Below are 72,089 nucleotides of genomic sequence, written 5' to 3' on the forward strand. Positions count from 1 at the left end.
CACCAGAGGTCGCACGACACAACATCGTCTCGCCCTGGGAGAAATTGCATCCTTATACATTTGTGAATGGGATCCTGAACTATGATGTACCTGATATTTGGAAACATACAAAGGAAAATTCAGTCCCCCCAACACATACGCAAGAAAAGCGCCTACTTGCACTGTACACTTACATATGCACAAACTAAGCCTCTGCGGGTACACTGCGGACCTCTAAAGCAGTCCCACACCAGAAGACACGCGGACTACCGCAGTCTGTGACGCAGTCCAGGTGGGCCGAGGTTTACGCGCCTTCCATGGACGGTTTGACCCAGACCGTGAAGAAAAACTTTGGGGATTGCGGCTGTCGGAAGTAGACATTGAATTCCTATTCCCGTGTCTTCTCTCCGTGTTGGGAGTTTGCACATTTATCAAAGGGGTGGAAGAATGTGCAGGACCTTCCTTCCGAGGTCACAAGTGACAATCTTGGGCTGCAGGCCATTGAAGCTGTGCTTCAGCAGGGGCAGGGTCGCACTGGACAGCAAAGTCATCGGTGTTGTCGACAATGACGCCGTCGTTTTCGAGCCGGCCCAGCTCCCTGGCCACCTGTTGTAGTAGCGCCAGAGACATTCGATGCAGCTTGGCGGACACTGGCACGATATCCTGCCGCCCTCTTGACCCGGTGGACGTAGTCTTTGACACGTCCCAGGGCCCCGCCAGCCAGGTGCTCGAACCACGGAGGTACACCTGCGGGAAGCAACGAAGAAAGTGGTGTAGCAAGACGACACGTCAGAAATGCGCTGTCGATCTGGAGTGCGAATTGCTGGATGGCTTTGAGGGCCAGCAGCGGAGTACCGTACGCTGTCACGTATAATGTGTCGTGAGCTTGCTTCTCGTGATGCTGCACGTGTGTGTGGAAACAGCCTAGGACTGGTATGCGATGCCTGGAAAAATTCTGCAGCTGAGTGGACGTTTGGAGCGTGAGCGACGTACTAGCGCGCTTAGCGGGAACCAGCCAAACAGTCGGCCACAGTTTGTTTGCGCTTCCGGGGTCCGCCTCTGCGTCGCAGTGCGAAGAGCTGAGCTGTCGAGTCATGGACACTGGTGTGTGAAGACGTATGTCATAATGTGTGTATGACAACTTAGCCTAATTAAATAGTTTGTTTATTAAATAGCGAGTCTCTTTGTGAACAGCCCAATCCTCACATTTGGCGCAGTCGACGCCGGACCTTTGTGAAACCAGCCAGCCACGGCAGCACAAGAATGCTGGTCAGTAGCCCTTCGCCTTTCAGACCGCGTTTGCAGTTGCACCCACGCCATACACGACTCGCGTCTCAAGAGACTATCGCCTTTACTGCATCTCGCTATTCACTTCGCTTGTGACGGAACCACGGACGAAGAAATATTAGCGAGTTTTAGTATAGCGGATAACAGCAAACGCAAGGATTTAGCGTTAGCGTTAGCGTTGCGTGCTCCTAACTGCGCATGAGCAGAACGTAAACGTAGCCCGAGCTCTTACGTACGAACGCTATTTCTGGAATATAGCGTTCAACGCTAACGCACGCAAGAGATCCCGTACGTAGGGCAAGATGGCGGTGCCTGTTGAAGCGAGAACCGTCCACTTCGAATCTTTGTAGCCGTCGTCCTGCATTACTAAACTTATTCATTCCCTAATAATGTTCGTATTTGATTTAGATTTGAGTAATGAGGCTTCGCCAACCGTGTACCGCCGATAAAATAGCTCCGTTTTTGAGATACAGAGTGGATTTACGCTGCAGAAGGCTTAGCAAGATTTGCTTACAAGGTTCGCTCATGTTTTCTGTAGCAGCGCAGAGATGGCGACGCTGTCTTTAGTCGCCTCTTTCCAAGATACGGCCACAAGTCAAGCAGATACATGTCAGGCGTCGTTTCCCTTCATGCTTTTCGCGGCAGTGCATGAATGTGACGCGTGATGCGTCCCAGCTTAAAAAGGCCAGGTAATAGGGGTCTTGAAGAATTCTCGAACGCGGCATGTCGATAGAAACCAATGTGTCAGAACTCAACACTTCTGCAAACGCGACATGGAGACGCAACAGTGGTGACTTTGGATCAGCTCGACTTGGTGGCGCTTTCGTGGATTCTACAGTGCATTTAGTGTTTTTATGTCTAGATGGCGCCGTATGTGCTTGCGTTAGCGTTAGCGGGAATGCCTTCCGCTGTACTAAAAGACCACCAGTTGACACGCAGCGCGTTCCGTTTTAGCGTTAGCGTTAAGACGCACGCTAACGCTAACGTAAGCGTTTCCCGCTATACTAAAACTCGCTACTTAGGAGGCGAAACTCCCGTTAGAACGGGCGTCGGCGGGCGTCCAGATCACGTAACAAAGATACAAAAATAACCTGCGCCGACGGAGGCACTTCAATCGGCGCCTTGCGGAGCGAAGCTGCAACCACCAAAAAATTGGCCGCGTGTCTGCGTGCTTCGCTGCAAATGTCGTCTAAAGACGATAGAAGAGGCGCTGCTTGACATATGGACGCCATCTGGCAATACGTCGGGAAACATGAGTGCTGTGTTGCGGGCTGGTAGTCCCGGCGCAGCAGCAGGCGAAGACTGGCGGTGACCAACGCGACCGGCGGAGACGCCAGCCAGCCCGAACATGCGGTTTGGCGCGAAGCGCTGAAGCAGAAGGAACGTCCGCACTCAACGAGTACTCTCCACACACTCTTTTATTTACACGTCGCCTAGGTAAAACAGGAATGCCAGAGCGGCGCCCCATGGCATTCGTACAGTGCAATACAGAACCGAAACCGAAACACAACAATGAGCTCGTGCAGAGGGCACGGAGGAAGGCAAGTTTCAGCGCAGTCGTATTTTCAGCGCAGCTTAAGAAACTCGGGTCTTTAGAATTACGTATGTATGCATTTTCTGTTAAAGGAACACACCACCTAATACTTACCTAATGATGTTGCGCCTCAGATATGCGTAATGTTTGCTTTTTGATCGACAATGTACGCAAGTATGAACCTAGTCAGCCGTTCAAGATGGCTGGCCCTTGGGCCAGTGGTTCAACTATGGCCGAGTGGCTGAATCGAGTGACGTGCCGCCAAACAGAAAGACAGACCAAAATTTCTCCGTTTAAGTATCCCAAGAAAGACTATCGTCCTTAAAAGAAAAAGAAGCGCTACTGGGCGAGCACGAGCGCGCGTTCTCTTTAGCAGCGTTCGTGAGCAGACGACAGCAGGTGTTTGCTTCGGCTGGCACGCAAATTTTCTTTGTGGATTGCCTTCTCAGTAACCTTTCTTTTTATGTAGCGACCGTGGCTGTAATAACGCTGCTGCTCTTCTTCGGCATTTGCTAGCCTGAGATGGGACGCAGGTATTTTGTTGAAGCCTGCAAAAGCGGGCGCAAGTCTTGCAGGGAAAAGGTTGAGCAAGAAACGAACGCGGCCGAACGCGCTCCGCGTCTATGCTCCGTTGACTGCGGCGAAGCGGGAGCAACGCGGCTGGCTGGATCTCTTGGAAACCGAAACGGCGCCATTTCCCTCGCGTGCCGCTAGACGCCGCCAGCATGAAGTGGCTCTCCGGCAACGTGACGTTATTTGGTCGCCTCAAGTAGCGGAGTTGCGCCTCCTAAATGTTTCTTCCTCCGTGGATGGAAGGCACAGTCGTTACAAGACAACCATGAATGTTAACCACTAGACTAAAGCTTGAAGCCCGCGTTTGATATGCGACGTTCCGCTCCCTCGCCTTCTGGTTTGTCGAGCGTCGCCTGCCGGTGCATCATGCCTGGAATTAATTAGGAAGAGCTTGAATACGCGACCATGCTGCGGTTCGGAGTTGACCTTATCCGCGAAGAACTGACTCGTCCCGAATTAGACTGCACCGGTACCAAAGAAGAGCTAGTTCAGCGTCTCGAAGCCGAGATTTGGCAATGTCGTGAAGCAACGCCACGGTCAAGCGTCGATGGCACAGAGGTCGCCGACAACGCGCGTTTGCCCTTTGATACCGCAACGCTCGAAAACCTGACTATTCTGTGCCAGCAGCTACCACGGCCCTCGACAACAATTACCACACTGCCTGACTTGTCCTCGTCGATAGCGTACTTCGGTGATTCTTCAACACAAAATGGCAATGCCCAGATCAATGACATCTGTCGTGTACAACAGCTTGCCGCATGGAACGACTCTACCACTCTTCTTACAGCCGTAATCAAACTGAAAAGCCCAGCTCTAAATTGGAATTTAGCCTATGCGCATATACATCCGACGTGGAAAACGTGGAGCGCGGCCTTGAAGGAAGCATTCTCGTCAAAACTGACCCTCTTCGAGCGGCAGGAACGCGTCACCAAGATTAGACAAGGCCTAGGCAAGAGCCTACAGGAGTACGCTTACGCGAAGGTACGGGAGATTCAAAACTGCCCCGTAATGCTCTCCGATGCCCAGAAAATTGACTACCTACTGCAAGGCCTCAACGAGCCGCATGTTATTGCAGCCTTCGCGGCTAATCGACCTTCGGCGATACCAGACTTCATATCCACGTGCACAAGCCTGGACAAGTGCACTCACCATATGCAGCACACGGCAAGTGCAAAACCACCGGTATGGCCTCCCCCGCAGTCAGTTCGAAGTGACAATCTAGGACATCAGCCGCACAGTTGCCAGGCACCAGCACCGACAACGGCTACAACAGCGCAGCCAAGGCAACGCATTTCCGTGTTGCCCAGAGAAGAACAAGAACGCCACTATGAAGTCCTTTCCGCGCGCTATGGGGCCGCAGCATTCGGCAGTGGCCAAGACATAACTCAATCAGTCTACTACAAGTGCAAACAGTTGGGGCATCTGGCAGAGGCATGTCCTTCCCGTAGCAAGTCACCAAGAACCCAATCGTCGCCCACAACTGGCGCCGGACAGCCACAAGCCCTACACAGTTTGCCCGGAAAACTGGAAGGTTCCCAACAGCTGTGCCCATTTTTCACGGCGACCATTACAGGAGTCAGAGAGCACGACGCTTACCTAGACTCTGGCTGGAAAGTCACATTGATTTCCAAACACATCCTTCCCTCTATTCGCTAGTCCAGGGTCTTGCGCTCCCTGGCAACCGTGTTGTGAGTCACATTATTTGCTGACAATATTGGGCGCGAAGCCCACCTCTGGAAAAGCTGGCGCTACAGTCGGCATGAGGTTCTAGGCAGGATCAGCTGTAGCGTCGTCTGCTCTGGGAGCACCAACGTGCGCTGAAAACGTAATCTTAAAGTGCCATCTGCGCTGTAATTCTGATTAAATGGGGAGTTTTCCCGCTTCGACTGTGCGCGTGACAAAACTTGAAAGCACTGCAATACGCAGTCGCTTTTTTTAAAGGCGTCTTAAACGGTAGGAAAGCACTTGGTGCCGCAGTGCAGGACGTACGCAACGCAGCCCAGGGTCGGCCTTCAAACGTGTCCTCAGCGTAAGAAGCTGCGTGAAGCTTGGATTTTGAAGCTTAGGCCCGTGTTCACAGACCGACCTTATCCTTATCTCATGTTTTCCTTAAGTTTCTGTACACTCTGCATGCGTTATAAGGGTACAAAAATGATAACAGGGTAAAAGGTAACTACAAGATTTGTTTAGGGATACCGGCCTACTTTGTTTATCAAACGCTGTAAAGGCATAAAACCGATAGCATAAGGCATGTTTGTGAATACGGGCCTTAGAAAATGTGAACAGCCATCAATTACAACACACACGTGCAGCCAGCACTTCCGCGAGGAAGATTTCTCCTTCGGCGTGGGGCTGCGATGTTCGGTGAGTAGCAGAAAGCGTTCACTGAGACTCTCGCCCGTGTACGCTGGCTTGTTAATGACGCCTTTCTCCTGCAAGCTGGCCCATATGTTGCCCACCTCCGTATCTATCGACTCCAAATTTAGGTTCCCTCCCAAATTCAAGTTGGCCCATCCTAACTTTATTTGCTTTCCGCGCAGTCGTATGTATATTCTTCTCGGAAAGGTATCATGCGTTTCGCGTGGTAGACAAGACTTTGTCACCAAAATTGCTGGAGAACTTACCAAAAAATTTGGGCATTGAAACTTTGTATTGTGGTCTCTACACCTTGTCTTACAGCGAAAGCTGTTATGAGGTCGCAACAAGGGACGTTTTTGGCGCCGTAGTTGTCCGCCGCCGCCGCCACCGCTGGTGTCCGCAACCGCTATCGCGCGAAAGAAGAAAAAATATCCAGGAATGGAACAGGATTCGAACCTGGGCTCTCTGCGTGAAAGCCCAGTATTCTACCTCAGAGCCATGGCGCTGCTTGAATCTGCTGTGCAAAACGACCCTATACAGGCTTCATGTCGGGAAGGAACCACATTAACGTATGTAATATAGAGTGGTGGCCCCGCCACGGTGGTCTAGTGGTTATGGCGCTCGACTGCTGACCCGAAGGTCGCGGGATCGAATCCCGGCCGCGGCGGCTGCATTTTCGATGGAGGCGAAAATGTTTGAGGCCCGTGTACTTAGATTTAGGTGCACGTTAAAGAACCCCAGGTGGTCGAAATTTCCGGAGCCCTCCACTACGGCGTCTCTCATAATCATATCGTGGTTTTGGGACGGTAAGCCCCAGATATTATTATTAATATAGAGTGGTAGAAGAGTAAAATAACAACCAGGCGTCACACAACGCCAATTCTGTAACCAGGCGTCCCACAATGAGAATTGCGCAACGAGTGGGTTGTTGACTGCTTCCAACCCATTACTATAGAGTACTAGATTATGGGGTAGTGTGGTCAGGCGTCCCCGCTCGGCATGCATGGCGTGAAGCGGCGCGCGTGGAAGAAAACCTGATTCGTAAGGTCGCGCTGCTGCAGCATGGGCTGGTGGGGTAGTGTACCTTTGCATTCTCGGCTGCTGTGCAGTGACTATTGCTTGTGTTAGCGCGCGCGATCAACGAAAGTTCTTTCTTATACAACAATTCCTGCTAGCCATCTGACATCGAAGCAATGCCGAGTCGTCGGCGGCAACGGCACCCCTTTTCACCTGGTTCAAAGCAGTGCGTTTTGTGAAAACTGTTAGTTCACAGATCTATGTGAGAGACGTGGGCTTCTCTACCAGACTGACGCATTATTTAATGCCATAAAAACTACAGGGCATACTTATTTTTTCAGCAAGCAAGAGCTGCGAAGCAACAGCGTTGTTGATGTGCACGATGTGGCTTGCAAGGAAACGCTTTGACTGTACCCTGGGCTGCAGCCAGCACGCAGACCTACTCACGGCAGCAGCGGTAAAGTTTTATATACTAACAAGACTTCATGTTCTCGTCAAGGATGTGAACAAGTCGCGAGAGGCAAACCGAAAAAAAGGAAAAGCTGCACGCAACAATCAATCGGTGTTAATAAAGGTACTACTGCGGCCATTTGATCATGAGCTGATAAAATATTCGCAATGATCACGAATTTAGGGTCAGTGTTTCTGTTCACTGCAGTGGGCACATACATCTGTAAATAAACAGTTTTTTATTACAGTCCAGCAGTGGTGCCCATAGTAGTTTCATTTTGCCTGTGCAACAACCTGGCCGCGGCGGCAGTATTTCGACGGGCGCGAAATGCTAGAGGCCCGTGTACGATATGATGTCAGTGGCTCAGTGCATGCATGTTGAAGAACACCAGATCGTCAAAGTTTCTGGAGCCCTCCTCTACGGTGTGCCTCACAATCATATCGTGCATTTGGCACATCAAACCCGACAATTAAGTTATTATTATTATAAGGATTAGGAACGTTGTTTTGTTACCATTTTTACTGGCATTTTTTGTTGCATTATTGCGTTGTTTTTATTACTATCAATAATTACTTAACGCTTTTTAGTGGCCATTTTGTTGTACTTATCAAGATGTAATTTTCTGACAGGAGCTATGGGACCTCCTTCTGTATATGCTAAGCCCAATGCATGTATATTTTTTGCGACAAATAAATATTTGATTTGATTTGATTTGAAACCTGCATTTAGTACCAGAGTAGATGGCGAGCAGCGTCCACAGCGTGCTATAGACCTCTGGAGCTGGTATGGTGGCGTTACTGCTCTCGCCCTCTGTCGGGCCAGCGGCGCACAGTTAGGATTGTCGCCTACGGGCCCGTCTGCATGTTTCAAGGCGGCAGCGACGGTTGCGGAGACCGCTGTTCCCAAGAACGGAAACCGTAGTTCTTTTTTTTTTGTCTGCGTATACAAATACGCTGTGCTCGAACACACGCTAACTTTACCTACTTACGTTTACTTACTTATGTTTACTTACGTTTTGCTTCCTGCCTGAAAAACCTCTCAAACTACAGCCGTTTAAAGCTGTAGCCGAAAAACCAGCATGCAGCGATTCTTCTTAAAGTAAGCATTCCACAAAACTTCGTCCCCTTTTCGCCTCAAGCCATTCAAGAAAGTCAGACACCTCTCAGTCCTTTTTTTCGCCGAAAACCGAATTGCGAGCCCTACGAAAAAAAAGGGGAAGAAAGCAGAGAACGCACAGCTGCTTGCGCCGGAAATAAGTTCTGTTCTGTCCCTTGGACACCACTCGGAGAACAGTAGACCCCTTCCCCCCCACACGCACACAAACACGCTCACAACACACACACACGCACACAGGCGCGCGCACACACACTTTTTATAGACAGTGAGACTGCAAGCGCTCATCAGTTCGTCACTGGTTGTCGTCTGCTCGGAAAGCGTATCGCCAGCCCGCGCGTGAACGTGAGGACAAGAAGCGACGATCGTGTGTTGTTCTGCGGTTTCCGAAGAATTGAAAAACATGTTTCAAAAGGAGTTGTTCGTCGCTTGGTACAAAGTGCATGCGAGTGGTCAGTGTGTGGTCTGAAAGAAGAATTGATGTGCGCGATGGAATATTGCAACATTATTGGATAATGCATACTGCAATTGAAAACCGCTGACTACGACGTACGAGTGGAAGTGAGCTTTTAATTTTTCAATGCTCTACGTGTGCTGAGCCATATCGAACTCATTTCGTTCCCAACGAAGAGGACGCTGCAAATGCGTGTCTGATTCCGCACCGGCTACCCCTGCTCGCCGTTCTGGCTGGCAAGAAACCACGCGTGAGAGCAGAAGACGCAGACAGGCACATTGCCCCTCTAGGTGGCCGTTGTCAGCCTGCTATCTTCCTGTTTCTTTGTGACCTTGGAAGTTTTGTGTATACATTTAAAATAAATAATAAAAGGCGAAAAAAAAAAAGCTCAAGAGAGTGAGGACGCTTGCGGACGGAATTTGAGGCCTTGCTTACGCGCCGCACAACTGCGGTAGAGTTGTCTTTCAATTTCGTCCGACTTCTGTGGTAACCAGCAGAATTTTAAAGCTAGTTGCTTCCAAACGGTGTTCCTAGAGCTGTTGTGCAAGTACGAAAAAGCACCGGACTTCTACGACGTTTTTACGTCCTTTCGGCGAGGATTCATGCTTTTCTACCGCGACTGCGCGCCCGGGAGCGACAAACGACAATCCCAAGTTTGCCGCCGCGGGCGTCTGGTGGCGCTGCCTGTTCGGTTCATAGCTGCATCGCACTAGGCCTATAGCGCGCGTTTGCCACATGCGCGCAACTACGTGACTCCATCCCTGCAGTCGCGCCGAGCGTAGGGGTGGCCTCCAGGGGCGTAGCCAGAATTTTCTTTTTTGAAGAGAGGGGGGGGGGGTGTGCTTAACCACCCATTATGCATGTTCGTTCGTGTGTTCGTAAGCTTGCGTGTATATATAAACATGCAAATAAGTAACCCAGGTGGTCAGAAATATTTCAGAGTCTCGGCGTGCCTCGATCACGATAACATCTTGGTTTTGGCAGGTAAAACCACATAAGTTCTATTGCACGATGCAATTTTCGACAAGAACCAAGAAAGGTGCCGCGCGTGCAACGAAGAAAATCGAAGTTACGGCAAGGTGCAGGGCTACGATCCATTATAGAAGTATTTTAACAAGGATCTTCAGGTTTCATAGATTCTCCTTTCTTCCATTTAACTTCCTAAACCTTGTTTCTGTTCATCGACCAAGTTGCACAGAAACTGCACGGAGTTTTGTTTTCGCAGCTTTCACTCTTTCGCTGTTATCTGCTAGTCGCTGCCTTTTCTTTCGGACCGTACCTGGCAGCCTTATTGCATTTCGTTTTGTTTCGTATGCATGCACGACCACAACAATTTGGAAATATGCTTCCCACTGACGGGTTAGCAATAAAAAAAATTAGATTATCAAGCGCGACGTATGCAAAGCACCGAAGCGCATCGGAAGCGGTGCACGATGTGACAGCCCATGCTGTAGTGGCGCCATCTCGTGGCTTTAGATATCGGCTGTGGCAGCCATATCTCCTTCCTGAACACACTGCCCCATATTCTAGTACATCATACCATTACAAAGCACTCTGCCATATTTCCTCATCGTCATCAGGCACAGCATCGACAAAGTGTACATAAGGTTTTACAGGTGTCTAGCGGGTAACGTGGTTCTCCGCAAACTGGCGAAAAATGGCGCAGTGGACGATTCCCTACTTCACAAAACATATGACTTATAGCGTAGTGGGTTCCTCGCATATGCACTTGTACTGGTTGCCAAGGGAAACCACAAGGCCGCCGTCCATTTCCTCAGGGTCGCAATAAAGTTCTTTTCCTCTCTCTTGCTCTCTTTCTCAAGTTAACATATGTCATATAGCGTGATGGGAGAGTGAAATAGTGACCGGGCCTCACACAATGCGAATAACGTAACTAGTGCGTCGTTTAAAGCTTCTAACCCACTACACAGGGCTCAGCCATAATTTTTCATCGTCATCAGTCGTCCCATCAACAAAGTGCACATAATGCCTTACGTATGTATAGCTGGTACTTCGCTACTCCGCAGAATGTAGCCCGATAAACTCAGAGCGCGACGCCAATTGAGTAATTATGACAATGAAACGTCCAACGACCTACGAAAAAAAAAAAATTAACTATTGCTGACGGCGCGCATAAGTCTATAGGCGCCAATTTCCTCAATTTTCAAAAAAATAATTTCGAAGAGCTTTGATAACGCACGTACAAGAACGATTACCTGCGTTATGCTACGGCTGCGCGACCGCTTATATTCTGGTATCCCCCACATATTCATACAGACAGAGCAATGTAAGAGTGTGTGTCACATAGTTCGTCCTCGGAGATTGCCGGCCTTTCTCACAAGAAACTTGCTGAGGGATATCGCATCGCGGCGACAGCGTGCTATAGATGTATGCTCACTGTACATATTCTGTAAACAAATAGCGCTGGTAAACAATTCTGCGCTTCTTTTGGTGCATTATTATTATTTTGTCTGCAAAAACCTCCCTCGTTTTGAAAGTATTAACGGAAATGCCCAAGAGGGCTTCCGCGTGGTATTTTCGTAGAGCGTCGACAGCCAAACTTAGGCGGAGCACGCCGACGTTATCCCACCTACAGTACGCTAGAGAGGCGCGCCCGATAGTAGGCGACTCCGTAACTCCTCGCCCCCAACAGCCCTGCGCCTCTCAGATGAAGAGAGTCTTTCACACATCGTACCTTTATCCTTTGAGTTTAATGACATGTCAGGCGCTGCACTGTACTTCTCCAAATTCCAATATTTGTTATTTGGCTCGCCAATCTTCAAACTTAGCTCCGTTTTCCCTATTCAAACGGACCGGTCCCTTTGTATTTGGGGTATTTTATAGGACCACTAGGGCACGTTGAACCACAGCACAACTACCGAGAAAAGTAAGAAAACTACGAAAGGAAGAAAGAACAAGGCGCTGACTGATTTATTTGCTTTAAAAATGCGCATATAGTATAAGCGGCACCGAAGAGGGAAAAGAAAAACAAGTAAAGGAAATCCAGAAAAACGGAAGCAATAAAAACTGCGCGTTGTTTGGGTACCGGGACGGAAACTACCGGTGTTAAATGAATCGGCAGACACTTTACTTATGCCTTTCCTTGCAAGCCCTGTTCTTTTTCTCTTTCCAATTACGGGTTTCCTTACTGCCGTTAGATTTGGAAAGTATGCTCTTTTACTGTCGACACCAGGGTGTCGGAACGGAACGAAAACCGAAAACGAAAAACGAAAAAAAAAAACGGTATTTTGGACCGGAACGAAAACGTAACCGAAACTTTATCTATTATTTCGTTCCGGAGGGAAAACGAAATTTTTTCAATCGTTTTTCGGTTCACGAGAAATCTTCGCAATCCGGAGCAACTGAACTCGTGCAATGTGAGCATATCTCAGTGTACGGTATTAGCGCGCACCTCAGACAGGGATACCAAAGCAAAGATATGTTGAAATTGTGCGAAAAACAAAACAGTGGCAACCAGAGATGCAGGGGCGTAGCCAAGGGGGGGGGGGGGGGTTGGGGGCGTTCAAACCCCCCCCCGAAATTTTTCAATTTTGTTTGCGTATATATATACACACACATACAAACGCACGCACGAACATGGTTGAACCCCCCCCCCCCCCCGAAAAAAATTTCTGGCTACGCCCCTGCAGAGATGTTTATATTAACGCAAGTGGATTTTTGCGCGCCTGTCACGCAGGCCAGCGTACAGAGGGCATTGTCGGCGCTGAAGTTTGTTACAGCGAAAGCTGTTATGAGATCACAACAGCTGATTTTCGCGCCATAGTTGTCCACCGCCGCTGGTGTCCGTGACCGATATCGCGTGATATAAAAAAAAATAAATGAGAAACAAATTATATAGGATTGGATGGCATTTCAACCCGCGCCCTCTGCGTGGCAGTCGGGTCTTCCACCACAGTGCCACGCTAGTGCTTCTATGCTTGCGAGGAGCGCTTGACAAGCGTGAGTGCTGACGAGCAGTGCGGCCCAGTGTTCCGTATTCGATACAAAGGCACAAGGTGCCCGAGCGGTGCACTGTTCCAACTAATACCAGCAGATCTAGAGGGTCTTATTCCTCATTAACCAAATCTTATTTTTCTCCATATTCACAACCGCTCCAGACGCGTGGCAAAACTGCTTAGTCTTCTTGAATACTACTTTTGTCAGCGTAAAAATACGCTACGTCGTCATTTTAGCATTAACACATTTAAGCATAAACAATATTAAAACACCACCATTCGTTCAAACATGCTGACCATGCAAATACTATAGGTAGCGGGAGAACTGCCCCCATGGGAATTAGTAGGGTGGTTGTACTGCACGAGATATGTAACCAAGCTACTATCCCTCGACCTCGGTAACCTGTTTTGCGTACTCTTGCAGTTCTTAATGCATCTGATGACATCAGCTTTATAGGGCGTTCATTCTTAACTCAATAAAACTATCAACATGCCTTTATTACGTGGAGGAATTACATTGATGGAATTGAACTGCCCGGCCATTCCCGGAGTTCGAATGGGCTAAGTTTTTTCATTCCGAGGAATTGAAATGAATGGAATTGCGGCAAGTTCTAATTCCCCGCAATGGAATTGAAATGAAATGGAGGCGCCCATTCCGCCACACTGCTTCCCACCCACTGCAAAGTGCTCAGCCATAATTCTTCATCATCATCAGTCACAGCGCAAAGCACACATAATGCCTTACAGATGTGTAGCGTGTACCACGAGACTCTTGAAGAATGACGAAAAATGGCATAGTGGGAACTTCTCTACTTCAGAAGAATTGGGATGATTTATGGCGTAGTGGGTGCCTTGCATGTGTACTTGTATTATTGACCCAAGAGACTCTCCAGCGGGCTCTACAAAGTCCGCTCTTCCAGCTTTCGTTGTGACTGTGCTGCGTGTTTCGCGCAGGCTTGACGATCTCTATCAGAACAGCGGTCTCGCACATCAGAGAGTACACTCAATGACAGGCTGCTTCTGAGATCATGCTCACTCCCTTGACACAAAGCATTGAGCCCACTAAAAAATTCGTATTTGTCTTTTGAGAAAATAAATACTATGACTTTGAAATTAATACTGGTTTGTGCTAGTTGGCAGAGATTCGTGGTACAGTTACTTGCGCTCCTCTGAAGAACGTATTTTACCCTTGTCCCATTTTCCTAAGAGCAGGGCAAGTAACTACATCACAAATCCAATGTTCGTTACGATTACGTTAACTTCAAATTTTTCCATTAAAAAAACCGTTACGAACCGTTACGGAACATTTTTTTTTCGTTCCGGAACAGAAACGGAACGGAACTTTTTGCGGTGGAACGAAACTAAAACCGAAACGAAAAACATTTCGTTCCGACACCCTGGTCGACACCAAATTTCGCACCCTTACTTGTGTTACAGCACTTATTTATATGCTCTTACTCAAGAGATACAGGTTGATTTTGAGCAAAGTTCTACTATCACTATCCTAAATTCTATTGTTTAATTTAAATATTCATCCGTATTTTCTAATTGCAATGTTGCACGATGCTTGTAGTTTCTCCTTCGTATGCTTTCTTTTTATTTTCATTTTTATCCTTAAGTATTACTCAAGGATATCAACTATAAATACAGCTTTCCAATTATTAGCCAATCCCCTAGCGTTGGCTAGGGGCTAGAATCACCGTCATCAGAGAAGTGCTTCCTTTTGATTGTCAACTTCTTTGTCGGTGGACTTTTCCGCTGTTTAGTTGTATCTGCACTTGTATTTCTCTTTCGCTCGTGGAAAGGAGAGAACAGTGCAAGCAGAGGAAAGGCTGGTAAGGGATGTTTTGCCAACTGCACTGAATGCATGCTGCGGGATACAAAATTCTGATGAGACCGAAAATTTGCCTACCATACGGTGCCATTAAGCGCCAGTGCACACCGGTTCGTGCATCTGAATAAGATTACAAATGCTTTTTTATCTTTGTTTTTGTGATAAATTGCAAAAAATGGTTTTCTGAACGAACGATAGCCTAGCTTGTACGCAAATTTGAGACAGTACTACTGTGACAATCGAAACCCACCGGGCGTAAACGGCCTGGTCAAGGAAACAAACTTTCTCTCTCTCTCTCCTCAGCTCTGTAGGTTGACCCTGTTTTTCTGTCAGGTATCGTGAATAAATTTTTCATAACTAGCGCTGAGCGTGTCGCGCGAAGTCCTCACGTCTTCTTAGATGTTGGTTGCAACGCACATTCTCTAATAAAAATGTGGAAAACAGCAGCATATATTCCTAGTAGGTGAAATTGTGTTTCGGTTTTTTAGTGTATGCTATATCGATATCAGACACTTTTGTGTTTAAAAAAGAGCGGAGCTGGTGGCCTTTGCTTAGCTTCATGGTGTCTTTGGCCGAGTACTATTTTAGCTGTTGTATGGCGATGACAATATCATGCTACTAAACTATCCGTCGGGTCAGGCTGTAGTTACTGTTTCTCGGCCACGGAAGTTTTCCAGGGAAAGCAAGCCAAGGTCGGATTCTCTGCAGTGCTGGGATGCCAAGCGATTTTCCCCCCGATGAGCCTTGTCGTAGCGTAGTCATGAAGCCACCTCCCTAGATGGAAACTACGGGTCTTCCGCTTTTTGCGGTCGCTTAGCCTCGGCTTCCTTTGCTCGGAACTCGGGATCGGCACGTCGTCGTTGGGCCCATGCTCGAGCAGCTTTCCACTATTTCTCTAGCCGCGTCGCTTATTTTTCTAGAGTCAGTTGCTTCTTTACCCTCGCCATACTACGGCCGTATAATGAATCGCTGTTCCGTGTTCCGTATTCCGTTTTGGCCGCCATTAGCGCCCTGTGATTGGTCGTTTCAGCTGTCACTCAAGTGACGTGTCGGAAGCCCAAATTTTGGTGACGTCAAAATGACGAGTACGCGCTCATTATGCTAAAATATACGGAATCGGTTCCGTCCAAGCGCGGAACAATCTGCGAGTGGCCCCGTTTCGACGGAATAGCAAACATGGCGGTGCCGGCGAGCTTTTTCGTGTTGTTGGCGGCGATCGCTCGGCGGCTCGGCAGCACCGTGGGCGCCGTGAGCGCCCGACGACGCGTTCGACATGCCAGTCGATGAAAGAGTTCGCCGTCACTTTCGCCCGAAGAAAGGAAGGTGCGGCGGTTGTGCGACGAAGTGGCCGAGGAAGGCGCGCGACGGCGCGACCGACTTCGCTGTCGGTGCAGCCTGTGGGTGTTGTGCGGCCTTCGGTTTTTCGCGAGTGGCAGCTTTCAAGCCTCGTTTGGAAGCGAGGATACTATTGTCATCATGCAAGCTGCGGTGAGCAGACTGTGTGCGATGTTGTGGCGGAGGTAATCGTGCACGCCGGGATCCTTAACAAGTGGGTTCACTTCCCGTGTACGCCGGATGAAATGGGGGCCTTCAGTGTTTCCTACGGCTGCCGGCGTCATCGGATGCGTGGACGGCAGCGTTGCCGTCATCATTATTGCACCGAAGGGCGACCATCACAAGGCGGCATTTTATCCCCGCAAAGGGCATTATGCCCACATTGTCATGCTAGTAAGTATCGGTCTTCCCATCCTTTCGAGCGCATGTCCGCGTAGCGAAATGTGGCTCACAGTGGTTCACGCTTTCGTCAGATCTGCGACGCAGACATCGGAATCCTGCCGTGAACCACTGTGTCTGGGCTCAGGCTACGACGCCCACGTCTGGCGGACAGCGCGGCTTCGTGAGCGCATCGAAGGGGCCCGGATTGCCGCGGCCGTACCTTCTGGCCTTTAGGTGAGCAGAACAAAAAGTTGGGATATTCACAGTTTGAGCTAACGGAATATTTGCTCGCGTTATGGCTAATGCCCTGTTTGATTAGCTCCAAGTACTTGGTAACTGTGACAACTGAGAGGATGTCGCTCGCTGCATGTGTGTCATCTTGCAGCTATCGGTTATCCGCTACATAATATCGACAGATGACTCACATTGTCCTGACAACCCATTTGTAGTAGTCATGCTTCGCATAGTACGGGTAAGTCAGACTGGTGATGTGTATAGCATTACATCATGTAGATCATTCTATCATTGCTATCTTTGTGTGGCTCAGCCTTGTGGATCCCTTACATTGAAGTAGTATTTACAACACACCACTTGTATTTGTGCAGGTGACAGAGTCACGGAGGCTACAAACCAGGACCATGGCTCCTGACACCTCTCCAAGGCTGTTCTCTCAGAAACAGTGTTAAATAGGTAAGTGCTACACCGCACATGCTGCAGCGCAGTCTGTAATGAAGCTTTGTATTGGGCTAATGAAGAGCTGCTCTCGCTGCGTTCAGCAGTGCTGTACCCTCCATTAAGAATCAGAATGTGCAATCTCACGTTGCTGCAGCATGTGCAATGTTGCACTTGCCTTTGCATCGCAGAAGGTGACAGAAGTGTTCATGATTTCAGCGATTACAATAGTGAGCATGGCAGTGTTGTCAGTGATGACCCCCAGCCACTGCTTAGACAAGGAAGGTCATCACGCTCCACATCTATTCCTGGACAAGCTGTCCGCAACGGTAATCCACTATTTGGCTAACTGCACCACTGACAACAGAACTAGGCAAGTGTCATTTCAGTGAGAAACATGTGCCTAAGAAGTAATAATAATATATGGGGTTTTCCGTGCCAAAACCATGATAAACCACACTGCAGTGGAGGACTGAATTTATCTTGACCACCTGTGGCTCTTTAACTTGAATCTCAATATAAGTACAGCAGTGATCCTGCATGTTACCCTCATGGAGATGTGTTCGCTGTCAGCAGGAACCGACCCATGTGCTGAATGAAGTTCAGCAGCGCGACTTCTTACCTGCTAAGATGTTACCTAACAAGTAGAAGAAAACGTTTCGAAGTTAAATTTTCTGGTAATAATAAATTTCTCCTGGGTTTCATCACATGCTGTATGACCAGGTCTTTCCCACAACGTCACTACACATGACTGGGTCATTTTTATATGGCGGTACATAGGAACTTTTCATTTAGCAACTATCAATATAACGCACTGTACTCGGCGGCTGAGTGCTATATCCAATTCATTTGAAAGCAAGGGTTTGGTATTGTTTTTGTTACTGCTGATCGTCCTCTAATCACGAACACTCTGACCGTTATTGCTCTATGACTGGGAGTGCACACCAAGTTTTTGTCTCCTGACTTCCTGTATAACAACACACGGCTCGCCTTTTGCTTCACGCACAACTTGTGGGCACTGTGCTCTTTTGTTGCACATCCACCATACTGTTCCTTTTCAAAGGGCCAACTGATGCTGAAACAGATCGTCTGGCATTTCAAGTACCTTTTTTTCATTCAGAAGTGTGCTCATTTGTGAATGCAGAAGTAATGTGAAAGAATATGTACGCAGTCTCTTCAAGACAGAACCTTGTAAAAAAAAGAATTTATTCGTGTTCACACATGCAAAGACGGCATATACTTTCTGTAAATAAACATACATTGTCAAACTGCAGTGTCATGTTTTTAAAGCATTACTGACATCTATTACATGCACAAGTTACAGGAAACATCATGCTGAAGGAAGCACAGTGTGACATCGTACTGCATGGGTAATTAATGACTACTATAATGCAAATATAGATGACATCAGCTTGCCTTTCTACTATAGACATATTGCGTTGCTAAAGGCGTTATATGCGTTTCAAGGTGCACCTTTGTGGTCTCGTGTGGCAGGGACCAATACTGTAAACAATGTCTGCACACCTCAAATTTTGGTTTAAGTTCGGCACATGTTGTCTCTGTTTATTGCTGCATCCAATCGTACCGCATGAAAAAAAAGAGGGACACATGAAATGTGCACAGTGTACGAATCGCAAGGTACGTGGGCAATTGTACGCACAGCTATGCATTTCAGATATATTACAGAGCAGTATAGTACCCCTAACAAGATTGCTGTTTGTCAACGTTTATAAGAAAGGACAGTTGCATAACAATGGTATTACATGAAGCAGCAAGACAAACCAATGTATACAGTGTGCAAAACACACCTGTGCAATTGACGGGATGCTTTCCTGAATAGCAATAGCAAAGCTTTTTCTTACAGATATAGCGTCAACATTACATAAATGTAAAATGCATGTTGCAATGTAACTGGCCTAATTTGTTTGCAAAAAAAGTATATGTTTGGTTTTCGAGGGTATAACTTTGCAAAAGGATTGATAGCTGTGACCCACGCAAAAGTCAACTGCAGCTTCAAAAAGGACACAGACTTCAGACACAGACTGCAGCTTCAAAACGGATTGTGTAATTGTTTTGCTTAGTGTAAAAGCATCTTCTGTGAGTGGCAAACAGGCATATCATCCTTTAGTACAACTCCTTCTCTCTCTCTCTCTCTCTCTATCTTTATATCTCCCCCATCCCTTCCCCCAGTGTAGGGTAGCGTACCGGTCCTTCTAGACTGGTTAACATCCCTGCCTTTCCTTTCTCTCCTTCTCCTCTCTTGTAAAAACACTTGTGTCATATACATTCCTAATTCGAGTGACAACTACAGTCCTTTGGTGTACAGTCAAGCGTGGTCTGCATATCATTTCAGATAGCTGACTAGCACATGTCAAAAAACTTATGAAGAGCAAGCACTGCCACGAAATCTTGCAGTGTCAGTTTCACTGGAGAGAAAGGCTATGCTTACAGGCTTGCCGCATGAAATGACGCCACATGATATGTGTTGTGTGCATCATTTCAGAAGGCTGACGATCACATATCAAAGCAACTTGTGAAGATGTGCTCACACTGCCACAAGAAAGTGGAGTATCGATTTAAAAACACTTATGCACTACACTTGTCCCACCAAAAAGATGACACGCAAGTAAAGAAACACGAAACAAAGAACAGAAAAAGGAAGACAAGTTAAAACGGAAATAAAGTCCTAATGTTCATGGCCGACGAGGTGGCTACAGCAGCAGTGAAGACTGGGGAACTCCAGGCCCAATGGCAGCCAGGAGATGTTAGAGAGTGCCTGCGATGCATTAGGTAGCCGAACGCATGCCTCTCACTTCATCGACAAGCTCCGGATGCTGCAGCTAGAAAAATTCACAATGTATTACAGGCCACTTAATGCAAGAACACACAGGAAACCAAACTAATGCTCCATCGGTTTGATTCGGATAGGCAGCGATGACAAGGAATTTGTCATTGAGCTGGAGAAAAAATCGAACCGTTTTTTGTTATTTATATCTTTAAACCAGGGCCCAACCACAGGAAGTCAAATAGATTTGAAGTGTTGGTTTCACTTATTTTTGTTCCATGAAAATGTGACCCCCAATTGACTCCGCTTCTTCCTAACCTCGGTACAAGCACTTCAAAGTAGCATCGTTAAGTCTTCACACTTGAGCCTCCTTTACGTGGCAAAAAAAACTCGGAACTTGGCGAAAAACTCGTAGCACTTCTAGTCACACATACCAAAAACAGGCCCGCCGCTGCTGGAACAGCCTGACAGGTGGCTCCGTAAATTTCCCCCTCTTTTTTTTTTTTTTTTTTTCAGAGTTCTCGCCGCAACGCGGTAAACCAATGCAGCATATATGATACAGTTCTTTGCAGTCTACAACAATTATGCTGATCAAATCTATTCGTTATATCATCACAAATGAAACACCGTGGTGTGCATGTTAACGCAAATGTTTTACGCAACAAGTTTCTTCTGTGCAAGTTCGATTCAGCAGAAATGTACGTAAAATGCACAGGGGAAACAACTGAATGTGCACGTCCATGTACGCTGTAACTACGCTCGCTCACGCACTATCGTTCATGAAATCAAAAGGTGAAGCTTACTAGATATCAGACGATAGAAGTACAGGCTTCCCCAGTTCATAACGATTTTTTTTTTCGCTACCTGTAAGGACCAAAGCAAAGTAAACATAACGCGGTAACAGCATTGTTTACTCACCTTGCGGCTAGAATTCCATGTTTTCCTTGCTCTTCGCAGCTTCCGATATTCCTCTGCGACGAAAATACTCCCCGGTAGTCGCGATCACATTCTTTTCGCAGCATTATAGGTGACAGAACAGAAAACACGGCTCGCAGAGACGATCAGCTGTATTTCTCGCAACGGCCGCCTTAAGCGACTTGGATTGAATGCAAAAGCAACACCCATGTGGCTACGACTCTCAAAATACGTTTGTTTTGCGTTTACTTTGCAATACCACGGCCGCTCGATCTCCCCCCTTGCAATACACTTCATTAACCTTAGCACCAGAAGCTCATAAAACAAATTTATTTTCATTTACGTACAATTGTTCTTTTGTCACACGCTCGCGGACGAAATAAACGAGGTATACGGCCCCTTTGCGGCCCTCAGCCAAAAAGTCACTAAAGCCCCTAGATTTTCTCCCCGAAAATACCTACAAAATACTAGGGATTTCCCCAGAATTCCTACGTAAAAAACGCCAACTGCCGCACTTGTCTTGCTCAACAAGCTATGGGCGGCTACGAGCGCTTTTTATTGGCCAAATTCGAAAAACATCGCGGCTTCCGCCGTGGGCGGTGCCTCAAGCGTGACGTAACAGGGAAAACGGAATACGGAACACGGAATAAAAGTACATTATACGGCCGCTAGTCACCGAACGTCGGAATGAGTGATGCCAACCTAAGTTAACGCTGTATCCCCAGATTGAACCACCGAAAATTCCCTAGATTACAACGAAAATACCGATATTGACCTCCTAATGTCGTTATTGAGGCTAATTACCCTTAAACAAAGTCTAAAGATAGTTCGTTCTCTGACCTATTTCTTTTGAATTTTATTAGAAGTAAAAAGAACCATATTAGCAGTCACTGAAGGTGCTTTTTCTACATTTTCTGTGCACTAATTTCCCATAAAAGGCTCGCAGATGGCGTGTGACCACATCAACTGCGTCTTCTGCGAGACCCTGTCATGCTCTTGAAGATCGCGGGAGAGATCGTATATACAGGGCCACTACATAAAAACAAAAGTGCGGCCTGTTGCGTTGCGTCGACGTCAATGGGTGAGCGCGTCTCGGCTGAGTTGACAGTCGCGGACGCTGTTTTTGGTGAAGATGTCACTGTTCCGCTTCACAATGCAAACGCCGGTTAGTGCTAGAATGTGGTTGCATGAGCACTTATGCGTGGGCTTTCATGCGTGCTTTTTGGTGTGATCATGTGTGTGAGCAGCTTGGCTCGTGTTTCCTGCGCTTCGGTAGGGTTCTGTGGTGTGTGCGTGCGTGGCAGACCGTTTTTTCAAGCGATGCGATGACCTGAAGCTGTTTGTGCCACTGTGCGACTCAAACGTTAGAAAAGACGCTACTGTGAAGTATGACGAATTCCCCTGCTGTCAACAGCGCCGGGAAGCGTGGCTGAAGAATATTTCTGGCCAAGGACTGCAGGGGAAAGGCAGCAGCAATCCAAGCGACAGGTTGCTGGTATGTTCTTTACATTTTACAGAGAATGACTATACAAAGAACACTATGATTGGGTTTTTGCTTACGTCGACTTTCACATTTCACACAGTGTGGACAACTCGTGTAGAAAAAAACGCCGACGCCCGCACTGGGGAGCTCTTCAAAACATTCTTCAAAAAGTTGCTGCGGCCTCTTATAGTGATTTGGGCTGGGAATGCAAGTGCAACTGTAGAGCGAGTTTTGACGACGTCGCATAAACCTCTGTCAAGGATGGTTTTCCGTCTGTGAATGAATTCTTCGTTATTCACAATAAAATTGCTGTAAAAGTGTCAAGCTGTTCGTCGAATCATTTCACACTTCGGTCGCCTGCCCATACAGTTATAAATTTTCCACAAGCTCGGGTGCATTGATATCTGGTGTCCAAATCCATGACTTAATAAGGTACATCCAGGCACGCAGCGAGAACGTTTTTCTTGGGTGGAGGATGGTGCACGTGGCGGGTTAACAAGGTGAGTTTGATGCCAAGTGCGCGGGTGACTGGAGCTGTTGGGAGAAATATGTCCATCAGAAACATTGACAAGAGCTAGAATAAGCAACGTATGAAAAAGAAATAAAAAAAAATTGGACCATCTCCCCGAAGGGAACGCTGATGGGATGCGAAGCAGCAGCGTTGCGCACGGGTGGCGTCGCGGGTTGAACGGCGCTAACGCGGGTGCTGCGGTGAGCGCTGGAAGATTCGTGTGAAGCGAAACTCGGTGTAGTGTTTACTGGTGTAAACATTTGTTTGAAACGCAGACACGGGAGGTGAGCGGGCGTTGGAGCCGGCAGCTGCGGGCGCTCCGGCGGGTGAGGGAGAGAGTGACGTACGCGCGCACATGCGAGGGAAGCGTGCGAGGGGTGCGTGACGTCAACGCCGAGCTGCGGCGTGATCTACTTCGCACCGCTCCAACACCTGCGCCGAGGGAAGCGCGTTGCCTCGCGTTTGTGCGGACGGACGGAGAGCGTTACACAGGCTAGTCAAAGAGCTGCTACGCATCTAAAATATGGCGGCAAAAGGAAGAGCATACACAGGACAAGCGCTTGTCATTTCTACGTATCTTTCATATCGCCACCGTATCTTTACGCGCTGCTGATTTCAAGTAAAGCATCCTTACAACCCTGTCCATCCTGCCGCACTTGTCAGTTTGATGAGAACAGAGGGATAGAAGAACAGTTAGATTTCAGGGGAAAAGGCAGCCGGGCCACCATCCTTGGTGCCTGCATCACTCACTGCTAAGTCTGGAAGAAATACTTAAATATACAGTCATTCGGATAACCTTCATGTAGAGTACTGAGGCCTTCTCTAAAAAGATGGGCACTCCTAGGGCAAAATGTTCACATGTTTGCGATAATCGGCAGTTCTAATAACGACTTCAATACTCGACCTGTAATGTGCAACTATAAAAAAGTCATAGTTTCGCCGTAAGGGCGAAGCAGTGAATGCGACAGCAACAAATTAGATTGTCGCAAAGAAAAAAAAAGGCAGGCAGCTCGATACTTGCAGCGCGTCGTTCAAGCGCAGAGGACGCAGGAAAAGGACGCAAAGAGCACGAGCGCGAACTAACAACGGTCACAGCTCGACACTTGCAGCGCGCTGCTCAAACACAAGGAAGGACGCTTGAAACGGACGCACAGGTATACGCAGGACGAACGCAAACAAACAAATGTCACAGTTGTTAAGTCTTCGTATTTGAGCAGCGCGCTACAACCAAACGCTCTTGGATGTATTTTTTTCTTTAAAGTGCGGCGCGTTGAGTGACCAATCCAGGCCTCCTGCCACGCGGTGGTACAGAAATGGGCTACTTTTTAGCGCGCGTCTCAAGGGCAGTCTTCACAATGAAGCAAAGTCTAGGAGCGTTGTTTAAAGCGCGCCCTTCGGGTAATCTCACTGGTGATACAGCCCACGCTGAAGCACCCCCGAGCTCTGCATACCGCCAGCAGTAAATGGTGCATATAAATAGCTCGCCGTTAGCATTTCAGTTTCAAACGGATGGCGCGTGGCCTAGTTGTCTAACGCGGTGCGGTGAGGAGCGAGGGATCGCAGGTTCGAATCCCGGTGACGGGCATCGGAAGTTATTTATTCTGATTTATTTTTCGTTCTGCCTTTAATTTATATATACATACATGTACATATCCGGGACATGACGGCGACGGCTATAGCGACGGTGAAAACTGACCGACAGTGTACATAAAATTGATATCGCAATAAAACATGTTATTTACGGCCTGATGAGAGTAGGTGTCGCGCTTATCAACGCGACTGTGGAAGCGCTTCGCGTTGAACAGCTGTACCCCAGCAGTGGCGCCACAGCGGGCGCGAGGAGAACTAGGCCCGAGACGCCGTTTCGGCGTCACGCAACAGGCTGCACCTTTGTTTTTATGTAGCGGCTGTGGCATATACATGGCCGAACGAATGCACCCACGCACGCATGCACACACAAGCGCACCACCGAGGCGCAGACGCTTCGCCCGTATATCCTTGCAAAAAAAAAGTTCCTGTGTAGCGATTGTTGTACTTCTAAATCCTCCTCTACATGCTGTTACACTACTGTGAAACCTAAGGAAGTGCGTAGCACCGGCAACCAGCGATTCTCGTTCGTACAGTTCCCAATGCTCCGTTTACCGAACTGTTGTCGGCTTCAATGTTTGAGGTAAGCAGGTAGCGTTTTCTCAGCCCGAGTCGAATCTCGTTAGGGAGATTCGCGAACTCGGTGTGCGACATGCGCGATACTTTTTGTGCCATTCTATCGAATTCCTGCTTGTTACGGCAGTTGTGATACGTGCGTCTGCAGCGAGTTGCGTCAGGTTGTTTTCCCCTTCAGACGTAGCGACGAAGGCGCCGGAGAAGAGCCGGTAGGATGAGGAATCGCGCGCTTGGCAAGGTGGTGGCGCCCTCTCATGTGGAGCGTAGGTATCAGCAGAATGTTTCTTAAGTGTTTTTAGCGATTTCAAGATAACTGTTGCGATTACTTCTTCGTCATTTCTGTAAACGAACAAGTTCAGACCTTGCTCTTTACTTCACCCCGGCTTTTAGCATGGTTAGTCTTATTTTTGGCCTGTATTGACTACATCAGACCTGCATGGATGGATGAGAAGCCGGGCCTACCAAGAAATAAAGCTACCAATGCCGCCTCCTATCCTTTGCGCACCTTCTCTATGGGTTGGTTTCTTATAGCTGTATCTAACAAAAACGGGCCCTTTACGCAAAGCAAGATGATCCAAGTTAACATTCAATTCAACGCTTCTTTATTGCTTGAGTGTGAGGATATATACGATTAAGCTTGAACGCATCGCCTCTGGCATGCCTCAAGTGTCGGGAACTTGTTGGCGCCGGCCAGGCAGTGCTGAATTTTCACTTCCCCGCCAGCGGAGGGCAGCTGGCGGCAGCGCCTGGCCCCCGAACCACGCGGAGACGCGTCCGCGATGTAGCCGAAGCGCAGGTGTTTCAAGTCGCACGCCACGCCTTTCGGGGCGACGCATGGCGGCTCGCGTCCCTTGGCATCGACGCATCTTTGGACGCACTCCAAGGACGTCGGGAACACGTCTCCTCCGTCCGGGCAGTGACCCCGAGGAAACCGCCAGTGTCGACAACCCTTGCCTTCCAGGTACCACCACCAGGCATCCACGACGTCCCGACTGCGACGAAGAAGCAATCATCAATAGGCGTCCCACGCTCAATAAAGTCGCTACGCTCAAGGTTGCGCAGCGCCGTCCGCCGCCCCAGCGGAGAGACCGACACTACGGTCGCTCGGAGCGGTCGCGCTTGCTTGATTTTCCCATTGCGAGTGCGGAAAACGTGCTCCTCGTGACTTTTACCTCGCACTTTGAAGGGCCCCTCAGCAGGCCACGTAGCAAATTTTAGTTAGACGCTGAAAGTTGTTGTGTGCTGAATGAAGAGCAGTATGCCGCAAGAATTTTTGAAATCGGTTCATTACGAGCTGAGAAAAGGCGAATTTCAAACCCTTGCCACTCGCCCCGTGTAGCCTTCGCAAGCCAAATCCCTTCCCTGTCCTCTTCTATTGACACATACGCATGACACGTCATGCGCATGCATGGTGACGCGCGCATGACGTGCCCGAGCGAGCCCGATCATTGGCCCGATGCCCGAGCACGCAAGCGGCGTTGCGCGGCCTCTACCTTTTTTTATGTAGCGGCCGTGGGCGTTGCACTGACCTCCAATAAAAAGGCTGGACGGCGCATCCCCGCTCTGCGAGGCGGGCGCTTGTGAAGCCACCGGAAGGTCCCCTGTTTGTCCCGGAAGCTGGCGTCTTCTGTCCGTCTACGCCCCGCACTTCAAAATATTCTCGGGTGGCAGCTGTTGTTATGATCGTTTTTCTTTTTTATTTTTTCAAACTCTGGGATTACGCCTCACTTTAGACGCCGACGAACGCTACACGAAAGACGAAAGACGCCGTGCCGACACCGTCTGATTATGGCGGAGTGCTGCAACGTACAAAATGCGTAAACAGTAATGCAACTTTGAGGTACTTATGCGTGAAATGTCTTCCCTGACGACTTTTCCGGTCGATTCGTACAGTTTACTGCACTACAGGCAGGTATTTCTTCAAAAAAGAAGAAAAAAGCTCTATTCCGTGACAAAAACGGCGGCTTCCGGTGGCTTCACGCCCGCGTGCTCGATGCGCCATCCAGCTCCTCCTAGTGGAGATCAGTGGGGCGTTGTGTCGGCGTTCCCTGTGGTGTGGTGCCTGTTTCTGCGGGACGGGCATGAAAGTTGCGAAATTTCTACGGGCACGAGAGTGGCGGTATCATGAGCCAGTGCCCCATCAACGCTTACTTGGACGCGGTAGAATAAATGAGCATAATGAGTGCTCGAACGTGCCAGAACATTACTTCCGTTTCCAGGGCTGGCGTCTGCTCGATACGCTAACCGCAGGGGCACGAACGCATGAGAAACGGAGGCACATTAGCCCCGCATCTCGCTGCAATTAACGGGGTAAAAATAAAAAGGACGCACACATTCCCTTTGTGTGTCTCATTATTTCTCTCAAGTTTTATTCATCTATTCAAGCGACAAATTACACAAACTACAAATGTCGTGTCAAAGAATTATCGCAGTGTCACGTGCTACCGTTGGCGACGACAGAGCACAGTCGTCTACGTATAGGACCGACGCCACAGCACGGCCATCTACGTAGGGCCATTCCCTCGTGTACGTCATCCCCTCATTCTGTGCGCGCGCGCCCGCGAGAGGAAGGGCAAGCAGCGTTTAGTTTGAAATTTGATGCCTTTTCGCGGCGCGTAGCGTTGCAAATTTTGGCAGACGTGATCGTGAACGCCCAGTGTATGCATTGCGCTCGTCAACTCCATATTGTCAAAACTGGAGAGGGGCCCTTTAAGATGCAAAGCAGCTTTTGCTTGGGGCTGTGTCCGTCCTTCCCTCACCCGTCCGCTCCCCACTGCGCATGCGCCAACTCTCCCCCCTCTCCTCACGTGACAGCGAGCAGGTAGGAGGAGGTGGGGTGTAGGAGGTGGCGTGAGCGCTGTCTCCGCTTCGTTTCTCCTCTCCAGTTTCTCTCTCTCCGCCACAGCTGTGTGCTCTTATATAATGCGGCGAGTGCTCGCTCCCGTTGCACTCTCCTTCGCAACGGCGCTATGGAGGCTCGCGAAGCTGAACGTAAACGGCAACGCCGGCAAGCGAATCTCGAAGCTGCGAGGCAACGCGAAGCCGGAGTGCAACGGAAACATCGAGCTGGGGGGGGGGGGGGGGGGGGGGAGGGTTACATAAATAAGCGGTACACAACATATACACAACTGCACTCACAAATTAAAGATACACGGAAACATACAAATGGAACAACAATGGAAACACAAGCGAACACCCAGCGCTGCTTCGCATCCCCACATGGTTCCCTTTAGTGGGAGATGGTGTAATTTTTTTTCGTCATCCTGGAATGTAGGCACGCAATTATGCTGCATTGTGAACTGTCACGAAAGCTTAAAAATGACGAAGAGCCGAGAACTTCCCGTCAAGTTCTGCGGTTTCCTATGCAAGCAGTGCGAGTAGCAGAGGAGTCAAGAGTGGATTATGGCAGTTCGCCGCACTAAGCGATGCTTTCCGGGTGTTGTCACCTTGACATTTTTTGCCGTACACAGTATCACCAACTATACTAACAGGGAGAAATACGATGGCCGTGCTCATTTGAAAGGGAAGTGCGTTTATGAACGAAAGCTATACGAAATAAGCAGCCGCTTCACATTTCGAGATTGCGCGCTGTCTTTCCGAGTCAAGTATTCGTAACGTGATAGCAGCGGAGCATGTTAGGTTCATACACCTCAGTTTAAACAACGTACCGCGAGTACGCATGTGTTTTGTTAAGTTGATGGCGGTGCATTTCTCTTTGCGGCTTAATGTAAACAGAATTAAGCTGCATGTTTGCGCCGAGCGTTTATATATGGCCTTGAATTTCAAGTCATCGTTATTGCTTAGCAGGCTGAGGTGTTGCGCTGCTAAGATCGAGGTAGTGGGTTTGATCCCCGCATAGGGCAGCTGCGTTTAGATGGGAGCGAAATGCATTAACACCGGCGTACTTAGATCTAGGTGCACGTTAAAAAAAAACTTTAGGTGGCCGAAATTAATCTGAAGTCCCCCTCCACGCCGTGACTCATAATGATATCGTAGTTTCGCCTCGTAAAATATTATAGCTTGCATGAGCGTGAGCCGCGGGAGATATACAGCTGCCGCTTTGGAAACGAGCTGAAAAAAGAAGCAAGGTGGCAATAAAATTTTCGGTGGCGTCGCAAAATCAGACGCGGTTATCATCAGGAACAAATCTCGGCGTAATCATAAACACGCGCGATCCCAGTGGGTATTGTATAGTACGATACTGACCAAGCGAGTTGTCAAAACCATCAAAGCGACATTCGAATAAGCGAACAGGGTGCGTGATCAGGCGTCGATATTATCCTAAATGGAACAGGCCGCTGCAGGAAACACGCAAGGTCGAAGTGGGCATGAAACATTTTTTGCGCGCCTCATTATGCTGCGAAAGGGAGTTGTAAAAAAATGCAAGGTTGCATTAAACTTACGATCCAATGTTGTTATCATCCGATGCAATCCTCGGCAAAAGTGAAACTCCACCCACCACGGTGGTCTAGTGGTTATGGCACTCGACTGCTGACCCGAAGGTAGCGGGATCAAATCCCCGCCGCGGCACCCGTATTTTCGATGCAGGCGAAAATGCTTGAGGGTCGTGTGCTTAGATTTAGGTGCACATTAAAGAACCCTAGGTGGTCGAAATTTCTGGAGTCCTCCACTACAGTGTCCCTCAGTCATATGATGGTTTTGGGGCGTTAAACCCCAACAATGATTAAAAGTGAAACGAGCGACTCAACAGGGCAGACGTAAATGTATGCTCTTCACACTGAGTTCATAATTAATCTAAAGCCGCAAGGCAAACTTGCCATTCAAGCAATTGAATGTCGAGCGCGATACAAACGCACGCGAAAGCATCGTGGTTGCTTGCTCACAGCTCCAAGCAGACAAGACTGCCGCAACGAAGGTGCGTTTTACCGATATTAATTACAGAACTCGCGCAGTCACCTCACTGTTGAAGTCATAGAAATGTGCCCGTTCACCATCGACACGTACGTAGCGCTCGCACAAACAGCATCGTCCTTGACGACCTGCTCGGTCAGGCATAGGCGGTCGATCAGCCTCTGGTGATCCGCTCTCCTCTGGTGACATTCACTCTGTGAAAATGGCTTTCCATCGACGGTATCTTTTTAGCCCCAGGGGGCGATGCCCTCCTACGGAGACTTAGGAGCCGACCAGCTTCATGAATGGGACAAATCTGCACACTCTATGAAGAACTGGTGCCCGCGACTCCCTGTCCTATCCAGCCCCCTCCACCACACCAGCAGCCTCTGGACGTGCATTTGGAGCTCGGCAACCTCAGCAAAAGGCGAACACCAGCGTGCGAGCTGCACCAGTCAGCCGTGGCGAAACTCCACGACAGGCTGCGGGGGCACCTCCTGGTGTTCACGGACGGGTCTGTCCGGGACAGCCCCCGCTCGGCCGCGGCCGCCTGTGTCATACCAACGACTGGGACGACCATCCGGTGCCGCCTTCCCTTCCAGGCCAGCTCCACTGCAGCAGAATTGGCTGGCCTTCACTTGGCAGCCGACCACCTCGCTGCTATGCCACCCCAGCTGCCCGTGGCGATCCTGTGCGACTCCCGGCCAGCCCTACAAGCGCTGCTGCAGCCAGACCAAGCCGGCATTACCGTGGCGTTACTGCACGCCAAGCTAACCGCCATCGAAGCTAACGATGTGCGTCTGTCCCTTCACTGGCTTCCCTCGTACGTTGGGATAGCCGGTAACGAGGAGGCCGACGCCGCCGCTAAGGCAGCACACCACGGCGACACCCCAGTCACCAAGGCGGTAGCCCTGTCGGACTACTCCCGGCAACGACTGCGGCAGCTGCTTCCAGCGGCCCACCTTGACACGCGGGTGGCAAACGGCAAACCACCGCCACCCCTACCAGAGACCGGCCTGGAGAGACGCGAGCGGTGGCTGCTGCTTCGCCTGTGGACCGGCAGCGCTTGGCCTGCGGCCCGCATGTTTTCCAAGGGTCGCTGTTCATCGCCTGCGTGCCGCAGATGCGGCGACGACGAAACTTTGGAACATATAATTTGCGCCTGCCCTGCTCTGGCCGCTGAACGACGCTTGATGGCGCGCCGCTATCGCCTGCTCGGTCTCCCTGCGACGACGGTGGAGGACTTTCTCTTTCCCGCGCGGTCAAAGCTACAAGACCTGCGAGTATTCCTCGAGTTTGCGGCTTCTGCGGACCTCGCCACCTTATAGACAAGCCATTTGGCTTCGTGCTCCCGCGTTCGTTGACAAGACACTCTTACCACGATAATCACTCCTTCTATCTTCCTTTCTTCTGTCATCTTTACTTCCCCTTCCCCATTCCTAAGGGCGCTGAGCCGTGCCCCCACGACGGGAGGCAGAAAATAGCGCCCCTTTTTATTGCTATCACGAACCACTCTCATCTTTTTAAACATTCAGTGAGGTCACGTAGAAAACAGCGCTACGATACGGGACAAAGAAAGGGCACAAACACTCGTAGCGCTGTTTTCTACGTGAAGTCATGCACCAACCAGCCCAAATCCGTACCCTACTGCAATTCAGTGAGGCTGCACGTGCACGGCGAGCAGACGACAGGGCAGCACGTGCATGGTGCGTGAACGTGCTGAGAGAGCGCAGTTAAAAGGCGGGAGCGGGGAGACAAGCGACCGGTTTTTGCAAGAAAGGTGGTGAAACGCGCGCGCCGCAGCGCCACGAGGCCTATGGCTGGAAGACAGCTATGAAAAATGCTCAAATATAAGAGAAATTGTCACTGTCTTCATACTTACTTGTTCTGTATCGGCAGCCACACTAAGATGCCGCAGACTTCAGTTACGGCAGTAAAAACTCACAGGGCCCTATGCATTCACTTAAGAGGACTGGAAGGCGAAAGCCATCTTCTTTGTCTTCCCACCCGATGCAGTGAACATCCCCTGCCTACATCCGAGATGTTCCTGAACCTAACGTGGTTTTCTTACTGCCTCAAGGATCGGAGGCACAGTAAGCTTTCTGCACCCCAGCTGGTTATGCACTGCCTCCGTGATCTGCCCACATTTGACCAAGGGAACATGTCATGTGATGACGTCATCGAATGACGTCACGTTATGTGAGATCATAGTGTCACGGAGTCGTGACGTCGACAAAGACAGCAGTCGGCGTGTCCAAGATGATACTGATAGCGGCGAACAGAGCGTCGGCCGCCGATAATCTGCCCGGCGTTAAGCTGTGTCGGCATTTACACATGCGGCATGGAACATTCAAGTCTTATCGCTGGTGGCCGCGTTAGTTCCAGAATGAACTCAACTGCTCGCATTTCCGCGCTCAAGCCTATAGCAAAATTTCGAAATAATCTGAAAGGTTCGCAGACATTCGGGCGCGGTTTGCCAAGACAGTGAATATTCATGTAACGGACGAGTTACATAAACATTGCAAAAAAAGCTCGCGCGGCAATAGTGACGTCACATCATAAAATTTTGCGACTCATGACGTCATGATGGCGTCATATGGTGACGCCATCACGTGATGATTTTTTTTCATCCCTCGTGTTGACGCCGCCGGACGCAGACGGTCGATTTTCACGTTTGATGAGGCATCTATGGCTTTAGCCATAATAAAAAACATTAGATTAATTACATTTTCATTATGGAGACAGGCAGTCGCGTCAAATGCTACACTTGGACAGTGCCGTACCAACTCATTCGCGAGTGGGGGGGGGGGGGGGGGCGTAGCTTACCCTGTCCGCCCTACACACACACACACACACACATATATATATATATATATATATATATATATATATATATATATATATATATATATATATATATATATATATATATACTTGCTTTTTAGAACTGTGTTTTAAATCAAGGCAGAATCCGCACAAACAGATTGTGCAGGCTGGGCCGCCGTATCCCGCGACAACACAGCAGTGTTTAATAATATTTTCAACATATTACCGCGAAGTTTAAAAAGTACACAAAAATTTAACCTGATCATCTGAGCATTGCATCAGCAAACTTCCCAGTCTTAGTTTGGCGTTGCAGATACGATCAGTATGAAGAACCTACTATGACTCTAGTACCTGAAATTCTCACCTATTAAACAAAACACGCGGCTGACAAAGCGAGGTACATCACAGCAGTCTTGAGGATAAGCCGAGTGGCAATTTCTTTACTGTTAGAGCCCTCTATTATAACGTCCTTCGTAAGAAGAAGACCAAGTTCTGTCGATTAATACCTAAGCAAACCACATTGAGCTGGTTATGTATAGTTATAAGGTTACAAATGACTGCGAATTTATATAGTAGGTGTCGTTTCTTGCCCTCCTACTTTTCCCAGCTTGGGTGGGGGGTGGACGGGAAAGTAGTTAAGTGGCCCTTCACTCCTCCCCTCCGGTTCCTCCAAGTAAACAGCCAACGCAAACTGTGTAAGACGAAATTTCCCTTGAAAAAACTGTGGGCGACTGTAACGTTAAACAACCCCGCATTGTTTCCTTCGGTATAGGTCGTTAGCTGCTAATGATTGGTCGAAATTTTCGAGGTCATGCTCACAGCACCTGCTCGTAAAACGACGCAACAACATGACGCGTAAGTGATCCACCGCGCAATTGCCACTTACGCAAGACTGCGTAAAAATAATAATGAACTATTTTCAATACGACGGATTATTTATCATTGGCTCTTCGCTATTCGTCAAAAATTTTCAATGTGCCATAAAATCGCCTTCTTGTTACGGGACGTCACAAGTATGCGAAAACTTGCGGCGTTAAAATGAAGTGTGCACAATAAGCAGCGCATTACTGTGCTGAACAATAATTAAACTTTTTTGAAACAGCCAGACAGTGTCTCTTCCTGAACGCAATTTAAGAAGGCTGCCCGCTAGTCACATTGGCAGCGGCGAGATGGATTCATATGTGTATAATCGATACTTTCAGTTGTAGTATAACGATTTTCAGCTGTTTTTGCGCGTGTACAACCCTCTGTGAACTCATCGTTGCTGACAGAGAGGTAGAGAGAGAAAAACATTGTTAGGAACAGACACAATCCTTTGCAGGTGCGCAGCCTTCTCATTCCAGAAAACCGTGGACGCTGATTTTCTCCCTGATGAGGTAGATCAAGTAACGGGGTAGACTTGAAAGCTGGGCTTCTCAATGTGCTCGAGTCCACTGCCTTGTTACAAGCCGCCGCCATCGCTGCAGGCTACCGTATGATAAGCAATGTGAAGCAGGCTAATCGAAGACTAAAGTGAGATTCTATTTTAACTGTCCTGGCTAGGCACAGCTAAAATACTGGACACTTCTGCACACTCATCTACTCACAGCAGCTTCGATAAGTTGCGCTCAGTCCTTTTAAAGATATGAAGCAGTGGCGATGATATTCATTGTCAAAGAAAAAAACTGAATTTACTGAAAAAGGAGAGCGTTTGATCGGGCTACAAAACGTTTACTGGTTCCCGCCTATATTTCCTTCGCCGATTACTTAAGTTGCAAGCCAGGCCGAACAAAATAAAATCATGATAGATTGCTGTAATGTTATAAAGCCCCTGCTGAGCTATAGCCTCCTCTGAAACGCTCGAGCGCAAGGCGCGCAAGCGTGGAATAGGCAGACCGCACCGCAGGTAGCCTACAGTGCGTGGTCATGACACACGGAGGGCATTCGTCACAGCAGAATCGTGGGACAAATTTTATTCCACAATTACGTTATTGCTGCGTTCAAATAAAACTTTGCCTGTCTTGTTAGTTTCCCAGTCTGCAGCCGACAATAACCATTGCCAAAAGTGGTTATTCCTCAGTGGGGGGGGGGGGGGAGGGGGGGGCGGTTAGCGTCCCCCTTGCCCCCCCCCCCCCCCACCGGTAGATACGCCTATGCAATTGGAGCATTGAAGCATTTCCTACGAAGAGCCTATTGTCGCTTTGAGATTTCCAAGATGCGACGGCTGGTAATTTTTGCAGATTGGTGAAATGCAAGCGGTTTCGGTGGAAATACCGAAACGCCGAGAAGGACGCAACTGCCACACTCTTCTGAGATGTCCACAAAGAGCCAGCGTCTTCGTATCAACCATGTACACAGGGGTCCACTGTTAAAGGGAACATCGGAGCATGTGGCGGCAGCTCGGCGCCACCGCCGGCCGTCGGCTGCAACGAGATTCGCGCAGACGCAGTGAGCACCGTGCCCGGTGCTCTTTCGTCGCGTCAGCGGTTCGCTTCGCGACGATTCGCAGCGCGGATGCAGACGGCAGCAGACGACGAAAGAGCACGACTCACAGCGCGCACTGCGCCTGCGCGAAACTCGTTGCAGCCGCTGGCCGGCGGTGGCGCCGAGCTGCCGCCACACGCTCCGATGTTCCCTTTAACAGTGGACGCCTGTGTACCTACCTCGCTTCGGGAGTCTGCGTGCTGTGATTGCGATAATAGCACGCATGCCGCACCTAAGTTAACGAATGCAGAACTAACACTACTACGATTGTTGTCGGAAAGAGTGACGTCATTCTGGTCGTCTGCTAGTTGCACTCATCGGCGCATCGGTATTGGTTTCTCGGCTGAATTTCGTCCAATTTCATCCCTCCGAATTAATTACCAGAGACCGCTCGTTCGAAATCTATGTGGCGATGGGCTCATCACACGATGTAATTCAATTGTCCCATTTGACCCGACACGTATCTTCTTAATTAAAAAGGTTAGTTGTTTTTATTTCTGCAAATAATACAGTGCATAATTATTGTCTCTAGTCATCTTAAGATGTCTACCACTACAGAAAAAGCATTTGTATAAAGGAAGCGATCAAATATCTTATTATCCCTTACTTTCAATGATTTTCAGTAGGGGTGTGCCAATATTCGGGTTTCGAATTCGATTCGAATAATGCCTAATTGAATATTTCGATACGGCTTTCGAATAGCTAGTATTGGAAGTTTCGAATAATTTGACGGGACGAATATCCAAAACGCGACTAAGGCTTAGCAATACATTTTGTTCGGCTAGTTGGTTCATGACTTCTGAAGGAAAAAATTGTAGCGCAGAGCAACACACGGACAGACAGAGAGCGCCAGTCCCGTCCTCTCTGTCTGTCCGTGTGTTGCTCTGCGCAACAATTTTTTCCTTCAGAAGCGACCAAGGCCAATGGTGCAACTTGGTTAGGGTGGGGTGGCTAAAACTAACGCTAACGTCGTTACAGTAGGCCTTTCGGTAATACTTTCCTGAATATCCTGGTTCAAAAGCGAGCGCGCGTTTATTTCGAATAAGATTATGTCATTTCCGCTCGTAAAAAATATATATATTCAAATGGGGGTATTGTGCTTCGAGCAGGTTTACACGTTGCGTCACGGAAGGCTTCTTGTAAGGCAGGTCAGGCTACCAGCGAGCAGGAGCGCGAGCGACAACCACAGTCACCGATTGTCGTCTTCCTCTTTCATAACAGCGGAGCGTCTGTCATTCGCATTCAGTGCAATTATTCCCCGCGCAATAAGGTGCCATCCTGACGACCTATAGGGGCCAGAAAACACAGGAGGATCGTAGCACTGTTTGAGTCTGGACACGTGAACGATTTCGTGGCCACGGCGGCGATGGTCAGAAGACGGTTCCAGTGGCTCGATGAGGTAGTTCACCGGCGAAGTCTGCTGAACTACACGATATGGACCGTGGTACTTGGGGACCAGCTTGGTGGAAAGGCCAGGAGTAGTAGACGGCACACGCAGCCAAACGAGCGAGCCAGGATCGCAGGAAGTAGTGCTAGTGGAGGCGTCGTGGTGTTGCTTTTGGCACCCCTGGTCTTGTGTTGTGAATGAGCGTGCAAGTTGGCGGCATTGTTCAGCATATGTAGCTGCTTGGGATAGAGTTGTGGACTCTGAGGCATCGGGTCGGTACAAAATAATAGTGTCCATAGTACAAGAAGGCTCGCTGCCGTAAAGGAGGAAAAATGGGGAGAACCCAGTAGTGCTTTGAATGGCGGTATTATAAGCCAAGGTAATAAACGGTAGTACTCGATCCCAATTGGAGTGGTCTGACGAGATGTACATAGACAGCATGTCGCCGAGAGTACGCTTAAAGCGTTTTGTCATCCCATTGGTTTGAGCGTGATAGGCGTTTGTGGTGCGGTGCACGACACGTCACTCACGCAGCAATGCTGTGATCACGTCCGAGAGAAACACACGACTGCGACCACTCAGCAACTCTCGAGGGGCGCCGTGACGAAGGACGAGATTGTGGAGAATAAAAGTGGCCACGTCTTTTGCTGTAGACGAAGGAAGGGGTGAAGTTTCGGCGTACCGTGTGAGGTGGTCGACGGCAACGATTATCCAACGGTTACCGTCTGCAGTGCTGGGAAGGGGACCGTAGATGTCGATGCCGACACGGTCGAACGGTCGGGCAGGGCATGGCAAAGGTAACAAGGCGCCGGCGGCGTGTTCAGTGGGAGTCTTGCGTCTCTGGCATGTGGAACATGCCCGAACGTACTGTCGAATGAAACGGTACATGCCACGCCAGTAATATCGAAGCCTGATCCTAGAATAAGTTTTAAGGAAACCCGCGTGGCCGCATTGTGGGTCGTCGTGGAACGTAGAACATATTTCGGACCGGAGGTGACGCGGACTGACGAGTAACCACTTACGGCCGCCGGGTGTGTAATTTCGGCGGTACAACACGTCTTCGCGAGTAGTGAAGTGCTCGGCTTGCCGACGCAATGTCCGAGAAGATGGAGAAGGGGTCCGACCAGACAGAACGTCTAGAATGGAAGCAAGCCAAGGATCCTTGCGTTGCTCAGAGGGCATGTCGGAGATGGTGAGGGCGGTGGTATCGCAGGCAGTATGTGTGAAGCTGGAAGAGTCAGGAGACAGGAGCGAATGGGAGAGGGCGTCTGCGTCTGAATGCTTGCGACTAGAGCGATACACCACGCGGATATCGTATTCTTGGAGCCGTAACGCCCATCGGGCGAGGCGACCACTTGGATCTTTTACTGACGACAACCAGCACAGGGCATGGTGGTCAGTCACTACGTCAAATGGGCGTCCGTACACGTAAGGCCGAAATTCCTCTATCGCCCAAATAATGGCAAGGCATTCCTTTTCAGTGACAGAATAGTTGCTTTCGGCTTTGGTAAGACTTCGGCTTGCGTAGGCAACGACGTACTCTTGGAAGCCATCTTTCCGTTGCGTAAGAATAGCGCCTATCCCGACACCGCTAGCGTCTGTGGGGATCTCAGTGGGTGCAGATGGGTCGAAGTGTCGCAGAATAGGAGGTGACGTGAGGATGCGGCGCAATTCATTGAAAGCGTCGTCACAAGGGGGAGACCACGCCGAAAGATCACTAGAGCCAGCGAGGAGCTTGGTCAAAGGAGCGATGATGGTAGCGAAGTTGCGGACAAAGCGCCGGAAATAGGAACAAATGCCGATGAAGCTTCGGAGCTGTTTCATGGTAGTTCGTTTTGGGAACGCTGAAACGGCTGTTAGTTTGGTGGGATCAGGGAGAATACCGTCCTTCGAAACCACATGTCCTAGGATCGTAAGCTGCCGAGCAGCAAAGTGACATTTCTTAAGGTTCAGTTGCAGTCCCGCGGCGGAGAGGCAAGCAAGAACTTGCTCGAGGCGGGTTAAATGGGTCGTAAAATCGGTAGAAAAGATGACAATGTCGTCTAAATAACAAAGGCAAATATTGCACTTGAGGCCTCGAGGAATCGTGTCCATCATACGCTCGAAAGTGGCAGGTGCGTTGCAGAGGCCAAAGGGCATGACTGTAAATTCGTAAACGCCATCGGGCGTAACAAAAGCTGTTTTTTCGCGATCGGCCTCCGCCATGGGCACCTGCCACTAGACAAAGCGCAGATCTAATGAAGAGAAGAATTCTGCGCCCTGTACGCAGTCTAGAGCATCGTCGATGCGCGGTAGAGGATAGACATCCTTGCGCGTGATACGGTTGAGAAGGCGGTAGTCCACGCAGAACCTGATGGATCCGTCCTTTTTCTTCACCAGCACAACTGGAGAGGCCCAGGGGTTGCTGGACGGCTGGATTATTCCACGCTTGAGCATATCGTCTACCTGTTGATCGATGACACGGCGTTCGGAAGTCGACACACGGTATGGACGCTGTCGCAGTGGTGCATGTTGGCCGCTATCGATACGGTGGACAACTGCTGACGTTCGACCTAAAGAAGGCTGGTCGAGGTCGAAGGAGGCTCGAAAACGCTGGAGGAGTTGGACAAGCTGTTTCTGCTGCACAGGCGTAAGGTGCAAATCAACGGCTTTGCAGAATACGTCCATAGGAGCAGCTGTGTCAGTTGCAGAAGTGATGGCACAAGGCAGTAGTGAGGCCGTGTCTCCAAGTGTTGTATCGCCGAAAGTGTCAGCAAAAGTAGTGAGGCTCCCCAGACATTCGCCGCGTAGTACGAGAGACGGGACAGCAGAGACGTTGCACGCGTAAAGTGCCGCAGAACCATTGCAAAATTTGATGACGGCAAAAGGGAGGATGAAGGGTCGGTGACGCGCACTCGTTACAGATGGTTGAAACAAAACAGTAGAGTTAGAGGCAGCAGGCGAAAACACAGGCACTACGACGGCGGACAGAGGCGCGATGTGGACGTCAGCTGCGGCAAACACTTTAGGGGGATTGCGGTCGTCGAGGTCAGGGCACAGATTTGACAACGTGAGTTCAGCACGAGCGCAGTCTACGAGGGCCTGATGGGTAGAAAGAAAATACCATCCAAGAATGACGTCGTAGGATGATCGCGGAAGAACGACAAACTTGACGGCATACCGAACATCTTGAATCACAACACGAGCTGTGCACTGAGCCGAAGGCGTGATGTAATGCGATGTGGCTGTACGCAGGGCAAGATTCGTAAGCGGTGTGGTCACTTTTCTCAAACTGCGGCACAGTTTCTCACTAATGACAGAAACTACGGCTCCTGTGTCGACAAGTGCACGTACGGCGATACCTTCTACTACTATATCAATTTCGTAGGGCGGATGAAGAGGAGGTCTTGGAGAGTTCGACGACAACGCAGTTCTTGCCTCCGGAACTGCGGCTGTCAGTTTTCCTCTCGTGTGGGGCTAGGTCGTCGAAGCATCGGGGAGATGGATCGGCGACGGGGCGAAGACGAATGGCGTGAGTTGAAAGGGCGTCGAGGGGAAAACGAGTCAGCGACAGCCGAAGAAAGTCGTTGGGAATGCTCAGCAGCCTGATAATTGGAGGAAGCCACACCGTCCTAAGACTGGAAGCTGTGACGTCGACAGTAGCGGGCTATATGCCCCGCCAAACCGCACGCGAAACATATCGGCGGATTATCAAAGGTGCTCCATGGGCTAACGACAGAAGGTCCGGAGGGCGAAGTCGGATGCGGTACCACCGTGCGTGTGGGTGGCGGCGGCGTCGTGTAGAAGGACCCGGTGGCCCGGTAGGCGCCAGAAACAGAAGGAGCCTGTGGTCTGGCAGCGACGGCCGCGTAAGTCAGCGGTGTAGTGGCAGGCGGTGATGGTGGTAGTGCCTGCGCGATTTGCGCCTGAATGACCCGACGAAGACGTAGTTCCAATAATATCACTGGTTCAGGTAATTGGGCGACAAGGGAAAGTTGACGCGCAACTTCCTCACGGATGAATTGCTTGATCTGTGGCAGTAAAACTGTGAGATCAGCAGCGACGTCATCGACAAGGGCGGAAATCTCAGCTGTAGCCTCGGCAGCATGGCGCGTCGAGACACGCTGCTTTCGCAACTCGTCGTACGACTGACAGAGTTGGACCACGTCAGCGACAGTCTGAGGGTTCCGAGCGACAAGCATCTGAAACGTGTCGTCGTCGACTCCTTTCATTATGTGCTTTATCTTGTCCATTTCGGCGAGAGATGGGTCGACGCGCTTGCATAGGGACAAGACATCTTCGATATAGCTCGTAAACGTCTCGTCCCGGCGCTGGACTCGGCTACGCAAACGCTGTTCCGCGCGAAGCCGGTGCACGGCGGGACGACCGAAGACCTCGGTGATGGTTGCCTTAAAGGTCGACCAGGTGGTGATGTCAGCCTCATGGTTTTTAAACCAAAGGCTGGCAACATCAGCTAGGTAAAAGCGCACGTTGGTGAGCTTGTCGCAGTCGTCCCATTTGTTGGAAGCGCTTACGAGCTCGTGCTCAATGATCCAATCCTCGACGTCGTGCTCGTCATTGCCGTGAAATACGGGCGGGTCGCGTTGCCGTGGCACGCCAGTACAGAAGACTGTCGTTGTGGCGGCACCAGCTTGCGAAGGGCCAGGTGCAGTCATGTTGAAAGGCGATGGTAGCGTCCAATTCCGAAGTTCCAGGATGATGGGAACCCCGCACCTCCACGACTTCAAATGGGGGTGTTGTGCTTCCAGCAGGTTTACACGTTGCGTGGCGGAAGGCTTCTTGTAAGGCAGGTCAGGCTACCAGCGAGCAGGAGCGCGAGCGACAAACACAGTCACCGATTGTCGTCTTCCTCTTTCATAAAAGCGGAGCGTCTGTCATTCGCATTCAGTACAATATAAATAAATATATATGAGGAAACTGTGAAGCCCTTCAAAACCTTGCTTCCGAAACGAAGGCACGGACTTCTTGCGTGGTTCGGTCGCGTATGCCGCAAGCGCCGTAAAACGTCCTGACTTTGGCCCGCGAAACCCTATTTGATTGGCTTCACATTTGAAAATTTCTTCACGCTATGCAGGGTCCACTGCCGAACTGCACCACTGGTTCAGAAATTCCAATAGTTCCAGCGCGCAGTTAAAATGCTGCTGTGAACGGGCGCCTGGAATTTTTTAGGCCCGGAGCACTCATGACAATGAACCGTAAACACCGTAATATCACGGCGAGAGAGTCTGAATCGATGTCGTGTGGAACAGCTTGTGCTTCTGCATGACAATTGTCAGCGTTTCGGTAGCAGTCACTCACCGCTTTATGTGCTCGAGGACATGAGCAAATTTCATTTCTTAGTTCTTTGTTTAAATTTCCAATAAAATATTTGCTATTCGATTCGATATTCGATATTTTTGGGAGACTATTCGGAACTGTTCGATTCGATTCGAGATGAAGTTTCGTTATTCGCACATACCTAATTTTTAGAGACATTTCTTGGAACACCTGCAACTCGCAGCAGTTGTCCGGTTATATGTCTCGACTTTTATTTATTCATTTATTCACAAAACCCCCACAGGCTCCAGCAGGAGTATTGTGTGAGGGGGGATTATACAGTCTATAAGATTACATAAGTGGAAGCATTAAAACGATACATGTTATGCTACATAAAACTATGAAACAACGTGATATAATTATTAGCGAGAGCAAGCGTAGCATACAACTAATAAACAAAATGCAGAGATACTCATTTGTAAGGGTACATCACTTGACAACAAATTATACAATAGTTAGCGAAGATCATGTATATGATTTAATGGAAGGTAGAAGCCACTATTCATGAAAAAATGGTGGTTACTTCGTGACGAAACAATATAGGGTCATGAATGTTGACAACGTTATTGGGAAGACCATTCCATCATTCAAATGCTACTGGCAATGCTGATGAGTTGAATGCGTTAGTGCGTCCGAAAATGCGTTTGAAGGAACGGTTATTGTGCAAACGGCGGGACATTCGTGTCGGTTGGGAAAGAGGGAGGGTGGTTACTTGTTTACCGGATGCTATTTTATGAAATAAGCAGATCAAAGCAATCTTTCGGCGATAATCTAAGGAAGGCAATGACAGCGAAGATTTAATGTGAGTGATGCTGGCATGTCGGCTGTAATTTTTAGCAATGAAGCGCGCGGCGCGGTTTTGTACACGTTCAAGGACGTTGATTAGGTAGGCCTGATGAGGTGACCAAATAGATGAGGCAAATTCAAGTTGAGGTCGAACGAATGCTAGATATGCGAGTGATTTGGTCGATGTTGGAGCGGCGTTAAGGTTACGTTTAAGGTAGCCGAGAGTGCGGGATGCCTACGCTGAAATTTTATCTATATGCGTGATCTATGATAGTGTGGGTGATAGATGCACGCCAAGGTATTTGTAAGATGATGTGCGTGTAACAAGACAGTTATTAAGGGTATAGTTAAAGAGGGAAAACAATTTCTTGCGAGTGAAGGTCATTAGCGTACACTTATCGGCATTAAGTGACGTGTGCCAGCGTTAGCACCAATTAGTTATGAGATCTAGGTCTTCTTGGAGAGCGAGATGATCTGATGATGAAGTTATCTTACGATAGATTACGCAATCGTCAGCGAAGAGTCGTATATTAGAGGAGGTATGAGACGGTAGATCATTAATGTAAATTAAAAATAACAAGGGACCCAAAACGCTACCCTGGGGACACCCGAGGTTACATCAGTTAAAGGAGATGAGAGAGAATTAGTAACGGTATACTGCTTACGGAATGAAAGAAAGTTTCTGAGCCAGGATAATGCGAAGGAATCTTGATTTAATGACGAGAGTTTAGATATTAGACAACAATGCGGAACACGATCAAAAGCTTTAGAGAAATCGATGAATATGCAGTCATTGTCAAGGTACGTGTCCATGTCCATGAACAAATCATTGGTGAATTCCATTAGTTGAGTGTCACATGAAAATCCTTTTCTGAAACCATGTTGGTTCTGATAAAAGAAAGTGTTAGCTTCTAAGTGCTCAGCGATGTTAGAGGGAATGACATGTTCAAGTAATTTACATGGGACACTTGTTAGAGGTATGGGGCGATAATTACTAACGTTAGATTTGATTCCCGATTTGAATGCAGGTATGATTTTTGCGATTTTCCATTGATTCGGTATTTCGCCTGTTGATAATGATTGTTTGAAGATGTGGCTATGATACTAGAAAATGTAGTGGTCTGTTTAAGAAATTTAGTATTAATACCGTCAACTCCTGCACATGTTGATATTTTTAAATTTTTAATGAGTGTTGAAATTCCGGCAGTAGTAATGACTATGGGATCCATGTACCTGTAATCAACTTCTTCCGAACATGGAATGTTAGAATTGTCTTCCTTTGTAAAAACACTGGTAAAATAATTATTCAATATGGTAGCACAATCGTTAGGGTTGACATTTATCCCATTATCATCCACCAGTGAAATGTAGTCAACGGTGTTAGTAGGAAAGATTGATTTCCAGAATTTTCTAGGGTAATTTTTAATGAGCGATTGAAGGTCACAAGACATAAATTTGCATTTAGCGTTACGAAGGGCGTGACAGTAGGCATTTTTCGCAGCCTGATGTCTGGCCTTAGACTGGGGTGTGCCCCTGAGCTTAGCAGCCTTAAAGAGCTGCTTTCTTTTTGTTTTTCATTGTGTGTAACGATCTGTGAAACCATGGTTTAGATGAGGTAACTCTAAGCGAGATACGTGGTATGTGCGCATGAACCAACTCGGTTAGTTTATGTTGAAAAAGAGACCAATTTTCCGTGACGGAGCGAGAGGCGAACGACGGAAGGAAAGTGTTACAAAAGTTTTCAAAGCCGTGGTTAATAGCTTCAAAGTTGGCTTTGTTGTAGTTCAAAATGCGTTTCTGCACTATGTTACGCGAGAAGACAGGTATCTCTAACGCGGCGGGCAGAAGCATGTGGTCACTAAACCCAGAGTTATAAGATAGAGTCGTTACGTTATCAGGAGCAGATGTAAATATCTGATCGAGAATGTTCTGTTGACGTGTGGCTTGATTAACAAGCTGCGTCAAGCTGCGTCAGCCCAAAGCTGCGTCAGCCCAAAGAAATTGCGAGTGCTACTTGAGCATGACGTTAGGTCAGTCCAGTCAGCTTCGGGAAAATTGAAGTCACCGAAAAAATTTATTATAACATTAGGGAACTTTAGTCGGATAGAGGCAAGGTTGGTATTAAGATCGGAGACAAAGGAATCACAAGTGTCTGGCGGCCTGTAGCACACCGCGAAGAACGACTTAGAAGTAGAGGATGCAATGCAGATCCATAGAATTTCTAACCGACTACTGACGTCAACAAGGAAACTGAAAATGTGCTTTTTGACAGCGATGAGCACGCCACCGCCTCTTCTTATATCGCGGTTTTTCCGGTATATTGTTGCGGGGAAGAAACTATATACACAGGGTATATTTAACAGCACAAGCGTACAACGCTGTCGCAGTCCAAGCGCGTTCCGCCCAGCACTTCGTCGTCGTCATTCGCTGCCCTTCTCCGCCCGTGACATTACCCGCCGGCGGCAGAAGCACCATCCCGGTGCGATCAGTTCTCGGGGCGAGAGTGGTACGGTTTAAGTCGCGAGACATGAGCTGTATCGCTCGTGGCTGAAGCTGTCGCTGACATAGGATTGAGTGGAGCGATCTCATAGGTCACGCTAGTGACCTTTCTTATGACGCGGTAAGGGCCAACGTAACGGGACATCAGTTTTTCGCATAGACCAACACGTCGCGATGGTAACCACAGCAAGACCAGCGACCCCGGAGAGTACCGCACGTCGCGGTGTCGGCAATCGTAACCACACTTTTGGTTAACCTGCAAGGCGCATAAACGATCTCGGGCGACCTGGCGGGCGATGTCTGCACGGGCCAGTGCATCACGAGCATAATTTATGCAATCGATGAGTCGGCGTCAGAATGCAACATGGTGTCCATGGGTAAAGGCGGGTCGTAGCCAAACAACAGGTAAAAATGTGAAAATCCAGCTGTGTCGTGACGCTAAGAGTTGTATGCGAAGGTTACAAAAGGTAGGTTGATGCCCCAATCGCGGTGGTCCTCAGAGACGTACATTGCAAGCATGTCTGTCAGGGTACGGTTCAGGCGTTCGGTGAGGCCGTTCGTTTGTGGGTGGTACGCTGTAGTGAACTTGTGGTGGGTCGAGCAGGATCGCAGGAGGTCGTCCACTACTTTAGAGAGGAAACAGCGGCCGCGGTCAGTGATCAACTGACGAGGAGCACCACGACGTAGAATGATGTCTTGAAGAATGAAATCGGCTACATCAGTAGCGCAGCTGGTGGGAAGTGCGCGTGTGACGACATACCGCGTTGCGTAGTCGGTAGCGACGGCAATCCCCCTGTTACCGGTGGCTGACACGGGAAAACGTCCTACAAGGTCGAGGCCGACTCGGAAAAATGGCTCATCTGGGACTTCAATGGGCTGAAGACCGCCAACGGGCAATAGCGCAGGTATCTTGCGCCTGTGACAGAGGTCGCACGCCGCAACGTACTGTCGCACAGAACGGTAGAGGCCAGGCCAAAAGGATCGCCGGCGAATGCGGTCATATGTGCGTGACACCCCTAGATGGCCGGCGGTGGCTGCATCATGAAGCTGGGCCAGAACATCCGAGCGGAGATGCGCAGGAATAACGAGCAATATCTCAGCACCGTCAGGGCGGGCGTTGTAGCGGTGCAAGATGTCGTTGCGAAGGACGAACATCTGTAGGGAACGGTCAGGCTGTGGTAATTGCATACCATCTATAATAGGCCGCAGAGATTAGTCGCGGCGTAGTTCAGCAGCTATGTTAACGAAGTAGCTAATGGAGAGAACGAGTGGTGTTTGTTCATCTTCCGTTGTTTCAGGCGGATCGACTGGGTACCGAGACAAGCAGTCGGCATCCCTGTGAAGTTGCCCAGACTTATAGGATACAGAAAATGTGTACTCTTGTAAGCGCAGCGCCCAGCGACCGAGGCGTCCTGTGGGGTCCTGAGCGAGGAAAGCCAGCAAAGCGCATGATGGTCTGTAATAACCAAGAAGTGTCTACCATACAGGTACGGTCAGAATTTCGCGATGGCTCAGACGAGAGCTAAGCACTCGCGTTCTGTAATCGAGTAATATTGTTCCGATGGCGACAAGAGGCGGCTTGCGTACGCGACGACGCGGTGTATATCCTGTTGCCGTTGTGCAAGCACTGCGCCTATGCCGTGGCCACTGGCATCGGTACGGACCTCCGTAGTGGCAGACGGGTCGAAGTGTGCCAGAACTGGCGGATTGGTGAGGATGGCAACGAGTGATGAGAAGGCGTTTGCTTGTTGTTGGCCCCAGGTGAATGCGACGTCCTTTTTGAGTAGGCAGGTGAGAGGACGGGCTACTTCGGCGAAGTTCTGGACAAAGCGACGGAAGTAGGAGCACAGTCCAAGAAAACTGCGGACGTCCTTCGCAGAGCCGGGTGTGGGGAAATCTCAAACTGCACGGACTTTTCCAGGGTCTGGTTGTACACCGGCAGCGTCTACGAGATGGCCGTGTACACAGATTTGGCCTTGTCCAAAGCGACATTTCAACGAGTTAAGTTGGAGGTCAGCACGTCGGAAAACATCAAGCACGGTGGACAGGCGAGTGAGATGTTTTTCAAAAGTAGTGGAAAAAACGATAACATTGTCTAGATAGCAAAGACAGATGGACCACTTCATGCCTCGAAGGAGAGAGTCCATCATGCGCTCGAATGTCGCGGGAGCATTACATAAGCCAGAAGGCATCACCTTAAACTGATAAAGTCCATCAGAGATCAAGAATGCAGTCTTCTCTCTGTCTTGGACGTCCACAGCGATCTGCCAGTCCCTGAGCGCAGGTCTATTGAAGAGAAATACCTGGCGCCGTGCAACTAGTCGAGCGCGTCGTCTATCCGCGGGAGGGGATACACATCTTTCTTGGTAATGTGATTGAGATGGCGGTAGTCAACGCAGAATCGCCAGCTATTGTCTTTCTTTTTAACAAGCACAACGGGGACGGACCAGGGACTGGAAGAGGGTTAGATTATGCCCTTATGGAGCATTTTATCCACATCCCGTTGTACAGTAGCACGTTCTGGAGCTGACACACGGTAGGGCCGTCTGTGAATGGGTCGGGCATCACCGGTATCGATGCGATGGGTTACCACGGATGTCTGTCCCAAATTACGGTCGCCGAAGTCAAAGATGTCCTCGTAGGAAACGAGGAGGAGGCGGAGAGCAGAGACTTGTTCAGAAGTGAGCTCGTCGGATATCATTGGCGTGAAGTGGTCGCACAAGGATGGTGAGTCTAGGGTCAAATCGGGTGGCGATTCTAGGGTCAAGGCGGAAACTGTATGGTCGGCCAGTGGTGTCAGATGTCCAAGTGACATCCCGCGAGGAAGAACTTGCGCCGAGAAGCCAAAATTGCGGATGGGAAACGAAGTTCGATTGTCTGTAATTGTCACCACCGTGTTGGGGAGCGCGACATTGCGCGTCATGGCGACGTCAGGAATCGGAGAACATAATCGCCATCAGGTACTGGTGGGAATGGCGAGAGCTGGACTTGAACGGCGGCTTGCGGCGGAAGTCGAAGAAACTCGAGGGAGCGGAGACGGGGTGGGCCGGCAGGGGTGGTATCTGAGAACGACGGGAGTTCCAACCGGAGAAGTCCTGCTGAGCAGTCAATAAGGGCAACGTGCGTGGACAGAAAGTCGATGCCAAGGATGAGATCATGAGGGCAATTTTCGAGTACAGAAAACAGAACTGAAGTGTGATGATCAGAAATGGTGATGCGTGCAGTGCACATTCCAAGCACAGCAGGAGTACTCCCATCGCTGCCCTTCTCCGCCCGTGACAATATGACATACTCTTCGGTGTCATTTAACACTTCTGAGTTTGTAATATCTTTATGAAGCCAGGTTTCAGTTAGTTTTAGAATGTCGCAGTCACTGTTATCTAAATAGGAGCATAATTCGACGCGCTTAGGAATCAGACTTCGTATGTTAGTAAATGATACGGATAGTTTTGTTGCTGCTGCGGCACGTGACACAGTGGGTTGGACGTGCGATCATTGATCAGAGCTCCGTGCAAGCTATCGGGTTAATGCTCTCACTGCATCCGATGCTGCGTCGTACACGTGCACCGAATTGTCGATTCGCATTCTGTCAACAGTAAACTTGCATGTGGCATTTTTCGATTTCGCAAATTCCAGTAGCTTTCTTCTAGCGACACGTGTTCGAAGCGAAAAGTCTTCCCGTATAGCGAATTTGCTGCCTTTTAGCTTAAGCCCTTTTTCAATCACGCGCTGTTATCTTTGAAAAACGAAAACTTGACAATGATAGGTCTGCACTTTTCGTCTTGGTATCGACCGAGACGGTGGGCTCGGTCGATTTGGGATGACTCCAACGTGATCCCAAGGTGCGTCGAGCACAATTCGATGACATGGCCCTCGGACGAAGACCATGTTCTGAAGGGTTATCGGGAATTTCGAAAAGCAGTAAGTTTGAACGACGAAGTTTTCAGTGTCATCGCAACGATGCTCGATGGATCTCAACTTGTCTGAGAAATTATGCGCACTATCAGCTGATCCCAACGATGTAGCAAGAGGGTTAGCCTTTAAGGCAATAGCGTTGAGTTCTTTGGCACGAACTCTGGACGGAAGCTTGCCGGTGCTTCTGACCCGAAGGCCGCGAAATGGAATCCCGGCCGCGGCGGCCGCATATTATTGGACGCCAAATCCTAGAGGCCCATGTACTTAGGTTTAGGTGCATGTTAAATTAAAACGAAATGTGTTTACTACATGTGTGAGACCTGTAATAGAGATGCCTGCCCACTCTGGTAATATTCGGAAACCACTCTCAATTCTCAGATAAAAACATTCAAAACAGGGTGGCCAGGTATGTCCTCGGCACATACTGTAGAACGGACAGCTTTACAATGATGAAGCAAGAAATGAACTCGGAATTGTTGCCCTCACGCCGATGAAAATTTAGGCTGAAACTATTTTTTTTCAGATATATTACAAGGTTGGAAATAATAAGGAAACTTACTTAGACATCATTTTGTGTTTATAAACGCAATCATACACTCAAAATCCGCGAATACCAGCCCAGAACGCGCATGTTAGCGAATTCTTTTTTTTTTCCCGAAATGTTTAGCGGAATGGAACAAGCTGTCTGAAGAGCAACATTGTTGTCATAATGAAGCAAACATTTGCATATATGTTGTATATAGACGGTGGTAGCATCTGACCACGATTTGACGAGGCGGTTTCGTGCTCTTCACTGCCCATCGTACAAGCACATAGACCGACAAATGTGCTTCTGTCCTCATGCTATACGAAGCCTGTGCAATGTTTTAAAAAATTAGAAAGAAATTAGAGGTGACTCACGCTTCACATTCTGCAAACACAGCCTTCTCGTAGCACTCCGGAGCTGGTTCAAGACCATCCACGCACGCCTGCCCACAGCTCTCCAGAGACGTGAAGCGATTTTGGCCGCGGTTGCAGAGGCCAGCTCCGTCTGGTGTTAGCATCATGCACGCCTGCCTGGTCCCATTGTAGTAAAATTCTGCTGGTCCCCCGGAGCAGAATCGGAAGGCTGGCCGGTCACATGACGTGTTTCGCTTCAAGAAAGAAAGAAAAAAAAACTCGACTCATTATGGGCGTGTTAATCATCTGAGACACTCCTTGTGCACGGTGATATACTTCGCGTTTGTCACAAACTTTCATGAACAGAGCCCGCTTTCAGAGAACGCCCGATATGGACAAAGCTTTTTGTTGGTAAAAGCTCTTTGCCCTACTTGCCGTGGCATGCCTTCGAGAAAGCCATGATCAGCATGAGGATTGCGTCTGATGAACAGTTCGAGCATATGAGCATTTTATGAGTACGCGTCCAGGAGCGTGCCGGCAGCCCTGACATTGCAGGTGAGTGTTGTTGCTTGAAGAACAGTGCTTTTAACAGCGGCCGTTAGTCCGTGAGCCACGAACAGAAAGTGATCATCATCATGCAATGACACGCGTTCCCTTCGTGCTCTTCTCAGTCGTCGTCGTCTTCTCATCTGCTGCTTCGCTTCCAGAGCGCGTGCGCCTATTTCTCTGGAGCGGGATGCAATAACTCTTATGGACAAGAGAACGAGCACAGAGGGAGACAGAAAGAAAGAGAGAGAGAAAAAAATGAAATAAATACAGAGAAGTTTAGGGGAGCAAAATTCCTTAACGACGGGAGATTCGAACCCGCGTTCCCAGTATCCGAAGGCGAGCGTCTTAACCACCGGGCTATACAGGCACGCTAGCAGAGCACAGCATAGCCTTGCATAGTATCGTAGAGTATAGCATAGCAAGGAATAGGAAGTGAGGGTGATCAGGAGGGAAATGATTAGGGGAGAGAGCAAAGCATAGCATATAAAGAACGAAAAAGAGATAGAGAGAAAGAAAGACAGAGAGAGAAATGGAAGAAACAGAAAAAAAGATAAAGCGAGAGAGAGGGAAAAAGAAAGAAATAAAGAAATAGATATAGACGAAAAAAGACACACACATAACAGAAAGAGAGAAAGAAAATTAGAAAGAAAGAAAGAAAAAAATTGCAACAGTTAGCAAAACAGCAACAGCCCGCACTACCCAGGTGCCCATTAGCTACGCTGTCTCTTTAGTATTCTTTTTCCAAAATTAACGAAGACCATGTCTGTTGGATGTATCACCCTCGTGCCTAAAAAATAATTTTTGCCATTTCACTCCGCTCATTCAAAAACTTTACACAGGGCGATAGTCACTGCTAGTTTGCAGATAGCGAAACTCAGGTCTTCTCCCCACGCCGTTCAGAAAAGCTTGGAACTACAAAATTCCAGGCTTGTTTCAGCGGCTTTCCTTTCCTTTGTATAAGGATCTGTTTGCGAAGCTTTGCTAGAGAAAGTTCGGCTTGAAGAAAATGATGCTTTTCAAGGAAGCGACAAGAAGATGCGTTCAATCATCATTCCTTACATAGACAGAATAGCTCATTTTATGAAGATTGTGGCTTTTAGGTATAACGTACCGGTAGCGTTTTCGACTCCTCGAAAACGTTCTCGTATTTGTGCTCAGGTGTCCTCTGCTCAAAGTCGTGAATGTGAAATATAACACACGAAGAGAACCCGCTTCAAACGTTCAACTGGTGTTGCGGACAAAGTTCCGGAGAACTGCGGCAAGATCTACGTTCAGCCAAACTGGCCAGCGTAGTAGTGACCGTTCAGAAGAGTACGCCTTGTCTGTCAGAAATGGGACAGGATCCGTATTACTGCAAGGAATGCACGTGGGAACCATGGCTGGACAACACATACATTTTGCGGAAAAGCAATGATAAGGTGTCTCGTTGACTGGCTGAGTCTATGTATATACAGACATCTGGTGGTCGGTGTAACCGCGCACCTTCGGTGACAATTTATTTAAAATGAGTCTAGCTTTCTGTCCGGTTGATAGGATTTGATGAAGTGGTGTTTCTACAAATTATGCTATTTTATTTTCTTTGGTCATGTACGCATGATTAAGGTTTGTAAAGCAGGGCTCTCGGAAGAATAAAATTTTGTTGCGAGTGTGCACTTTTCCGTGTGCTGTGTTCTTCGTCCATATGTCCGAGTATTTGCGCCAGTCAGTTTTACTTTAGCTGTACTTGCAACTGAGGTTATTGGAAGAATGATTCTGCTACAGCGTCCTATGTGTCTTAGCTATCTCGGTTCCGTCTTTTGCGCTGTTTAGGTACCATAAATTTTAACCTATTCGCCCAATCTGCCATCTTAATTCATGTCACGAGATGCTAATCGTGTACGACATGCATTCAAATCTTCGTATACCAGATTTGCTATACACCAAGTTAAAGGGACACTAAAGAGCAAAACGATTTTTCTCGCATTAGTAAAGTAGTCTTCCACAATACCGAAAACACCACGCTTGTTGCGAGAAGACGCTTAATAAGCGAGAAAACGCGCGAAAAAAAAATACAGGTGGCGACGCCACCTTGGAATTTCCGCACCATTAGCCTTGACGTCACATATTTTTGCCGGCGCCTGCTTGGGCCTATGTAGTTCCTAATCGGTTAAATCCAAGTACAAGGGGGCTAGAGACTTGGCATAACGAGTTTGTGGAAATTTCGTCGAGCCAGTGGCGCCAAAATACGTTAAATGCTCTTTGACATCTTTTACGTCACGAATTGCAAAGTTCGGCGCGAAATTTAAAAATGAAACTTTGAACTTGGTTTTCTCCTCTAATAAAAAAAACCTATGGTGGTGAAATAAACTGCACAAGAGTTCTCCAAGCACACTTTATCAATCTAAACCAATTCATTGTTTCTCTTTAGTGTCCCTTTAAAGAGGCGTCAACGAGAGCACTTGGACGTAGGCAGCTAGCTAGATAGAAACGCTCAAAGTGCCTTTGGTTCACTCAGAAATGCTTCGCGTGTAATACAGCATGACAATCAAAATGAAACACGAATGAAGTGTTTCTAGAACGCAAGCGTTTTTCCGGCACATTTGATAAACTCATGCTCCCGTTCAAACGTGCATATACGATGAACGCGTTATTGTAAGAACATAAGCGAGTTCTCCTCGAGCATGTCAAAATAATGATGTCACCATGACATGTAGAGCAGTTTATAGTATGTAGTCACTCTTTCACTACGTGAACAGCTCACCGTTTTGTCGAGGCCCGCGACGCCGCTTGCCCTGTAACCTCCGAGGGCAGCGCTGTGCATCTGCGTAGCGTCTTCTTGCCCGGGCATCGCTTCTTCAACTGCTGCACTCACAGTCGCCTCCTGCGCTTCGTGGGGCCGCGCTGAGTGGATCTCCTCCGGGGTGGCTGCCTCTTTATACCGTTTGTTCTCGTGCTTCGGAGTAGGCATCAGGAAGTCGCCGTGGCCGGCTTCACCCTGGGCGGCAGCCGAGTTCTCGCCCGGTGCGGCGACGCCACCAGCCCGGGATCGTGACCCCGGCAACGTGACGTGAAACTCGGCCATGACTGCTGCTAGAAGCACGGCGAGCAGTGCGCCGGCCGTCACGGCCATGACCGCGACGAGTGCGTGGCGGGGGTTGCGGCAGCACGTTGCGGCCCGCCTGAAAGGCATGGTTGCGCCGTTTACTTTACAACAGAGGACATACACAGGCGTAAGCACAGGCCCCAACTAGCGACACAGAGAACAAAGAATGTCCTTTTCTTACTACGTTCCGGGCGCCATACGCTTAGGGCCTCTTTTGTGATGTACCGACAAACACAACGTGCAACTTGCGCATTTAATCCACTAATGCCCAAAACATGACACAAGCTATATAAGGTGAATTTAATGCCTCAAATTTATGATGGACAAGACGGAAGAATAACGCCAAAGTTATTGCTGCATTTTTTACAAGTTAGAACAGTGAATAGTTCAGCATGCCAACTATTATTTAATTACTGCGGTAATCTAAGTGTTCGTTTCTACAAATGCTTGCGCTACATGAACACAGATATTGCCGTATAGCTGGTTGCAACATTTTGTTTTTATGCGCAACTATGTATCGGTATCACAGGGCAGGGTCGGTGACAAAGACCTCTCCGTCCACGCGTGTCGTCGTTGTACCATAATTTGTGTGTTGAACTTAAAATGCTCAATGGGAAAATAATTGCCACTATACCACTGAGTTGCCATTGCTCATATTTTGCACCAATGTCTTGCTTTATAGCATGTGGTCCTCATCATTGTCTATATGCTCGGTAGTGTTATTTTTATGATTTATAAAGAAAAAAACAGCATGCGTATTTTGCCTTCGTATGCTCTGTTTTCGTCACCACGTATCACGGTCTCAAGCGAGCAATTGACTTCAACCTTGAAGGTTATGCTTTCCTGCAATGCAGACGCTCAAAGCGACTAGTTGGCGTAGCGGGTGTCATGACATGGCGCCTGTGGCCTTAGCCTCAAAGAAACGCAACTTAGTAATTTGTTTTGTTAGGCTAGCCAAAAGAAAAAAATAAGTATCAGTTGTAAATTGTGTTTTCCATCAGCACTATGAAATTCCATGACTGCGCTACCTGAATAACGCCTGTCGCACTTAGGCATCAAGTATGGCATTACGTAGTATTGCTTGTCGCACCGCCTTAGCAGAAAACACCACCATTTTGGTTTCTACCATAGTAACCATAGCTCTTCATATGGTTACTGCGCACAGTGTTCGTACATTATAACTTAACAGAACGGCCCAGTTGTTTAGACTGTCAAATATACGGGGGGCCACACTAATTCTTCGCTTACAATGCAATTATAACCCAGAAGCGTTTACAATAAATAGTGACAAAATCCTACAAAGCGTGCTTGTATGCGCATATTACAAGCGTATAACGTCACATTCTTGTCAGCCTCTATGGAATTTCTGCGGCCTCTTCAAATACGGCGACTGTCTGTGGAGAGAATTGTAAACGATACTCGCGATTTCGATAGCTATGCGGGTTTTGCTTTTCGTGCTCATTACCACGTAGTTTGTGTGCTAGGTAGTGTATTGTTGGAGTAAGCTATGCGCGCACGAATGTTCATTTAGAGAGCTCGTGTTACATGAGAAAAGGCCGATGCCAGCCTGCGCATAGTCGCATACGATCGGTATAGAGGCAATTTACGTTGTCACATTGAAGGGGCGGTCACTTGTTCCCTCCTTGGTTTAAGAGGCGAAGTGTGGTTCTTTACACGTAAACAAATTTCTATGCGGTGCAATACACGTCATATACCACTTAACGTAGTCACCTCTCGTTCTTGGAAGCGCGGGAACGTTCGATCAGGATTGGTCACGTATATAAATGTTGGCTGTGAGCACCGCAGTTGTTCTTAGCGTTTCTCACGTTTAGTGTGCGCTTCGTGTAATGCTAAGTGTGGTTGGTCTCATTATAAATCAATGTGACCGAGACAACCATAAGAGCAGCTTCGTTCACGCTTAAAAAGGTTTCTCCTCTAGTATAAGTTCGCATGCTACGCACGTGCTCATCATCTACGTTATCAGATATCCGCAAAAACCACGTAGTTACAAGGACAGTTAATTGTGCAATGCGGTGACATTAGTCTTATGAAACAACAGTAAAAGGAAAGATAGGCGTTATGGGAGACTGTGGCACTTGTATTAATACCTGATTAGATGAAGCTGACTATCTTCCAGTTTGTCGCAAATGGCAGGCCGATAAAAATCGTCAGCATCAAGAGAGACACAGGAGCCAGTGCCCAGTAAGCTCCACGTGCAGGACGTATTTCGGCGGTGGCAATACGCTTCGTCGTCACATTGCTTCGGTGCTAATCGCATTAATGTCGACAGTCATCCTTCTCCTAAGGAGATGGAGCCAAACAACGGACGTGTCAGTTTTAAGAGGAGTCACATACTATATAAGCCAAAGGCTTGTCCCAGATCGCCCCCTACTTTGCATCCCCAAATACACGTTGGCCTCTCTTTTACATCCCCTTTACCCTTCCCACGTACAGGGCAGCAAACCGGACACTACTTCTGGTTAACCTCCCTGTCTTTCCTTTCTCTCTCTCTCTCACGTTGGCCTCAACGATGTAAAAAAAATGCCGACCCATATATGCGTCAACCTTAAGATATCCGGTTTCACAACCTTTATGTCCGGGCTAGGCCAAATAAAATCATCGTTGCAATAATAGCGCTAACCAGACGCCACTGACGTAGTACGCTACAAAAAGAAAAACAAAAAAGAAAAAAACGGTGCTCATCTCGAGCAGTCGCACTTCAGTCGGTCTTCTCTATAGTGAAAACATTTATTGCGAAAACAATAACATGGACGCTCTCGTCGCGTTGTTACCGTCACCGTCGGCACCGCCGTGATGTTCTGTGTAAAGTGAAAACTGAAAACATTGCTCCGCACGGCGCATCTTCTGCGTGCTAATGCAAGTGTGCAAGTGCAGCCAACGGACCCTTATTTAGAGGAGACGAAGCGTGCCGGCCGCCTTTCGTCACGCCAAAGGCCATACCAGAGAGGACTGGGGAGAGAGCGGGCTAGAGGACGCTGGCGAGGCTCATCTGCATGGCTCTGCACCTTACTCAGCTGGGCGCTGTCGCACGCGCTTATCCTTACAGGAATGAGCGCATGCCTTATAGTATTATACCTTCGCAAGGGCTGATTTCACCGCTCTGTTTGCGATGGAATGATAGCACGAAGGTCACTTTGCTCGCTGCTGCGGCCATGTTTCCTTACACCGGCATTTCGTTGAGCCACGCCAGGTTGTATGTTACACCAGTTAGCTCATAACCTTACTTCGTGTATGCTTCCAAAGCAACGTCGAGCGCCGCCACTGCTCTTATCGCAACTAGGGGAATCCCCGGCTACAACACAGCCTCCCTCGCGAATTGCATCCACAGTTCTCGAATTGCATCTGTGGTGCGTCACATGTAGCTATTGCTGACTAGCAGTGCTCTGGGCCGAATGAGGAGCGCTTGCGTGCGCATGTCCTTGCCGCCGCCGCTGGCAAATCCGGCGACAAACCGCCTTCGCTTGCAGCGTCTTCCACCAGTAACGCATAGCTCAGACGCGCGAGCGTCGCGCCCAAACTTGAGCTTGGGTTCCCTAAAACGTTCCAGTTTGTCGCTATCGCATTCATTGCTTCGCCATTGCGGCTAAACTGCGACTTTCTTTTGATAAGTCGACCGCAAAATTGATAATAAATGCACCGAAAGTGCTACTACTAAAAAAAAAAACACTCTGGGTGACAAGCAGAGGGCTCGCATCTCATCGAGTATTAAAACACTGCTCAAAGAAGCTCATACGCACTAGGAGCGAATGATCCTAATTTTAAAGGACAGAGTGATGGGCTAGTTGGTAGGACATAACACAAGCAGTAGCGCAAGGAAAAACACGAACGGCGAAAGTTTTCTCGTTCGTCTTCCTGTTTCGCCCTGCGTGGTCTTTCCACTACTGCGTGAGTTATGTCCAGATTCTGTTGGAAGTAGCACGGGTAACTGGGCTAGTTCGTACTTGTTCATTTTAGACTGAATATGGCGCGCACACACAAACACGGCCACTAGAAGAAAGACGGAAACACAGGCGGAAAGCGGCGATTGAGGATCTCTGAGTGACATTCGACAATCCTAAAAGTCAGTCGAGTATATGGTTTGACCAATTCTGTGACGGCGTGAGGAGGCCTCCCTTCTTCATACTTATTTTCGTCTTTTTTTTATAAAACAAGAGACCAACCCGGACCAGTTGCTGTCGTCTATCGTCGGCAGCTCTCGTTGGAGACCAATTTCCCGCAGTGCCACATCTGTCTTCCTGCTGCTGTCGTCCTCTTCCGAGTGCCGATGGCGGAAGTAGTGCTTTATTTCTTCCGGTATCCAGTAGGGTGCCAGGCTGCTGCACTCGGACGTGTGGGAGGCCGAGCGGCAGCTCTCCCTGGCAGTGAACGAGGACACGGCGCCTATGGTGAGCGACACGCCGGACACGGTGTCTGTCTCAGGCGCACTGTTCTTGGAAGCCTCGGGAATCGTGAGAGTCGGAAAAGGTGGCTGCGCCTTCTTCGGGCCACCTGCAGCTGCGAGATTTGGCACGATCATATGCCACCAATATCACTCCCTGAAGAAACTCAAGAGGAAATGCGTGATACGGTGCTTAGAACTGTAGAGCACAGATGCGGGAAAGAAAGAACATTATACTCTTTCTTTCCTTCGTTCATTTGTCGAAGAGCCTTCAAACCTTTCATCTAGATGTAGTGAGCACACTCAAATCTCTGGCATGTGGCAAGCCTATGATTATACCGGGTGTCCCAGCTAACTCGGAAAAAGATTTAAAATAAGCCTGTGTTCTAGGAAAGTATATTAGTGGTAGTCATGTGTACATACCACCTATACTTTTTTCCATTACTACGCATTAATTAACTTAACTGATCCATTCTTTATTCTTGCGTCAATCAGGAAAATATTAAGTTTAACTTTTATACAGGCCGCCTCACATAACCCCAGAATCAGGCATTTATCTTTAGCTGCAATCTGCCTGTCTCTTTTTTTCACAAAAAAAAAAGCGTGCGAAACACGCGAAATATGAAATAGATGTGGGCTCGCGCGCAGCTACTTAAGCGATTCCTAACGTTCTTTGGTTGACTCGTGGCTCTGTTCGTTCATCGCCGCATTGTACAGGGCTTCACGCTCTATGGAGGACGCGGCATCAAAACGCGACGCTCACGCATCGTGTTTTGATGTCGCGTATATATATATATATATATATATATATATATATATATATATATATATATATATATATATATATATATATATATATATACGCCCGCAACTCAGCAATGCGCGGCAATGAAAGCTCGACATTAACAAACAAGATGCGATGCTGGAATTGATGGAACAATCGAATGTGACCTCCCAACAACTTTCACATTTCGATGTTTCGGACCTCACCAGATGGTCTAAATGTACTCAGCCTTCCACCACGGCGTGCCTGATGCTCATATGGCGGTTTTGGCGCGTAAAGCCCCACATATAAAGGTTTTGGTGCTGCCAAAACAGGGATTTGGCTTCACAGCGAACGCCTCGGCAAGCGCTTAATAAAGAAAATAAACAAGCGGGTCAAACGCCGCTTCTGAAACCATGCTTAATCGAAGCTTTCTTCGTTGCTGACAGGAAACGCCGTTATGGTTTAGGTGGCTCAATTAAGGCCGTTCTCAACAAGGAACGGTTCACTCAGCGCGAGATCTTGGCGTTTCATTATTGCATAAAAGGTGTTCTGAACTATTATTCCAAGTAATCATCGAATGACTTCAGTATCGGAGCTCATTGACTCACGAAACGATTCCCGCGAAAACTTCCCCGAATCCTTCAAGAACAAGCGGAGTGGCACGGACTTTCCGTGCGCTTTAAGCGGTTTCTCTTTTATCTCGCCCCCACGAGCGCGCTGTGAGTTGCACAAAAAGAGATGGTAATGGTGAAAGAAGTTACGTCAGCGAGCATCATGACCTCGAGCGCGCTTGACGATACGCGATCGCTCTTTCCTGTTGTGATTTCTCAGCGCTCTAGGGTAGCTACTGTGTAATGTTAGCAGACTATGCAACACTGCACCGGCATGTGGCTGCACCACGTGGCAATAAGTGCATCTGATCCAAACGCCTCTTTTGATTTATGTCTTCTATTGGTAAATAGCATGCTATCTGTCGCTCGACGTCAAACAGCAGGCGCCGGCATCTCCGAAGACAGTGAGCACATGCCTGTGTATGAAAAATGGCGCCTGAGAAAATGGCAACTTCGCGCTCCGCTTGCAAACTCTCCTTGCCGCCACGACTGCATGATTCGGCTGAGCTGTTCAGTGTCTTCTTTTCGCAGGATGTGTTTCCTCACCAAGACCGAGGGGCGATTCATGACCCCTTTAACGTTCTAGCGTACCCAGTGTCTCTCGCACACTTTACAAAGTGCGACACAGATTCTTCACGTGCTTGGCTACCCACGAAAATCGCAGTGTGCTTTACCGGTACCTCCCGGCTGTATACTTGGAATACCCAGGACCACCACGTGCCAACCGTAGTATCACACTCTGGGCCGCGCTCTGCGTAGAATCCGATGCGATGTCACGTCTAGGAACGTACTCCCATGAAACACTGTCACCACGAACGGGTGGAAGGTAAATAGGCTCTTCTCATTTTTCTCTCTGTCGTCACGGCTCAGATCATATCCCTCAAGAGTCAGCAATTGGTGCCAATGTTTACAAAAAAAGTCTTTTGCGCAAGAGACCTAATGTGATCATTACAGACTTATATAGCACTGGACATATTAATAGTGAAGGCGGCTAACTAATGGCAAAAAGATGCGGCCGCCTTCACTTCGCGAGCGCCGTCGAAACAGCGAAGCTGACGCCCTCCTTCATCAGGCTCACCCTCACATACCTTTGGTGCGCTCCTCACACGTTCACCCTCTCCGCTGAGCCTTGACACTCCCCCATCTTGGCGCGCCTCTAGTTTGTTCGCCCTTTCCACCAAGCCTCACCCTCACCCATCTTTGCGCGGCGTACTCCTTCCCGTTCTTTCCGACTCCCGCTCTCACCACACCGCGAGGCTGCGTGACTCACGCTACGCCTTCATCGGACGCGGAAATTTCGACTAGGAACAGCGTCACTGTTAAAAGCATTTGCCAACTAACAACTTGGTCAGCTGAGCCCCTGAATTTGCCGTTTCGCGGCCCGCCTTTGGACCTCTCAGTATTCAGCTAGTGTCACTGTTGCCATTATCAGGTTGCTAGCGTACCCGCCACGGACAGCTCACTACCATCATCACAATCCTCAGGTAGTTATTTTTCAAAGTGTAGTAAGCTGGGACAGCTGGTATGAATCCGATGTAAATCCAGCGCAGGTATAGAGAGACACAAACTCGCAAGAACTCTAAAGACAGCAACAAGCGCTGACTTTTAAGTGAGCTTTTAATCAGAAAGAAGCGAGGCAACTTACAAAGAGGGTCGAATCCGCACAGATTGCATGCGCGAAATGGAAGGAAGCGCTTGAAGTTTGCACGCAACGCCAACGTTACACATCCCATATTAAATCCCCCATTCGATTGCCACATGCGCTATCTTTTTGCCGTACGAACCCACAGAAGTCTGACCGACACATATTGGCCACTGCTTACCGAAGTGCGTAGCCTTTACAAGCTTATGTGCCATTTGGATCGTATGTTTAAACAATATGAAAGCGGCACCAGAACCAGGTCTTTAGCCCCTTCGCCGATGTCACAAATTAGCGGGTTATAAAGCGCGCGCGAGGCCGCTTTCAAACTGCTACGAGACAGAACGGCGCGAACCGCTCGCCAAGAAGCGCGAAAAGACGAAAAAACAAGCATCAAAAGACGCCGGCGCGCCGCATCCTCCTCACCCGATCGAGCCAGGCGCAGACGACGCGATCAAACGCCCGGCAAATCCTGGATGTTTCTAGAAGGAAGGGGGGACGCATCCGCGAGCGATGCCGCCGCGATTCGAACCTACGAGAAAGCTCTCGCCCTTTCCCCAGGCTTAGCTGTACTGCACGCAGAAGAAACATCCCGACGCTTCTAGAACCCGGGGGAGAAGGGATAAAAGCGTGCAATCGACAGTAGTGCAGTCAGTGAGACAGTCGAGTCAGTGAGCGAGTCAGTCGGCCCGGTGATGGTGAAGTTATGCGAAGTGTGGCTTCGTCAGCCAAAGAAGACGTGTTTATGATGGTGTGCGGTCAGTCGCTCGTCGATCTGGAAGAATCCGATGACGACGCCGTGTGAGCCGTGACAAGTCACGACGACGGTTGAGCTACGACGATCAACGCTGGAGCTGGCGTGAGTGTTTCCTTGAAAAGAAGCATTCAATTACCGTCCAAGTATTGCGGACTGGATACGCCATTGTATATTCAGGACTTTAACGGTCATTGAATAGTTGTAATGCATGCGATTGCATTCGTAGCGTTTGATCTGTTTGTTTAGCTCCCGTTGTGTAAACACCATCTGAATTATATTGTGAAGTTGTAACTGGTACCAGCCGAGTGTGCACGTGTTTGTGTTATTTGTATTGCCTTAACTGAGAATATATTTCGTTTTCGTTTGTGTTGTCGACTGTCGGCTCTCACTCGGTCTTTGGACCACAACCGGCGTTCGCTGGCGCACCAAAGGACCAACTCTAAATTGTCCGCGCTTTCGTGGTGCGTTTTCGGAGGGCCGTGACGCCAGCCCTTAGAATTCGCCCGGCGATTGCAGTCCCCATTAACGGGATTAGTGACAGCCGACAACGCGCCGAGAAGTGTGGCCTTGCCAAGCCTTGAGATAATTGTGGCGCCTTTTTAATCGCACGTGGAGGTAGCATCCCGTCTGCGCCATATACATGAGTGGCAATATATATATATATATATATATATATATATATATATATATGCACGGCAGTCATGCGAAGCAAGGCAGGACGAGAGTGCGACTTTATGGCAAGGCAGGGTGGGAGACAATTCACAACCGATATCCCTTGTATATGGACCAATCGAGAGCTTATTTCCTCATGACGTCACGTCCTGACGTCATGAATTTTACCGAAAAGATGGGAAACGCCAGGAGAAAATAACGCGCTTGTTTGCTTTTTCAGTGTTTCTTTATAGCGGCCCTTTAAAGTATACCACCATTTTTTTTAGACCGCTGGTATAAAGTCTTTTCCATTCCATTCCACTGGTATAGTTTGGCGTAAGCGACGAATCGTAACAGATTATAGATTAAGCGTTGAGGGAGGTGTTTGCGATGATCACAGTGCAGTGAAGCCAACTGTCTCTAGAACTGAACAAACGCTTATGAACGCTATACAAATACCTATGTTATTCCGAATGTATTTCGGGCATTTATTCAACGTGTCAATCCAAACAAGCATTAAATCAAATTATTCTGGCAACGATTTTTCAAAAATAACTCAGGATGGAAATGCTTAAAGATATGTCCGCTCAATGTAAGCAACAGATTAGTTGAGTCATTGGATTCAGAACCTCAGGCACGACAATGTTATATTTTATTTTCGAAGCCAGTTGCCTAATAAATTGTGCAAAATGCATGCGTCTTTGCAAATGCATGCGTCTTTGCAAGTGATGCGCCACTAAAGGAATGAAAATTGAGTGGCAAACTAAACAGACCACGGCGAACCATTACTGATTCACGAGCAGGTAGCTTAACGATGAGGTAGACATGTGCGCCGGTCCCAAAATCGCCGGCGGCAGCGGGCCGGTGTTTCCACCTCCGACGGCGGCGTGTGAACGGCGCGGGGTTCATCGGATCGGCGGCGGCGTGGCGCGCGGACGGGGGGGGGGGGCTAGATTCAAGAGATGGTGGGGAGAAAGTTTTGTCCCTTCAATTTTGAAAAAAAAAGTATCGGTTGCACCGAAATGGCAAATCAGTGAATGCGATAGCAACAGTTCGTAATGTTATACGAAATAAGGTTAGCAGCTAACTCTTTTTGGTCCGATCTCGCGTGACCCTACAAAACGCTGGTGTATGGGAATACGACCGCTCCCGCGAGAAAAGTAGTTTTTGTGCAGTTTCTCGTATAAGTGGACACCACACGAAGCGGTGAAATCACAGCGCGTAGAAGGGTGTACGGGCCGTTTGCTGATGTCTGCGGACATAGCGATCAATCAATGTTTACAGTTGCTGCTCGTGCCCCCCCCCCCTTACCCCGGCATCTCTTCATGCTCCTTCGCCCAGCTGAAGACGATCGGGGCGTTTCCTTTCTGGTTAAAGAGCAACTGACGGCAGGCCTTGCACGCGGGTTGATGTTATTGCATGCGCCCTCCGTGCGAGAGAGAAGGTCAGCTTGTCTCGTCTCTGCTTCAGGCGTGTTCCTCGCCAGTGCTCGCAAACCTTTAGTCGCGGGTTGGTACAACATACGATGCGCGCAGCGGTGTTGTCGATTTGGACTTTATACGGAACAGTACGGCGACGGTGAAAAAAAATGTACACAATGTCCATATAACTGTTATCGCAATAAAAAAAAAACACAAAAACCACGGAAGAGGGCTCGCCTTTTTTTCTGGAGAGCTGCATCGTCTCCGCTGTAAAGGGTTCGTTCGTTGTAAGAATAAAATAATCAACGCCTTTTCTATTGGTTTCGTTCTCGCCTTCACTACGCTTCTTACAGGCGATATCTCATCGCCACATATTTCTTCATGAGGCACGCGTATACGCGTGCTTTATGAAGCACGCGTCTACAGCACGCGTGACATTGTATACAATGTCAGCACGAAGCGTTGAGCTTATATGGATTTTGCGCTTGTCGGCTGCACCCTGTTATCTCCGCATGCGCAGTCCGACACGCACAAAATGGAGCGACATCAGTTGATTGCGTACGATATATAGTCACTCGAGGCAATGAAGAAAGGGTGGCAACTCCATGGCAAAGCAGGGTGGAAGGCAATTCATAACTGATGTTACTCGTATATGGAACAATCGACAGTGCGTACCGTAATGATGTCACGTGAATCACTGTTGCGGCGCCACGAAGTGCGCCAAAAAGGCGGTAAACGCCAAGAAAGAATAACGCGCTCAATTTTGGATTTTCAGAGCTCATTTTGGGGCCATTTAAAAAGACAGGGCGTGCAGACACGGACACAAGACAGTAGTCACACACCACAAGCGCCGCTACCTACTGAAAAATCGCACAGCTGCGGAAAAGAAGGTAGACACAAACACTTATCTGCACATTCTCAGGCAAGAGGCGATACCTATCAATCAGGTGCGCATGGTGGCCTACGTGAGAGAACTCTTCACTCTCTTGACTTCTCTCTTGTGCCCATGTTTGCACGTCCTGTGTTTTTAACATGAATATCTACCAATTAGCTCAGCTAACCGTTAATCCAAAATTTTCATTGCCTTTACTTCTATATTTATTTATCGATTTACTCGAGTAAAAATCAAAGTAAAAAAGTGTAACAACGCATCGATATATATTACTTATCTATTTTATTTATCTACGCAGGGTGTACTAGGTCCAAAACTCCACGAATATGTTATACAGCGCCTTGCGTCGTCACCCTTAAAGACTAGAGGACGCCGCAGAGTTGAGGTGCAGGCAATACTCGCGAGACTTCTGAAGGAGAGAAAGATGCAACTTCCGGAGAGCTATTCTCGATGTGTCCATCTAAAGGAGATGTCCACAGTCCATTTCGCCAGTGAGCATTCCGTGTTACTCGAAAAAGCGCTGAGCCGTGATGTCACCTCGCTCTTGACCACGTCGACGCACCAACCCCCAGCACTTTTCCACCGTAAGAAAGTGGATGAAATGTACAGAAACAGGAACTTCTCAAGTCTGAACTTGCATATGAATGTGTCCCAGATGTTTGAGAACGATGCACGGAATGCTTACTGACCTTCACAGATGCGTTACACGGGCGGCCGCATTAAACCCAATTCGATGGCTAGTGCAATTAGAGTTTATCCACGGCCTCCGAGATGTGCACCCAGAGGCGGATCTCTGGGGGCTGTGTTCGTTGCGTTCAAGCGTATTACGTCCCTCAATAATAATAATAATAATAATAATAATAATAATAATAATAATAATAATAATAATAATAATAATAATAATAATAATAATGGGGTATTAAGTTCCAAAATTACGATATCGTTAGGAGAGGCGCCGTAGAGGAGAGCTCCGGAAATTTTGATCATCTGGCGTTCCTTAACGTCCACTGACATCGCCCAGTACCCGAGCCTCTAGCATTTCGCTTGCATCGAAATGCAACTGCCGTGGCCGGAATAGAACGCGCGACCTTCGGGTCAGCAGCCGAGCGCCATAACCACTGCTCCAACACGGCGGACCATTCCGTCCCTCTCATTTGTGTCAAGAGTTGTGAAAGCTTCGTGACGTCAAAATGACGTTACGAAAGAAGAACTGGAAACGGGGGCGCGCTGCTCGCCGAACTCCAGTCAATCAGTGGCAGCCGAAATGGACAGTCCACTAGGGGGACACATCGAGAATAGCTCCCCAGCTGGAAGTGTTCACTGGCATGTTGGGAATTGTGACCAGAGCATGGAGCACGAGGGGGGAGCGGCGTCGGAGGAGGTTGGCTTGTGGACGCTAGACGCGCGTGCCCGTCAATTTTTTTTCCCATGTGCCCACCAGAAAAAGGAAACTAAACAGGAGCATGATGGAAATTGTGACACGAACCCGAGAAGGTAGCGGCTCCATAGGACGTTGGCTTGTGGACGCTAGGCGCGCTCCCTCCTAATTTTTTTTTCTGCAAGGTGTAAGCGCAAGGTTGGAGATCACTCTGTTCCTCTCATTTGTGCCGGGAGTTCTGAAATCGTCGTGACGTCAAAATGAGAAAGAGAACTGGAAACAGAGGGCGCGCTGCTCGCCGAGCTCCCGCCAATCAACGGCGGCTCAAATGAACAGTCCATTACATGGATATATCGAGAATAGCTCCCTCAGAGATGTGTTGTATTCTATGTCCAGATTCCCCGTTCATATTAAAACAAAAGACAAACGGCAGCGCGCCGTAATTATAGCGTGGCGGCGGCGGCGGCCCCCCCCCCTCCCCGGCCCCCCCTGACTTTAAGTCCTCCAGACTTAAGGGAGTCCGCCAGGAAACCGTACCTATACCAGATGGTCAATGATAATTATTCAGGCCTTCAAGCTCTGTGCCAAATGGAAAGACAGCAGCCAGCACCCTTAAAGGGACACTAGGGTGAAATAATGAAACAAATTAGACGGATCAATTATTCTTTAAAAAACTAATATCGCGAATTTCGCCATTATAGGTTCACGAACAGAATAGAAAAATACAGGTTAAAGCTACATTTTTTAAAGTTTCGCGCCGAAATCTGTGCGCATGGATATCAGCGTGACGTCAGAGTTTTCAAAGCGTTTATTCGTATTTTGGCCGTAGTGGGTCAGCAAAATTTCCCTAAACTTCGTACATTATGCCTCTGGTCCCCTAAAAAGACAACGTACGTACGCCTTGTTTTACAGCGAAAGCTGTTATGAGATCATTTCACCGGCCGTTTTTGGCGCCGTAGTTGTGCGCCGCCGCCGCCACCGCCGCCGCCGGTGTCCGTAACCAGTATCGCTCGAAATAAGAAAAAAATTCCAGGATGGAACGAGGTTCGAACCTCGGCCCTCTGCATGGGAGCCAGTATTCAACCTCTGAGCCATGCCGGTGCTTGAAAGTGCTTTGCAAAAAGGTCCTATACAGGCTTCATGTCGGGAAGGAACGACATTAGCATATGCAATATAGCGTGGTAGAAGAGCACCACGCTATATTGCATATAAGCACCAAGCGTCGCACAACGCGACTTCTGTAACCAGGCGTCACACAATGCGAATTGCGCAACGAGTAGATTGTTGAATGATTCCAACCCATTACAAAGGGCTCTGCCATAATTCTTCGTCGTCATCAGGCACAGCATCCACAAAGTGCGTATAATGCCTTACATGCGTTTAGCAGGTACCACTGCTCTCCGTAGAATGACGAAAAATGGCAGAGTGCCTGCTGCCCTACTTCTAAAAAATTACTATGATTTATAGCGTAGTGGGTTCCTCGCAAGTGCACTTGTATTGGTTGCCAAGGAAGACCATAAGCGCATGATCCATTTCCTCGGTGTCTCAGTAAAGTTCTTCACCCCCCCCCCCCCCGTCTCTCTCTCACGTCGACGTATGTTATATAGCATGACGGGATCGGGAAGTAGTGACCGGGCGTCACCCAATGCAAATTACATAACTGGTGGACCGTTTAAATCTTCCAACCCATTACAAAGGGCTGAGCCATAGTTCTTCATCCTCATCAGTCGTCGCGTCAACAAAGTGCACATAATGCCTTACAGACCTGTAGCTGGTGCCTCACTTCTGCGCAGAATGACGAATAATGGCTTAGTAGGTGCTTCCCAACTTCAGAAAAATTGTGATTTATGGTGTAGTGGGTACCTTTCTAGTGTAGTTTATTGTAGCCCCAAGAGAGCTTACAACGGGCTCTAGAAACGCCGCTCTTCCAGCTTTCGCTGTGACTGTGCTGCGGTTTCAGCGCAGGCCCGGCATTTTTTTTTTGTAGAATAGCTATGGATGTTCTAAGAGACGATGCCGAAAATCAGTGACATCACAGCGAGTTGGCGAGGAAACTTCAAAGTAGGTGTCGCCACCTACGTTCTTGTTTTGCGCCTTTCTCGCTCAACAGGCATTTTGTCGCGGCAAGAGTGTGAAAGGGTAATGTACTATTGCGAGAAAAATTGTATTGCTTTTCAGTGCTTCTTTGAAAGCGGTGTCGCTTATGAAAAGCCCGAAAAGTTACAGAGTGCGCACCAGTATCTTCTCTCGCCGTGCCTGCTATGCGACTGAATAAAGGCTAGAAGTAAGTATCGCCCGACTTATGAACTCCCATTGAAAGTAGCAGCCACTCACCTTTCCGGCCTGGAAACTTTCTGTCCATGGGAGCGACGCGTTCCGAGTTCCGCGCGTCATTCGCAGTCGCCGCCCTCAGTCGGGACCAGTCTTGTCTGAGCCTGTTACTGGTGACCGAGTCGCGGTTTGCGAGTTGCAGGTGATCCGCTCGGGACTCCTCTTGGTTGACTGCGGAAGTCGGTTGTTCGGGGTTTAAGAGGGCGCATCCGAAAGCCACCGGTCGTCTTCCCTGCGAACGAAACGCCATAGCCGATTTCTACTAACTTCTTCCTCTTTCATGTCTCGCAATCTGGGCCATCGAGTGCTGCGGCAAAGTCGACCCTAAAGGGAAGCGCTCGGCGTAACGCTATGGGGAGCGTTCTTTAAAAATTGATTACTAAAGGATGCCTTAGTATGCGCAAATTGCACTTAAGGCACTTAACGCTGACAGCGTTCTTGTGCTGTACATAGCAATTAGTTTGAATTCGCCGGCTGGATTTTTTCCCGAGACACCTTCGTGGATCCATTGAAAATGCATGGGGTGATTTTTCAAAAGGTAATTGTAGCTCAATGATCATTTATTCTTCTAATTGCACTCTAGTGACAAGTACAGTACGACAACCTTTCCATGTGCTTGCACTTTGGTATGATTACGCTGGCTGGGTTTTTTTCCTGAAGAGGTTTCCTAAATACTACTGCGGGAAAGCAGCCCTACAGGGGTAAAAAAAATGCCTGTCGCTAAATTGATGAGAAAGTGCATGTTGATCACGTTAATACTCAGAAAAGTCTGCAGATGTGATGCACACTATCACGCTGACGTGTAGGAAATTGGTAATAGTAATAAATAATAGTAAAGAATCTAACAATTTATTTGAAATTTATGGGCGCAAGCTCTTAGTGTAGAAGCACATCTATAGTATAGATGGTATTTCAAGGTATATATTCACGATAAGACGATAGATCACAATTTCATATAATGGATTTCTACTGTTCATTTTTATCGTTGATTAGTAACCAAGATTAATTACAATCAATTAATTATATGCAACCTAGTGTTCAGTGGTGTCAAATGAAAAGTATCCGAAATGGCAATGTAGCTTTTTAATAATAGCAGTAACATCTATATATATTTAGTAATGATGGTCATCCTTATCTATCTATCTATCTATCTATCTATCTATCTATCTATCTATCTATCTATCTATCTATCTATCTATCTATCTATCTATCTATCTATCTATCTATCTATCTATCTATCTATCTATCTATCTATCTATCTATCTATCTATCTATCTATCTATCTATCTCTCTATCTATCTATCTATCTATCTATCAAGCCGCCTACGACTTTGTGCTCTCTATTCCCCCTCCCCATGTGTAGGGTAGCAAACTGGACGCATTGTCTAGTTAACCTCCCTGCCTTTCCTACATTCCTTCTCTCTCTCTCTCTCTCTTTTGACCGTTTCGTTAACGGGATGTACACCAAAATTGGTATGGCATCACGTGAATGCATGACGAATATAAATGACAGGTCATAAGATCAAAATCATGACATGCATATCATGAACGGTATGATTTACATGCCACGGTCTTGTCCTCTCGCTGCCAATGCGTTAATTTAATGTATACCAAAATTAGTGAGGCGTGACAAGAGATGTATGACGAACATAATTGACTGGTCGTAACGCGCAAGTCATGACATGCATGTCATGTACAGCATGATTTACAAGACACTGCGTTGCGGCGCTCGCGGCCTTGTCATTAAATGGATATGTGCCAAAATTCGTATGGCGTGACATTTCTGTATGATGAACATAAATGACAGGGGGTAATATCAAAATCATAAAATGCATGACTACCATTCCACGCTCATGGTGCGCTCGCAGCCGTTTCGCTAGTTTGAGAGATATCAAAACTTGTATTGTGCGACGTGACTGTATGCCGAACATAAATTAGAAGTAATAGCATTAAAATCATGACATATATGCCATGTACGGCATGATTTACATGCCACGCTCATGGTGCGCTCGCGGCCGTTTCATTCATTGGATATATACCAATTTTGATATGGCATGACATGACTGTATAAAGAACATAAACGACAGGTCCTAACATGCAAATTCGGACATGCATATCATGTACGGCATGACTTTCATGCCGCGCTTGTGATGCATCTGACGAATACACCGCCCATCGAAACATCAGCCAACTGGTATGAGGCCCTTACTAAGGCGAAAGCCTTAGATGTCTCATCAAACGCGAAACTTGACTGCCGGCGTCTTCGAGATTTGGCGGCATGTGACGATACTTCGCGAGACCGGCGTCGGCATCGAAGGATGCAAAAAAAGTAATTAAGGGTCTAGAGTCACGTGATACTCATGTGAATATGCGTGTGCCTGTGTACGTGCATGTACGTGCAGTCGGCGTACCAAAAGTCACATAACCTCAGTGTAACACGACGTCATTAATGACGTCATTCTGTGACGGCATCATACATCGCGAGACCGGTGTCGGCGTCGAAGAATGCAAAAAAGTAATTGAGGGTCTAGAGTCGCGTGATACTCACGTGAATATTGCCACGCCCACTTCTTGTTTTATTTTGATGTATTCGGGTTTGACCAGCAAGGACGGTTATCAACGCTCGACGCTGTCCGCGAAGCAGTGTTAGAGAAGCTTCCCGATTGCAGTAGATCGTTTTGTTAAGATTGCGCGCCGCACGCGAATGTTCCAGCTTTGTCTAGAGATAACGCCGCCACCAGCGATATCGCTGGAAAGTTCGATAGCGCCTGTATAAAAGCCGACGCGCTTGACCACTTGTCAGTTGATCGACGGTCGACGCTCTGTTCGCCGCTATCAGTTTAATGCTGTAGCTGAAGTTTCATTTTCCCGGCCACAAGTTCGGCCTAATAAAGAGTTTCATCTCGGACGTGCTGACTGCTGCCTTCGTCGACGTCACGACCACGTGACATCTGGTGGAGGTGCTGTTTTTTCATGATCCGGACGCCCCCGTCAAGCCGTGAACCCAGCCCCCAGCGCGGAGAAGACATCGACGCCAACCATGACCAGCGAGCTAGCCGTAGGCAACAAAGACTGGCACCGGAGTACGGGCCTCTACCCGACAACACTCGGAACAGAAAGGCCAGGACCACGACTGTGGCAATGATGACAGACACTGCGCCACCGCCCGCGATCGTGATGCAGCAGCCAAGGGAGCCGCCGATCTTTCGGGGATGATCATGTGAGGACCCAAAAACGTGGCTTGAGTCGTACGAGAGGACTGCGGCCTTCAACAACTGGGACCTCAGCGACAAGTTACGCTACGTGTACTTCGCTTTGGAAGACAGCGCCAGGACGTGGTTCGAGAACAGGGAGTCTACACTGACAACGTGGGACATCTTCCGGACCAGCTTCCTCGCAGCGTTCACAAGCGTCGTGCGAAAAGAAAGGGCCGCCGCTTTACTGGAGACACGGGTCCAGCTCCCGAATGAAAAAGTGACAATCTTCGCGGAAAAAATGGCCAGACTATTCCGCCACACCGACCCTAACATGACCGAGGAGAAGAAGGTCCGTTTCCTCATGCGAGGAGTAAGGCAAGAGCTCTACGCCGGGTTCATGCGGAACCCACCCAAGAAAGTCCAGGAATTTGTCTCCGAGGCCACAACAATCGAGAGCACTTTGGAAATGCGCATCCGGCAATACAACCGCCGCTTGACCCAAGATAGCACAGTGGTTCAAGCTATCGGCTCCGACGATCTGCGCGAGACTATAAGGGCCGTAGTGCGCGAAGAACTTCGTCGAATGTTCCCGTCGTGCCAGGCTCAAGATGCCTCGATCGCAGACATCGTCCGACAGGAAATCCAGCAGTCCCTGGGCGTCCCTGAGTCGGCGCAGCCGCAGCTGCAAGCAAT

The 72,089-nt window shown here is 48.5% G+C and overlaps 1 protein-coding gene across 1 annotated transcript; it reads right to left on the minus strand.

Annotated features, from left to right (window-relative positions):
- Positions 1-25,392: 25,392 nt before the first annotated feature.
- On the minus strand, positions 25,393-49,964 carry LOC119381331 (uncharacterized). The gene is made up of 2 exons (XM_037649215.2): positions 49,745-49,964; positions 25,393-25,793 (listed from the first exon to the last, which is right to left on the minus strand). Exons 1-2 carry the CDS (start codon positions 49,888-49,890, stop codon positions 25,433-25,435), a joined length of 507 nt encoding a protein of 168 aa, XP_037505143.1. The 5' UTR covers positions 49,891-49,964; the 3' UTR covers positions 25,393-25,432.
- Positions 49,965-72,089: the final 22,125 nt, after the last annotated feature.

This window comes from Rhipicephalus sanguineus, chromosome 2 (genome assembly GCF_013339695.2).
Source record: "Rhipicephalus sanguineus isolate Rsan-2018 chromosome 2, BIME_Rsan_1.4, whole genome shotgun sequence".
In the NCBI taxonomy this organism is placed as follows: Eukaryota; Metazoa; Arthropoda; class Arachnida; order Ixodida; family Ixodidae; genus Rhipicephalus; species Rhipicephalus sanguineus.

Bases quoted from the DNA above. Each gene is read 5' to 3' on its own strand.
- LOC119381331 (XM_037649215.2), bottom strand. From the start codon at position 49,890: ATGATGCTAACACCAGACGGAGCTGGCCTCTGCAACCGCGGCCAAAAT. The intron at 25,794-49,744 runs GTGAGTCACCTC...TCTTCGTCGCAG, and splicing joins GTGTTTGCAGAATGTGAAGC to TCGGGACGTCGTGGATGCCT.